Genomic DNA, 72,089 nt, shown 5'->3' with positions numbered 1-72,089 from the left:
ACTCATCCATCAAGTGATACGCCCCATCCCCAGGTTGGCGCTGACACTTCTCCCAGATACTTCCAAAGTCAGGATCCGCTAAGTACTCTCCTCTGATGTGTTCGAAACAATCGGTCTCCAGGTTGACTGCTTTTATTAGTGCAACCCTTCGACTCAAGGCGTCCGCCACTATGTTCTGTTTTCCCGCCTTATGGATAAGCTTATAAGGGAACTTATCTATGAAGGCGGACCACCGGGCATGCATGGAGCTTCGAAGTTGCTTCTAACTTCCCAAGTATTTGAGGGCTTGATGGTCAGTGTAGAGGATGAACTCTTTTCCCACCAAGTAATGTTCCCATACTTTCAACGCCCTCACTACAGTATAAAACTCTTGGTCATATGTTGCCCACTTTTTCCGTGCCTCACAAAGCTTCTCACTGAAGTATGCAATGGGCCTCTTTTCTTGCATCAAGACACCACCAATCCCAAATCCACTGGCATCACACTCAACCTCAAACAGTTTGTCAAAATCGGGATACACCAGCACTGGCGCTGTACTCAGCTTTTCCTTGATCAAGGCGAAGCTCTCTTCTTGGGCGTCCGCCCACTCGAACCCCTTTCCCTTCTTCAAACATTCCGTCAACGGGGCCACTATGGAACTGAAGTTCTTAATGAATCGGCGATAAAACGTTGCCAGCCCATGAAAACTCCTGATATCCCCACGTTCCTCGGAGTAGGCCATTCTCGGATGGCCCTTACTTTCTCCCTATCAACTTGGATTCCACTCCCACTGACCACGGATCCAAGGAAAACTAAGCTCTCCATGACAAAGTCACACTTCTTGGTATTGGCGTATAGTTGGTGTTTCCTTAACAGGTCAAACACTGTCTGCAAGTGCTCTTCATGTTCCGCCAAGGTCTGGCTATGGATCAAAATGTCATCAAAATACACAACTACGAACTTCCCAATCACTGGGCGAAGCACCTGATTCATCAGTCTCATAAAAGTACTAGGGGCATTGGTCATCCCAAAGGGCATAACTAACCATTCATACAATCCATCTCTTGTCTTGAAGGCAGTTTTCCACTCATCCCCAGATCGGATTCGTACCTGATGATACCCACTCCTTAGATCAATCTTGGAGAAGACTCGAGATCCGCCAAGTTGGTCCAACATGTCATCCAACCTTGGAATCGGGAACTTGTACTTGATGGTGATCTTGTTAATAGCCCTACTGTCAACACACATCCGCTAAGAACCATCCTTCTTTGGCGTAAGTAAAGCTGGGACGGCGCAAGGACTCATACTCTCCCTAACGTATCCCATCTCAATGAGTTCCTCCACTTTCTGTCTCATGACATCATTCTCCTTCGGGCTCATTCGATAATGTGGGAGGCTTGGCAAACTAGCCCTAGGCACAAGATCGATATGATGTTGGATATCCCTCAAAGGGGGTAATCCACTGGGCAGTTCGTCGGGGAACAGATCTTGATACTCGCCCAGTAGGCGGGTCACTTCAGCCGGTATCTCTCTTTCGCCCCTTTGGGTGGACTCGTGATTCGCCTTAACCATCACCACATACACCATCTGGCTCTCCTCACATTCGCTGACGAACGATTTGTGTGTAGGGCAGACTACCAAGGTAGACTTCTCGTCGGCCTTTGGCTCTCTCATCATTGGTGTAAGGACAAACTTCACCCCATCCTTCACAAATCTGTAAGTATTCTCTCTTCCGGCGTGGGTGGCGTTGTTATCAAACTGCCAGGGTCGGCCCAACAATAGGTGGCATGCGTCCATGTCGACCACATCACAACAGACTTCATCCTGATAGTTACCAATCTCAATCGGAACCTTGCATCTCTGGGTCACCCTCAACTCGCCCACGTTCTTGATCCATCCCACCCTGTAGGGATCAGGGTGTGCCTCTACCAATAACCCGAACTTCTGAACGGTGCTGCTACTCACAATGTTCTCTTGGCTCCCACTATCTATTATCACATTACATCGCCCGCCCTTCACAAGACAGCGGGTCCTGAATAGTCGGTGCCTCTGATCACCCTCTATCCAGCTGGAGACTAACAAACGCCGTACCACATGAATGGCGTACCTCTCTTCACCCGCCACCTCATCATCTTCTCCCAAGGGTTCACAAAATACTTCATCCTCTTCGTCATAGTCATCTTCATACCTCTCCACTATGTTGGCGCTCTTCCTTCTAGGACACTCATTGGATCTATGTCCTGGCTCATTGCATCGAAAACATTTGAAAGGTGCTGGCCTTGCATACGGATTGTTGCTCTTGGGTGGTATAGGTGCTTCCTTGTATGGCCTAGTATCTCCAACAGATCCCCTTCCCCCACTGTTAACCTTGGCCCCACTGGCACTCGCTACCTGCTTGCCTTTGTCATAAGACCTCACGTTATCTCTTTCTCCAGGCGTATACTCAGTAGTGGCGGATCTCCTGGATCTCCCAGTCAGTTGGGATTCAGCCTTGAGGGCTAAATTCCTAGCATCTTGTACTCGAACCACCATCTGTGTGCCAATACGATCCTGGATGTTGTATCTCAACCCTTCTAGATACCTAGAGGTCTTTTGGCTTTCAGTTTCAGACAAGTTGGCTCTTGCCGAAAGCCTTAAGAACTCTGAGGTATACTCATGGACACTTCGGGTCCCTTGAGAGCATCCCCTGTAGGAGCTGTAGATATACTGCTCATAATCTGGCGGTAGGAACCGCTCCCTCAACATCGCTTCATCCGTAGCCAAGATCTAATCGGATCTCTGCCCCCTCTTCTTCTTTCTTCCCTCATCTAATCCCACCAAACTGATGCGCCACCCTTCAGGCGATACGCCACCAGTCTAACTTTCCTCTCATCAGGAATACCAAGATACTCAAAGAAACGTTCAACTTCCGATAACCAATCTAAGAATCCCTCTATATCCATCTCGCCACCAAAAGATGGTAAATCTATTTTTAGCTTAAAGGCATCATCCCTGTCAAAGTTTCCTAGGTCTGGTTCTGCCCTAGCCATACCCACACGCCTGTTATCAATCGGACCACCATTCCTCACAGTTCTAAAGGCACCATTATCCCCAATGTCCTCAAAATCATCACTATCACTATCAGCATTATGTACAAGGACAAAGTTGGGTCGTCTTACCTCGGGATCCCTAGGACCCATTTGTGGAAGTTGGACATTTGTCAACGGCAGTCGAGGTGGCGTGGGTTGCCTTTAGGGTCGTGGTTCAAGGACTCCTTCCCTCCTCTGTTCGGACTCCCCGGCGGCTGATCTGACTACTGCACGGATCTCCAATCTGAGGTTTTACAGGGAAGCGGTTAGCTCTTGGAACCATTGGTCATTTTGTTTCTGCCGCTCCAGGCTGGCCTAGATTTGTTCCGCGAGGTGCTCTCTCAGCTCCTCATATCTCCGGTCACTGGTTTCCATGGAATCTTGCGGTTGTCGGGGTTGAACCATTGCCAAAAGAAGTTTCGGGTCAGGAAACGATTGGCTCTGATACCAACTGATACAGATTGAAAGCGATAAATGGAGGTTTTAATCGTAAACCAACAAAGATCTTCTTCTCTAGCTAGACTAGAAGGAGTTAATCCCAAGATAGAAGGTATAAAACCTTGATTCTCAAAGAGAAAATGATATTTGATTGGTAAAAGTTTTTCCATATCCTTACAGAATGAGGGTTAATTATAACCTCTAAAAGATAAAGAAAGGACAGGGACTACCCTTACTAGGGTTACAATACAGTTGATAATAAGAGGGTAAGATAGGTAATGCGCCCAGACAACAGGTACAGAGGTGCAGGTACGGAGCGTCAGAGGTTGTAGGTGAATTCCTTCGGCAGGAAGTAAACTTGAGATCCGCCCAGTGTAGTTGTTGGTACGCCTAGATCCACCCCGCTCGCATGTCCAGGGGATCCACCCTCTTAGATACAATCTCTGTGGGAACGCCGAGAGGAGATCCGCCAAGGCGCGTGTTATTATTGATCCCAGTTAGGATGTCCGCATCATTTAAGAACTAGCCCTTCACCATGTAGCCACCACTCGTGTCGGAGACGAAAGGGTTGGAGGTATTTCCGGTGGTGAAAGGCGGCGTGTTTCCATCGGAGTTGAAGTCATACATGAGCCTAAAGTTTTGATTCTTGATGAGCCAACATCTGGTCTTGATAGCACTTATGCTTTACAGATTATTAATATGCTTAAGGAAATGGCAGAGAAAAGAGGTAGAACTATAATACTAAGTATTCATCAGACCGGTTTTCGAGCGAAACAATAATCTGAACTATAATAATAAGTACGCCATTTGGAGACCACTCAATCTCCTGAGTTTCTCGACTTGAGGACTACTGATAGTGCTGGATTGCTTAAAGAATCGGAATCTTGTAGTCGTATCCTCTATTGATTAATGGATGGATGCTACAGAATTATTGGCCAAATAGAAAAAATAAATATCAGAAAAATAAATTGTGATGAAATAATAAATAAATAAAGGTAGAATAATAATTGGATCAAGGAAAGTCTGAGGCTTAAAGGTTCGTAATTAGGTGAGATAATCTTGAAGAGAGAGAGGTTAGAGGGAGAAAGGGAGAGGAGAGAGGAAATGGAAAGGAAGAAGAAAGAAGGAGAGGGTATAACAGTAAATTTATATTAGTGGTTGAATTATTATTTTACTTTTTGACCGGTCAAAGCTGAGGTGGCGCATTGACTGAGCGTTGACCGGTCATTTTAACCGGCCATATACTACAGTGGGAGGTCACCCCTAAGTACGTATATATTAGTGTGACAAATTGAAGTCTGTACACCAAAGTGTGATTTAAGGTAAAGTTTGTACACCATAGATGAAATTTACCCCACAATTGTAACAACCTGTTAATATGTAAAAAGATCAGCATCATATCTTGTATGCAATATTTTAGATATTTATTTACAAATACTACCTCAACTTCCAATTCTTCATTTGGTCCGAGAAAACGAAAATCAAACCGACTTAGTGAACAAATATCGGTTTGAGCTATAATTTCGCTGTATTAGATGAAATCAAACCTTTTTTAGAAAACCATAACAACTCCAATGAATAATGTAAAAACAAATTGCAAAAAGAGTTTTAAAATTATACCTGGAACTTGCATTTGAAAAGATGTATTCCATTAAAGGTATTTCTTTAGGAGATGTTTTGTGTTTTAAATTAAAATCTGAAAATGTCACAACTCTAGGAACTTCTGTCTGAAGTTTGTTGTTTACAGCTTTATTAGTAACTCCATCTATTTGAGAATCACATCTTTTACGGTTAACTGTTGCTTTGATTCGCCTACTCAAAGGTGACACCCTCCTTTCAACTGAACTTTGCTATTTCTTGTCATTAGCCATTTTCGAATTCTTACAAATAGGTATGTATGGATTATGTGGATGAATACGTATGTATCTATATGCTTTGGTATTGTATATGGTTTGATTCCTTGTTATTTTAAAAATAAGAAAGTTTTAATTGCTAAAGTATTGATTGAATAAAAAAATGCACAACTTCCTATATATGAGTTATTTACAGCCTTTTTTTTAATATGACTCTTCGTTTTTCTTGGTTATATTTAGGCAAAAAATCGAATAGTATTTGAAAGTTGGTGGTTAATTTCACAATTATTATAAATGGAGTACAGCTTTATAAATTTTCACATTTACCAATAAGAAGGCGTCTTCGAATTTATATTTATGGCACCACATAAAAAAAAGCACTCATAAAAGTATGTTCAGTCAAATTAAAAGATAATATTAGGAAAAAAAAGATTTGATAAATAAGTGACTCGAACATGTGATCTAACACTTAGAATTAGTATGTATTAACAGCTGAACTGGGAACAAATATTGTCTAGGTTGCATTTAAGAAGTATAATATAAGATACACGAGTACATCTAAAACAGAATTAAAACAAAATAATTGAATTAAGTTTAAGATAATATAGTTAGGCTGTGGAATTCAAAGTATTAATAAAGTAATAATCATGTGCAATTAATGTCTTATTGCCTTCTATATATAAAAAAGGTTTTATTTCCTTGCATAGGTTTAAATAACGTATCATAACGTGAATAATTAAGTAATAATCACTAGATCCATGCAAAAGTCCCTAGGGTTTATCAGCTCATTATTCGAACAATTGTATTCTATATTCACCTAATAATATTGTTTTTTTTATTTTGAGGTCATGAAACCTTATCGTAACCTAACACCGTCGTACTTAACGTATCTTGGAGTGAATAATTAAGTAATAATCACGATCTCCATACAAAAGTCCTTAGGGTTTATCAGCTCATTATTCGGACGATTGTGTTCTACATTTATTTTATCAATCATTTATATAATAATATATATTTTAAAAAATTTTGAGGTCATGAAACCTTATCGTAACCTAATTCCATCGGACGTAACGTATATTGGTGTGACTAATTAAGTAATAATCACAATCTCCATGCAAAAAGTCCCTAGGGTTTCTCAGCTCGTTGTCGAACGATTGTGATCAATCATTTATCTAATAATATTTTATTTATTTATTTTGATATCATGAAACCTTATCGTAACCTAGCACCATCAGACTTAACATATATTGGTTTGACTAATTAAGTAATAATCATGATCTCCATGCAAAAGTCCCTAGGGCTTATCAGCTCGTTATCCGAACGATTGTGATCAATCATTTATCTAATAATATTTTATTTATTTATTTTCATATCATCAAACCTTATCGTAATCTAGCATCATCGGACTTAACGTATCTTGGTTTGACTAATTAAGTAATAATCACGATCTCCATGCAAAAGTCCCTAGGGCTTATCAGCTCGTTATCCAAACGATTGTGATCAATCATTTATCTAATAATATTTTATTTATTTATTTTTATATCATGAAACCTTCTCGTAACCTAGCACCATCGGACTTAATATATCTTGGTTTGACTAATTAAGTAATAATCACGATCTCCATACAAAAGTCCCTAGGGTTTCTCAACTCGTTATCCGAACGATTGTGATCAATCATTTATCTAATAATATTTTATTTACTTATTTTGAGGTCATGAAACCTTATCGTAACCTAGCACCATCGGACTTAACATATCTTGGTTTGACTAATTAAGTAATAATCACGATCTCCATGCAAAAGTCCCTAGGGCTTATCAGCTCGTTATCGGAACGATTGTGATCAATCATTTATCTAATAACATTTTATTTATTTATTTTGATATCATGAAACCTTATCGTAACCTAATGCCATCGGACGTAACGTATATTGGTGTGACTAATTAAGTAATAAGCACGATCTCCATGCAAAAGTCCCTAGGGTTTATCAGCTCGTTATCCCAACGATTGTGATCAATCATTTATCTAATAATATTTTATTTATTTATTTTGGTATCATGAAACCTTAACGTAACCTAGCACCATCGGACTTAATATATCTTGGTTTGACTAATTAAGTAATAATCACGATCTCCATGCAAAAGTCCCTAGGGCTTATCAGCTCGTTATCCGAACGATTGTGATCAATCATTTATCTAATAATATTTTATTTATTTATTTTGATATCATGAAACCTTATCGTAACCTAGCACCATCGGACTTAACATATCTTGGTTTGACTAATTAAGTAATAATCACGATCTCCATGCAAAAGTCCCTAGGGCTAATCAGCTCGTTATCCGAACGATTGTGATCAATCATTTATCTAATAATATTTTATTTATTTATTTTTATATCATGAAACCTTATCGTAACCTAGCACCATCGGACTTAACATATCTTGGTTTGACTAATTAAGTAATAATCACGATCTCCATGCAAAAGTCCCTAGGGTTTCTCAGCTCGTTATCCGAACGATTGTGATCAATCATTTATCTAATAATAATATTTTATTTACTTATTTTGAGGTCATGAAACCTTATCGTAACCTAGCACCATCGGACTTAACATATCTTGGTTTGACTAATTAAGTAATAATCACGATCTCCATGCAAAAGTCCCTAGGGCTTATCAGCTCGTCATCTGAACGATTGTGATCAATCATTTATCTAATAATATTTTATTTATTTATTTTGATATCATGAAACCTTATCGTAACCTAATGCCATCGGACGTAACGTATATTGGTGTGACTAATTAAGTAATAATCACGATCTCCATGCAAAAGTCCCTAGGGTTTATCAGCTCGTTATCCCAACGATTGTGATCAATCATTTATCTAATAATATTTTTTAAAAAATTTTGAGGTCATAAAAGCTTATCGTAACCAAATGCCACCAGACGTAACGTATATTGGTGTGACTAATTAAGTAATAATCATGATCTCCATACAAAAGTAACTAGGGTTTATCAGCTCGTTATTCGAACGATTGTGTTCTATATTTATTTTATCGATTATTTATCTAATAATATATTTTTAAAACTTTGATTTGAGGTCATTAAAACCTTGTTGTAACCTAACGCCATCGGACTTAACTTATCGTAATGTGACTAAATACTTTATAATCATGATCTCGATATATAAGTCCATATGGTTTATCAGCACGTTATTTGGATGATTATGTTCTATAATTATTTAATAAATAATTTTGTTTACTAATACTTTATTTATTTTAATTTGAGGTCAAGATCTCGATATATAAGTTCATGTAAAAAAATAATCAAATGTATATTGTACCCTCCTCATATTCAATAAAAAAAATTAAAAATTTTAAGTCAAAGAGCTAGCATGGTTGGCGGAAAACATCATTGTAGATAAACTAATTATAGTAGTAGTATTTTATTTAGGTTTTCTTAGCTTGGTTTGTTAATCAATTGGTGTTACTATTAATTAATTGCTCCCTTACCTTAAAATTCGAATGCATTAATTTCACAAATACATTAAATGCAAATCAGAACGCATCCATATGAAACGTGCTCATTAATTTATGAAGGAAGACGTCTTATACTAAGGAGTAAAATATAAGGAAACTTGGGAAAAACTATTTGCCAACAAGGGGAATCGAAACACATTCGTAACAAGGTAAACCATCATTCATACAATTAGAAAGATATTAGATTGATTCAATTGCAATTAAGTTTCGTATTCTTGTTTCCATTAATATTATTATTTCATATGAATAAAAGTTGCATACATTTTCACATTATGCTTGTTCAAATTTAATTAAATTCATTAATTAGAAAATTTGCTGAAAAGGGGAATTGAACACATTACCATGAGATTCAAGGTGATTCACTATACCATCAGGACAAGGAGCTATTTCTATTAATGTTTACACCGATTTATCTAAGATGACTTTTTTTATACATTTTGTTTAATAATATTTTCTTTATTTCATGTGCAATTAATGTCTTATTGCCTTCTATATAAAAAAAAGGTTTTATTTCCTTGCATAGGTTTAAATAACGTATCATAACGTGAATAATTAAGTAATAATCACTAGGTCCATGCAAAAGTCCCTAGGGTTTATCAGCTCATTATGCGCACAATTGTATTCTATATTCACCTAATAATATTGTTTTTTTTTATTTTGAGGTCATGAAACCTTATCGTAACCTAACACCGTCGTACTTAACGTATCTTGGAGTGAATAATTAAGTAATAATCACGATCTCCATACAAAAGTCCTTAGGGTTTATCAGCTCGTTATTCGAACGATTGTGTTGTACATTTATTTTATCAATCATTTATATAATAATATATTTTTTAAAAAAATTTTGAGGTCATGAAACCTTATCGTAACCTAATGCCATCGGACGTAACGTATATTGGTGTGACTAATTAAGTAATAATCACGATCTCCATGCAAACAGTCCCTAGGGTTTATTAGCTCGTTGTCCGAACGATTGTGATCAATCATTTATCTAATAATATTTTATTTATTTATTTTGATATCATGAAACCTTATCGTAACCTAGCACCATCGGACTTAACATATCTTGATTTGACTAATTAAGTAATAATCACGATCTCCATGCAAAAGTCCCTAGGGCTTATCAGCTCGTTATCGGAACGATTGTGATCAATCATTTATCTAATAATATATTATTTATTTATTTTGATATCATGAAACCTTATCGTAACCTAGCACCATCGGACTTAACATATCTCGGTTTGACTAATTAAGTAATAATCACGATCTACATGCAAAAGTCCATAGGGCTTATCAGCTCGTTGTCCGAACGATTGTGATCATTCATTTATCCAATAATATTTTATTTATTTATTTTGATATCATGAAACCTTATCGTCACCTAGCACCATCGGACTTAACATATCTTGGTTTGACTAATTAAGTAATAATCACGATCTCCATGCAAAAGTGCCTAGGGTTTATCAGCTCGTTATCCCAACGATTGTGATCAATCATTTATCTAATAATATTTTTTAAAAAATTTTGAGGTCATAAAAGCTTATCGTAACCTAATGCCACCGGACGTAACGTATATTGGTGTGACTAATTAAGTAATAATCATGATCTCCATACAAAAGTCACTAGGGTTTATCAGCTCGTTATTCGAGCGATTGTGTTCTATATTTATTTTATCGATCATTTATCTAATAATATATTTTTTAAAACTTTGATTTGAGGTCATTAAAACCTTGTTGTAACCTAACGTCGTCGGACTTAACGTATCGTAATGTGACTAAATACTTTATAATCATGATCTCGATATATAAGTCCATATGGTTTATCAGCACGTTATTTGGATGATTATATTCTATAATTATTTAATAATTATTTTGTTTAATAATACTTTATTTATTTTAATTTGAGGTCAAGATCTCGATATATAAGTTCATGTAAAAAAATAATCAAATGTATATTGTACCCTCCTCATATTCAATAAAAAAAATTAAAAATTTTAAGTCAAAGAGCTAGCATGGTTGGAGGAAAACATAATTGTAGATAAACTAATTATAGTAGTAGTATTTTATTTAGGTTTTCTTAGCTTGGTTTGTTAATCAATTGGTGTTACTATTAATTAATTGCTCCCTTACCTCAAAATTCGAATGCATTAATTTCACAAATATATTAAATGCAAATCAGAACACATCCATATGAAACGTGCTCATTAATTTATAAAGGAAGACGTCTTATACTAAGGAGTAAAATATAAGGAAACTTGGGAAAAAATATTTGCCAATAAAGGGACTCGAAACACTAACCCACAGATTCATGAGGATGTGTTATACCAACAGATCTACGAATAATTACTGTTGTATAATACCAGAATTCGTAATAAGGTAAACCATCATTCATACAATTAGAAAGATATTAGATTGATTCAATTGCAATTAAGGTTCGTATTCTTGTTTCCATTAATATTATTATTTCATATGAATAAAAGTTGCATACATTTTGACATTATGGTTGTTCAAATTTAATTAAATTCATTAATTAGAAAATTTGCTGAAAAGGGGAATCGAGCACATTACCATGAGATTTAAGGTGCGTCAGCATACCATCAGGACAAGGAGCTATTTAAGTTAATGTTTACACCGATTTGTCTAAGATGACTTTCTAATACATTTTGTTTAATAATATTTTCTTTATTTCATGTGCAATTAATGTCTTATTGCCTTCTATATAAAAAAAAGGTTTTATTTCCTTGCATAGGTTTAAATAACGTAATATAACGTGAATAATTAAGTAATAATCACTAGGTCCATGCAAAAGTCCATAGGGTTTATCAGCTCATTATGCGAACAATTGTATTATATATTCACCTAATAATATTGTTTTTTTTTTATTTTGAGGTCATGAAACCTTATCGTAACCTAACACCGTCGTACTTAACGTATCTTGGAGTGAATAATTAAGTAATAATCACGATCTCCATACAAAAGTCCTTAGGGTTTATCAGCTCGTTATTCGAACAATTGTGTTCTACATTTATTTTATCAATCATTTATATAATAATATATTTTTTTAAAAATTTTGAGGTCATGAAACCTTATCGTAACCTAATGCCATCGGACGTAAAGTATATTGGTCTGACTAATTAAGTAATAATCACGATCTCCATGCAAAAAGTCCCTAGGGTTTCTCAGCTCGTTATCCGAACGATTGTGATCAATCATTTATCTAATAATATTTTAGTTATTTATTTTGATATCATGTAACCTTATCGTAACCTAATGCCACCGGATGTAACGTATATTGGTGTGACTAATTAAGTAATAATCACGATCTCCATGCAAAAGTCCTTAGGGTTTCTCAGCTCGTTATCCGAACGATTGTGATCAATCATTTAGCTAATAATATTTTATTTATTTATTTTTATATCATGAAACCTTATCGTAACCTGGCACCATCGGACTTAACATAACTTGGTTTGACTAATTAAGTAATAATCACGATCTCCATGCAAAAGTCCCTAAGGCTTATCAGCTCGTTATCCGAACGATTGTGATCAATCATTTATCTAATAATATTTGATTTACTTATTTTGAGGTCATGAAACCTTATCGTAACCTAGCACCATCGGACTTAACATATCTTGGTTTGACTAATTAAGTAATAATCATGATCTCCATGCAAAAGTCCCTATGGCTTATCAGCTCGTTATCTGAACGATTGTGATCAATCATTTATCTAATAATATTTTATTTATTTATTTTGATATCATGAAACCTTATCGTAACCTAATGCCATCGGACGTAACATATATTGGTGTGACTAATTAAGTAATAAACACGATCTCCATGCAAAAGTCCATAGGGTTTATCAACTCGTTATCCCAACGATTGTGATCAATCATTTATCTAATAATATTTTTTAAAAAATTTTGAGGTCATAAAAGCTTATCGTAACCTAATGCCACCGGACGTAACGTATATTGGTGTGACTAATTAAGTAATAATCATGATCTCCATACAAAAGTCACTAGGGTTTATCAGCTCGTTATTCGAGCGATTGTGTTCTATATTTATTTTATCGATCATTTATCTAATAATATATTTTTTAAAACTTTGATTTGAGGTCATTAAAACCTTGTTGTAACCTAACGTCGTCGGACTTAACGTATCGTAATGTGACTAAATACTTTATAATCATGATCTCGATATATAAGTCCGTATGGTTTATCAGCACGTTATTTGGATGATTATATTCTATAATTATTTAATAATTATTTTGTTTAATAATACTTTATTTATTTTAATTTGAGGTCAAGATCTCGATATATAAGTTCATGTAAAAAAATAATCAAATGTATATTGTACCCTCCTCATATTCAATAAAAAAAATTAAAAATTTTAAGTCAAAGAGCTAGCATGGTTGGAGGAAAACATAATTGTAGATAAACTAATTATAGTAGTAGTATTTTATTTAGGTTTTCTTAGCTTGGTTTGTTAATCAATTGGTGTTACTATTAATTAATTGCTCCACCTCAAAATTCGAATGCATTAATTTCACAAATATATTAAATGCAAATCAGAACACATCCATATGAAACGTGCTCATTAATTTATAAAGGAAGACGTCTTATACTAAGGAGTAAAATATAAGGAAACTTGGGAAAAAATATTTGCCAATAAAGGGACTCGAAACACTAACCCACAGATTCATGAGGATGTGTTATACCAACAGATCTACGAATAATTACTGTTGTATAATACCGGAATTCGTAATAAGGTAAACCATCATTCATACAATTAGAAAGATATTAGATTGATTCAATTGCAATTAAGGTTCGTATTCTTGTTTCCATTAATATTATTATTTCATATGAATAAAAGTTGCATACATTTTGACATTATGGTTGTTCAAATTTAATTAAATTCATTAATTAGAAAATTTGCTGAAAAGGGGAATCGAGCACATTACCATGAGATTTAAGGTGAGTCAGCATACCATCAGGACAAGGAGCTATTTAAGTTAATGTTTACACCGATTTGTCTAAGATGACTTTCTAATACATTTTGTTTAATAATATTTTCTTTATTTCATGTGCAATTAATGTCTTATTGCCTTCTATATAAAAAAAAGGTTTTATTTCCTTGCATAGGTTTAAATAACGTAATATAACGTGAATAATTAAGTAATAATCACTAGGTCCATGCAAAAGTCCATAGGGTTTATCAGCTCATTATGCGAACAATTGTATTATATATTCACCTAATAATATTGTTTTTTTTTATTTTGAGGTCATGAAACCTTATCGTAACCTAACACCGTCGTACTTAACGTATCTTGGAGTGAATAATTAAGTAATAATCACGATCTCCATACAAAAGTCCTTAGGGTTTATCAGCTCGTTATTCGAACAATTGTGTTCTACATTTATTTTATCAATCATTTATATAATAATATATTTTTTTAAAAATTTTGAGGTCATGAAACCTTATCGTAACCTAATGCCATCGGACGTAAAGTATATTGGTCTGACTAATTAAGTAATAATCACGATCTCCATGCAAAAAGTCCCTAGGGTTTCTCAGCTCGTTATCCGAACGATTGTGATCAATCATTTATCTAATAATATTTTAGTTATTTATTTTGATATCATGTAACCTTATCGTAACCTAATGCCACCGGATGTAACGTATATTGGTGTGACTAATTAAGTAATAATCACGATCTCCATGCAAAAGTCCTTAGGGTTTCTCAGCTCGTTATCCGAACGATTGTGATCAATCATTTAGCTAATAATATTTTATTTATTTATTTTTATATCATGAAACCTTATCGTAACCTGGCACCATCGGACTTAACATAACTTGGTTTGACTAATTAAGTAATAATCACGATCTCCATGCAAAAGTCCCTAAGGCTTATCAGCTCGTTATCCGAACGATTGTGATCAATCATTTATCTAATAATATTTGATTTACTTATTTTGAGGTCATGAAACCTTATCGTAACCTAGCACCATCGGACTTAACATATCTTGGTTTGACTAATTAAGTAATAATCATGATCTCCATGCAAAAGTCCCTATGGCTTATCAGCTCGTTATCTGAACGATTGTGATCAATCATTTATCTAATAATATTTTATTTATTTATTTTGATATCATGAAACCTTATCGTAACCTAATGCCATCGGACGTAACATATATTGGTGTGACTAATTAAGTAATAAACACGATCTCCATGCAAAAGTCCATAGGGTTTATCAACTCGTTATCCCAACGATTGTGATCAATCATTTATCTAATAATATTTTTTAAAAAATTTTGAGGTCATAAAAGCTTATCGTAACCTAATGCCACCGGACGTAACGTATATTGGTGTGACTAATTAAGTAATAATCATGATCTCTATACAAAAGTCACTATGGTTTATCAGCTCGTTATTCGAACGATTGTGTTGTATATTTATTTTATCGATCATTTATCTAATAATGTATTTTTTAAAACTTTGATTTGAGGTCATTAAAACCTTGTTGTAACCTAACGCTATCGGACTTAACGTATTGTAATGTGACTAAATTCTTTATAATCATGATCTCGATATATAAGTCCATATGGTTTATCAGCACGTTATTTGGATGATTATGTTCTATAATTATTTAATAATTATTTTGTTTAATAATACTTTATTTATTTTAATTTGAGGTCAAGATCTCGATATATAAGTTCATGTAAAAAAATAATCAAATGTATATTGTACCCTCCTCATATTCAATAAAAAAAATTAAAAATTTTAAGTCAAAGAGCTAGCATGGTTGGAGGAAAACATAATTGTAGATAAACTAATTATAGTAGTAGTATTTTATTTAGGTTTTCTTAGCTTGGTTTGTTAATCAATTGGTGTTACTATTAATTAATTGCTCCCTTACCTCAAAATTCGAATGCATTAATTTCACAAATACATTAAATGCAAAGCAGAACGCATCCATATGAAACGTGCTCATTAATTTATAAAGGAAGACGTCTTATACTAAGGAGTAAAATATAAGGAAACTTGGGAAAAAATATTTGCCAATAAAGGGACTCGAAACACTAACCCACAGATTCATGAGGATGTGTTATACCAATAGATCTACGAATAATTACTGTTTTATAATACCGGAATTCGTAACAAGGTAAACCATCATTCATACAATTAGAAAGATACTAGTTTTGGACCCGTGCTTTGCACGGCTTTTTATTTGGTTTTATCACCATTATGTAAATGTGTAGAAATTTATAAATTAAAATTTTCAAATAAAAAAAGAAATTTACAGATTAAAACTCTCTAATGAATATTTAAGTATAATAATTTAGTATAATAATTTTTTAATTTATTTTCTATTGTACTACTAAATAGTCTAATTTTACCTATATGGTAAACAATAGAGTTTCACTTACTTTTTATCTTTATTGCATGCATGTTTTACATGTCCAATAGATCTAATCAACATTGATTCCCCTTAAAGCACAAAATAATCTAAAGAATTATATGAGGATGAGGAATCATAGTAGAAGAAGCATTTCCAATCAGCATTACTAAACTAAAATTAACCCCAGTACTAAAGAAACCACATAGAAATAGCATACATCACATATTCTACACAACTTTCGTTAGCTTTAGTGTTCTCGCCCCTAGAAATCTGATAGCTCCAACAACAACTGTAGAGAGCGGAATAAGAGCTATTCGAGAAAGATCACTGAAGAAGAATTGCTCAATATATGGTTTACTAAGTAACTGATTTTCTGATGCAGCACCTCGCACTATACTATACTGATATTATCTTTCATCGACAGGAATAGCAAATGAGTGATCAATGACCTTTGATGAATCAGTATTATCAAATGCACAATAAAAAAATTAACTATCTTAGCAAGACAAACACAAAAAAAAAAAAGTTAAATACAATAGTAAAGTCCTGAGACTGAAGGCTCACTATCATGTCTCTTCCTATACTATGATTGCAATCCATTCGCAGTGATAAAATATCTCCTATGCAAGTGTTAAATTTGAAATAATCACTTGCACTTCTTGGCCTTGACCAATTAAACCTTGTTGATAACTGAAAAATCATGAATTCGTGAGGCAGAAGTTGTCTCTAGAAGCCAATCAAAATATGATACCCAACAAAGCTAATCTATGCTCTCCAGTTGAGGAAGTCATATCCAAAATATACCCAATTCAATTCATGCCCCTAATACACCAAATGCATAAAACCATAAAAATCTAGAAAATAAGATTCCTAGAAATATTAAAATACGACACAGATTGGCTTTTGATGAAGAAATCTGCTGCTTAATTCCATTTTTACTTGCATTAATGTGGTAGGAAATGAATAATAACCTTGGAATCCTATGGTCTTAAAAAATATTTCCAAATTCTTTTATCTACATTAAGCTCATGTCCACATCGTCTAAGAAACAGAAATATTGAAATTCGTCATAATAAAGTGAATGAGAATCAACTGCTATAGCAAGAATATATAAGATTTTCGTCAAACTGAAATAGTTTAGGGAGTTGGGTCCAAAATTGAGAGACATGGAAATGGCTCATCTTCATAATGGTCGCGAATGGAAAATCATAGTTCAAAAAATCAGATGTAAATCAGAATTAACTTTGGTTGAATAAAAAATTGTTAGCCAAATGAAAATGCATAATTTGAAAGCCCTGATTGTTGTCTCATAATACTTATATAAGGAAGTATACATTTCTGAGACTTTACCATCCCCAATTCCAAGCTTTAGAATATGTATTCTAAACATTAACAAATTCAGAAATCATATGCTCGATTATGAAAAAATAGCTAAAATAAATCAAAGCAAAAAAAGCATTGATAATTAGAAGAAACCTAGAAACAACTTACTAAAAAATGAGAGTAAAGGCTACGGTTAGATAGGAAAGAACAGAGTACTTATCTTAATTAGGAAAATCAAAAACCTAAAAACCATTAGAATAATAGATTAGCAAAACATAAACCCCAAAAAAAATATCCCAAATATTCTTACCTCTAATAGAAATGAGCAAGCATGGGAGAAACCTAACATCAATAGAAGAATGAGTATCCCCAAACGTTACAAAACCCATAAAAGCTTTCATTTTTATGAAATGAATTGATTTCAGTAACATGGTCAATATCCAACATACCCTAAACTAAAATTAGGATTTTTCTATAGTAAGAAATAAAAACAGGAAACATATATTAATATATTTGACCATAGAGCAAAGCATTCATAATACTAATACATCATTTTCCAACAATGAAAATTATAAAACCCATAAAATGCCAAGGTTGCAGGAAAGTTCAAAATTATATTTAATCTGTGGCCATGACATTCACAAGAGGCTAAAAATGATATAGAAGGAAGAAAGCAAAGAAACTAACAGCCCAAAGAAACAAAAACTCAGCATAACAAATTAAAAAGTTAAGAAAAAATCAAAAGAAATTAACAAAAAATATGAAATTGCTTAACCATAGAAAGACGAATTCCTCAGAACCCAACGTAGACTAATTGATAATTGGAGAGATACCCACCTAAGCAAATATATAAAATAAGATCTCAGTTGAAGATCAGAAACATATATGTAAAACTAAACTGAAAGAAAAAACTCACCAGAAAGCAATCGACACAATCCAAACAACGACAATCAAAGAAGAAGAAGCCATAAGAGAGGAAGTAGAGGCGAGGTGGAGGAAGAAAATAAGTGTAGATAGAATATGATCTATATATATGGGAAATGGGAAATCATTACTCGATGTAGGAGGAAGAAGAAAAGTCTAAGGGAATCACTATGAGAAGTGAGAAGCATTCAGTTGATAAGAAACTGGTTATTTGAATCAATATAGGGAGATGAGAAAGAGGAAGCAACGTGGGTAGAAACCGTTCACAGACAGGAACATAGATGGCCGAATAATTATTAATTTTAAAATGCTTGTAGAAGATAAAAAGAGAATACCAATGAATAAGATCGAACTTCCCATGAGTCATAATAGGGATAATCAAATAACACAAATACTCAAAATGAAAACACACTTGAAGAGATGAAAAAACCTCCTAACTACCCATTGAAAGTTAAGATGGAGGCCAAACATCAACCATTAATCCTATAAAAGAGAATACCAATGAATAAGATCGAATTCCCATGAGTAATAGTGGGGAGTCATAATGGGGATAATCAAATAACACAAATACTCAAAATGAAAACACACTTGAAGAGGTGAAAAAACCTCCTAACTACCCATAGAAAGTTAAGATGGAGGCCACACATCAGCCATTAATCCTATAAAATAACTCATCCCACTAATCTCCTTTCACTTACCCAAATGAGCAAACAATCTATATGGACACACTATGATGCATCTTTGACTCGTTTCAAAATTACAACAGTAAAACAGAATGAAATTCTCAGTATTTATAACTGGATCACATTTGACTAACCAGCAATGGAATATTGAGAAACTTGGTGGTGTAATGTAAAGTTCAGGCTACAATGTCTTCAGACTGCACAAAAATTCATCTTGAATTGTAACAATAGGTAAATAATATATGAAGAAATCATGAGCAATAATACTACTAAATCATGTCTACGATCAGAATGGAATTAGAAAACCGAAATTGAAATCTAAATGAAAAATATCTGACTAATGAATTTCACTTGTATGTATGATAGATAAAAGAATTGAAAAGGATAGCACAATCTTTAAAATTACCTCGAAACCCAGATCCAGTAAAACTAAGGTCCAGTATCCTTCCTGTAAGAGAAATTGATCAAATGTTGAGAAATAAAAAAACAGAGGAAGATGAAATCACTGAAAAAAAGATAGCAAGTAAAGGGCAGATGAAAATTGGAAGAGAAAGCAAACCTTACATATGTATTTATGAATTCGGGCATGAGAGGCGCTTTCAAACAACTATAAAGCTCCGCCCTCTTTTTTTCTTCCACCAGATTGTAAATAATCTTCGTTTACCGCTAAATTGAATCCATATTAAAGTGAACAATCGAGAAAAAAGGAAAGCTCAACAGACAAATTAAAGTGAAAACGAAGAAATACCTCCCTAGGGATTTTCTGGACGCCGCCTAGTCGAACCATCGTTCAAGTGAAAACAAAGAAATACCTCCCTGTGGATTTTCTGGCCGTCGCCTAGCAGAACCATCTGTCAATCTCGTTTCGTGAACTAATCTTCTCCCAACCACCATTATTTTCTCCGGACAGAATATTCCGAACCAGGTAGAGAGCAGTTGAGAGAGATGGATTGAGATTGAATAAGTGGGAGAGAAGAAATAGGTGAGAGAAGTTTCAACCAAGAAGTATAAAACTGGTCGGTGAGAGAAGTGAACTGTGTTAAAACAACTGAAATGCGACGATAAATGGGAGAAGGGGAAGGTTTATTAGAAAAATGACATGTCAGCGAGGATGCTCTTAAAATAGGACACATCAGCAATATATAATACAGATTTAGTATATATATAGATTAGATTGATTCAATTGCAATTAAGGTTCGTATTCTTGTTTCCATTAATTAATATTATTATTTCATATGAATAAAAGTTGCATACATTTTGACATTATGGTTGTTCAAATTTAATTAAATTTATTAATTAGAAAATTTGCTGAAAAGGGGAATCAAACACATTACCATGAGATTTAAGGTGAGTCACTATACCATCAGGACAAGGAGCTATTTCTGTTAATGTTTGCACCGATTTATCTAAGATGACTTTCTAATACATTTTGTTTAATAATATTTTCATTATTTCATGTGCAATTAATGTCTTATTGACTTCTATATAAAAAAAAGGTTTTATTTCCTTGCATAGGTTTAAATAACGTATCATAACGTGAATAATTAAGTAATAATCACTAGGTACATGCAAAAGTCCATAGGGTTTATAAGCTCATTATGCGAACAATTGTATTCTATATTCACCTAATAATATTGTTTTTTTTATTTTGAGGTCATGAAACCTTATCGTAACCTAACACCGTCGTACTTAACGTATCTTGGAGTGAATAATTAAGTAATAATCACGATCTTCATAGAAAAGTCCTTAGGGTTTATCAGCTCGTTATTCGAACGATTGTGTTCTACATTTATTTTATCAATCATTTATATAATATATATTTTTTTAAAAATTTTGAGGTCATGAAACCTTATCGTAACCTAATGCCATTGTACGTAACGTATATTGGTGTGACTAATTAATTAATAATCACGATCTCCATGCAAAAAGTCCCTAGGGTTTCTCAGCTCGTTATCCGAACGATTGTGATCAATTATTTATCTAATAATATTTTATTTATTTATTTTGATATCATGTAACCTTATCGTAACCTAATGCCACCGGATGTAACGTATATTGGTGTGACTAATTAAGTAATAATCACGATCTCCATGCAAAAGTCCTTAGGGTTTCTCAGCTCGTTATCCGGACGATTGTGATCAATCATTTATCTAATAATATTTTATTTATTTATTTTTATATCATGAAACCTTATCGTAACCTGGCACCATCGGACTTAACATATCTTGGTTTGACTAATTAAGTAATAATCACGATCTCCATGCAAAAGTCCCTAAGGCTTATCAGCTCGTTATCCGAACGATTGTGACCAATCATTTATCTAATAATATTTTATTTACTTATTTTGAGGTCATGAAACCTTATCGTAACCTAGCACCATCGGACTTAACGTATCTTGGTTTGACTAATTAAGTAATAATCACGATCTCCATGCAAAAGTCCCTATGGCTTATTAGCTCGTTATCTGAACAATTGTGATCAATCATTTATCTAATAATATTTTATTTATTTATTTTGATATCATGAAACCTTATCGTAACCTAATGCCATCGGACGTAACGTATATTGGTGTGACTAATTAAGTAATAATCACGATCTCCATGCAAAAGTCCCTAGGGTTTATCAGCTCGTTATCCCAATAATTTTGATCAATCATTTATCTAATAATATTTTTTAAAAAATTTTGAGGTCATAAAAGCTTATCGTAACCTAATGCCACCGGACGTAACGTATATTGGTGTGACTAATTAAGTAATAATCATGATCTCCATACAAAAGTCACTAGGGTTTATCAGCTCGTTATTCGAACGATTGTGTTCTATATTTATTTTATCGATCATTTATCTAATAATATATTTTTTAAAACTTTGATTTGAGGTCATTAAAACCTTGTTGTAACCTAACGCTGTCGGACTTAACGTATCGTAATGTGACTAAATACTTTATAATCATTATCTCGATATATAAGTCCATATGGTTTATCAGCACGTTATTTGGATGATTATGTTCTATAATTATTTAATAATTATTTTGTTTAATAATACTTTATTTATTTTAATTTGAGGTCAAGATCTCGATATATAAGTTCATGTAAAAAAATAATCAAATGTATATTATACCCTCCTCATATTCAATAAAAAAAATAAAAAATTTTAAGTCAAAGAGCTAGTATGGTTGGAGGAAAACATAATTGTAGATAAACTAATTATAGTAGTAGTATTTTATTTAGGTTTTCTTAGCTTGGTTTGTTAATCAATTGGTGTTACTATTAATTAATTGCTCCCTTACCTCAAAATTCGAATGCATTAATTTCACAAATACATTAAATGCAAATCAGAACGCATCCATATGAAACGTGCTCATTAATTTATAAAGGAAGACGTCTTATACTAAGGAGTAAAATATAAGGAAACTTGGGAAAAAATATTTGCCAACACTGATTGATTCAATTGCAATTAAGGTTCGTATTCTTGTTTCCATTAATATTATTATTTCATATGAATAAAAGTTGCATACATTTTGACATTATGGTTGTTCAAATTTAATTAAATTCATTAATTAGAAAATTTGCTGAAAAGGGGAATCGAACACATTACAATGAGATTCAAGGTGAGTCACTATACCATCAGGACAAGGAGATATTTCTGTTAATGTTTACACCGATTTATCTAAGATGACTTTCTAATACATTTTATTTAATAATATTTTCTTTATTTCATGTGCAATTAATGTCTTATTGCCTTTTGATGACACGCGGAGAAATTCTGATTAACTTCCGTCCCTGTGGGGGCGTCGTTGGGTTCGACGGGGGGAAGCTCCGATGCCAAAGTCAGTAAGGAAGATCAAGAGGGCAAATTGAATTGACAAAGGGTAAAAATGAATGTGTACCTTGATAGCCTGAGACGTGGGCTATATATAGCTAGAAAGTTGTAACTTTCAATAACTAGAAAGTCTCCATTAATGGCGGTTACAAGTTACCTTTAAGCCGGCGGTTAGCTAATTGATATCTCATTAATGGTCTTTATGGCCGGGTCGGCCCAGCCGTTCTAATGGCGAATGAGTGTGTTCAAGGAGATTCGCCTCATAGGTTCGCTGGCGGGTCTCTTCTGATGGGACCTTGGTGATCCGCCAGTCGGATCTCTTTCGAGGATCAATACGCGGCGTTATTTAGGTGAATATCCCTTTTGGTCCTCGGGATAATATCTCAATGTTATCAGAAGTCCCCCCCCCCAAAGTTCCCTTAAAGTCCTTTAGGGCTTTTGAGCTTCTGCGTGCCGTCATGATTACCTGCATTAATGAGCACTCTGTTCGATGCCAATCGTAGAGTGACATGTTGGGGTTTAGTGTCCTATAGACCATTGTTGCAGGATACAAACTTAATGTAAATGAATTGTTCTTTATATCATTTGTTTTAATGAGATATATGTTTTATAACTATATAAAAGCAATCCCTTTTAAGCACTAAATAAAGTCTAATAAAAGGAAATCCGTAAGTTTGTTTAAAGTGATTATAAAGTGTTCATACAAGCATGAAGTGAGACAAAACTTTATAATAAACTAATAAACTTAAAACCACCCCAAGTCAAGTGATATGTTTAGGATTGATATATCACTGTTGAGACTTGTATGTAACAATGTCTTCTGTCCGACAGAAAGCTGATCTCACAAGCTTCATATATATAGATATCTGGACAGTTACATAGATCCGATGAAACGTCGTTCATTAGGATTGGGGATCCGATTTGAGATAACAGGATGGGTAGATTCTTCCTTGTCACCTGTTCATCTCATTGGTATTAATAGGTATAACTAATCCTCAGACTCAAAGGAATGTTAATTGGTCATCCTGAATTACTGAATGTGAGACTTTGATCCTGTGGTCCCACGATCCTTAACAGAGATGACTCAGGGGTGTGAACTGCAAAGGTTGGGTGTCACAGGAGGTAATGTTAGGGTAGTTATACATTGGATTGAGCATTTATCACTCCCGATTAATGGGAGATACATCCAAGGATCGCTTGTGGAAGACTCGACTCTAAATCCTTGCAAGGTGATATCTTAAGAGTAGAAATACAGATTTCACTTAACCTATCTATTTGAGTTGACTCGGCCTGTACAAGTAAAATGAACGTCTCGCTATATGTGACTTGACATCACCCATAATCATAAGATTCAGTTCAAGGATGTCGTTGATAAAGGATCGAATTATACTGTAACTAATACGGAAGGGTTAACGACAGAATCAACCTGTCTTCTTAACGGACTCTGGGGGAATGATTACAAACTTGCCAATAAATACTCAGTACATCATTCCGGTATGCAAGGATTAAATATAATTCTTGAAGAAATTAATTTAATAGTTGCATATGGCCAGAAGTAGTAAGAACCTAATGGATCACACATAAGACTTGGAACCAAAAGAGAGATGGATGTCATTAATAGATGGAAGCCCAAATGAGCCTAATAATGCCCATTTAATTAGTTGTGGCCGAAATTTGTATATAGTAAGTAAGGAATTATTTTAATTCCCTTAATCCTAATTTGATTAGGTTTGTGAATTAAATTAATTAAGAGAGATAATTAAATTAGGAGTTTTAATTAGATTAATATACTCCTATTATTATCCAATTAGGTTATTTATTATTATCCTAAATATATTAGATATATTATAAGATAATAATTAGGAATCCTATTCCGAATTGAATTCCTATTAAGTAACCTATTCCAATCTAACTAGGGTTTAGATACAAGTTATTATATATACCCCCTAATGTGTGAATTTCGACTAAGCTAATCCCCTCCCCTTATTGTGATTTTCGAAACCTACATTAAGTGAAGAAAAGTTTGGTCCTTTGGAGTTCAAACAGGACGAATCGGTGCCGAGTTCTTTTAAAGAAGGAGAGAATGATGCAGACATCCTAACTGAAATCACAGATCATAGGCGATATGGCGAATCCCCAGACATCAGACCCACGGAGGTTATACCTAGGAGGGTGGATCCCCAAGACAAGTAATAGGAGGGCGGATCCCCAAGACAAGCAAGCGGGGAGAATCTAGGAGTACGCAAGGAGGCGTCTCAACATCTACCTCGGGCGGATCTCTAGGTTTACTTCCCCCCGAAGTAATTCACCAACAACCCTGACAATCCGTACCTGTACCAATGTACCGTTTGTCGGGGCGTATCACCTATTTTACCCTTTTAAGGATAGCCTTATTGTAACCCTAGTAGGGGTAATCCTTGTCTTTTGTTATCATTAAGGGGAAGTATTTAAACCCTCATTTTGCAAGAATGACGGCAACTTTTATCTATCAAATATTATTCTCTTTGAGAACCTAAGGTTTGTACCTTGTTTACCGGGATTCATTCCTTCTAGTTTAGCTAGAGAAGAACCTCTTTGTTGGTTGATTAATTATGAGTGTAATGATTATGTTAACTATGACTATCCATACCACTATATTCCAAGAGTTTTAGCTACTGGTTCTCCTAGAACTGAACTTCATGATTTTAATGTTTATTGTTATTTAGTTTTTTTTTTTCTATCCTAAGCTTGTAATTGGTATCAATATTTTAGTTATATGGTGTCCAAACGTGATTTATGTAGTTGATTTTGAAATGGGGATATATTTATATGTATACTATATGGTTGGAAATGAGGACAGCGATTTTTAATTCTACTAATATAACAATATTATGATTATATGGAATTTGAGTTAATGGTGGTTTTATTTTCTTTGTTCTTCCACCATTTGGAAATATTGCTATACGGGTAGTAAGGAGCTAAACTTGATGTTCTTTTTACCTTTATGATAATTATTATTTGATATGTTTTAGATATTGAAGAGTGATATGATGTAATAAAAATATGATATTAAGTTTAAAGTGAAATTTAAATAACTAGTTTAGATAGGTATGTGTAATGGTTTAAATGTTTATTAATACTATGATAACAGACACAGTCTTGGAAGATGAGACGAGTGTTAGTTAGCTCCATTTGAATTTGTACTCTGTCCTGCAAAAGTAGATAATTGTAGTACTCTTATGATAAGAATCATACTATGAATTTTAAGGTTGCGTGCTTTGCAAGAGTGACAATTGCACATACCTACTTTTAATGATAATTGAAATATATGAAATGGTCCCTGAGAACACTCTAACGACCAAGTCAGTAACCAAGTCTAGAGAGAGACGAAATTAAATGTAGAGAGAAAGTAGCGGACCTCTCAATTGGGTGTTTAGGAGTCTTCTTATAAAACTATTGTGGACTGGTGAGTTTTGGGCTTAGTTGTGTGTTGCTGGGCTGATGAGTCTGGGTGTGTTCGACCCATAATCTTTAACAGCTTCTTTATGACATATATTTTTGAATAATAATTTAGGGGTGTAAAAGTAATTTTCAATTTAAATAGACTCCATATAAATAGGCGGTTATAGACAGTAAGAAGAGAAGAAAAAACCCTAAACTTTTTTTTATGGGAGCCGCAATTTCTTTTTGAAGAATCACAGCAACTCAATTTTTCCAGGTTCTATACCTACCTTTTTCTCTTGGTTTTATCAAGAATTTGCTATTTTTTGAATATTTGCAAGTGTATATATATATATATATAAGAACCATTCAATAATTAATTAATTGGCTTTGTTCCCGTTAAAAGTTATGAAAGTTTTGAATGGTTTTATTCCTTAAATCGTTTTTGTCATCCATATGATTATTATTATTATTGAGAGTTAACAGTGAAGAATTTTAAGCTTTTGGAAATTTAACCCATTTATATATATAATCAAAATCTTTATTTTTAATAAAGTGGATTATGGATCTGTTGAAAATGGTTCAATTATTACTTAATCATCACGTTTATGGTGTTTGTTTAATGAGTTAGTAAATAAATTATATAGGATGCGATGGTCAAGCGGTTCATGGTTCGACGATCGTGTATTCGGTAGTCTATCGTTCAGAATGCTGTAAGTAGTTAATTATATACAAAGTTCCTTGTTTGCTTGTTCATATGTCTATTTAATTATCTGTTATACTTGTAATGAATGTGAGTTAATTGTATGTTTGTTGTTGTGTTGATTTGTTGAGATAAATTGTCTATTGGTTTGATCTTCGTGTTTAACATGTGTATTTGGTACATTGACAATAGTCATGTTGGTATAAATATGTTGAGAATGATGATGATAATGATATGAGATGTGAAATTTTGATTATGGAAAATGTAAGAGATTAAGAAAGCTTAACTGGGATAGTATATTCAATGGTTGCGATTGAAATGAGAAAAAATGAATATAAACACCGGGTATTTGTTACGACAGGGTGTTAAGGTACCGGGTATTTGTTACGATAGGGTATCTAGAGATAGAAAACGGGATACCGGGTATTTGTTACGACAGGGTATCCCATGATATGGATATTATGGCCAAGCAACCATTGAGTATTACTGGACTAGAGTAAGCAGGGCCCTTGAATAAATTAATAGTAATTCATTAAGTATTGGATGTGTTGCTTGATAACTAATAATTATTAAATGCATGTAAACTGAATTGTATGCGCGTGTGGTTGTACTTTGTATATAGTTAGCTATCTTACTGAGCCTCCCAAGCTCACCCCACTCTCCACCAGTTTTCTTTTCAGGTTAATGTCATTAAATGCTTCGTGATGCTCATTTGGATCGACCAGTATCTAGAGTCATCAGTTCTTAAGTGTACTCTTTTATTTCATAAAGGATTTTATTGGTTTGTGAGCATCAATTTGATGATAAATTGAATAGAAATTTATTTTTGTCCATATATTTAGGGTTTTTAAAAAGGGGTGTTACATGTCATCCCTAATCTACAAACCCTATGAATATAACTACGCATGAAGTACACTGCCCAATCAGATACTACTATATGATGGTAACTTTCAATTTCACGGCTTGATTCATGCTAGGGATGGTAACGGGTAGAGTACTTGAATCTCAAATCCTTATCCGTTTATTTTTTAATTATACGTACCCGTCCTTTTACATAGGGTATCCTTATCTGTTAAAAATCAATAAATAAATAAAAAATATTACAAATTTAACAAAGTATAAATTAAATAAATCATGCATCTAAAAATTGAAAAAATTGAACCTTAATCAATAAAAATAAAGTAATTTAGTGGTATCACTCAATGGTTAAAGAACAAAAGGGCGACGTTGAAATATAACATTATAACCGGTCTGATTCTTCTCACCTGACGCTAAAAAACATTTATCTTGAAATTGAAAATGAAAGATTCTCTGCTGTTTTTCATATTTCTACCTTATAAAAGGTTGTCTCAACCTTCGTCTTTCTCCATCAGCTCATCCAAAAAATGTTTCAAGCTCTCAAACTCAGCCCTCTGCTTCTTCTTCTTCATCAATGGCGCTTCGTAAATTGTTCTCGAAGCGTCTCTCAGGAAGTTACACTGCAGTGTCTCTTCAACATTCTCTAATCTCTTCCCCTGCCTCATTAGAACCCACAGTACCCCCAAATGCAGCCAAATCAAACATGCACAAAGAGTATCTCAACCTGTCGGAATCCTCAAAGAGAGGATTTTTCCGTCGTTTCCTTCACCGGAGATCAATTGCCTAAGTTCCTTTCCATGCCTATCAGGGAGAAGCTGAAGGAGAGACTCAAAAGCATCACTGGAGATGGAATCTGCTTCGATGGACTAGCTCTTTCGCCTCCGGTGAAGGAATCAGAGGCTACAGATCTAAATTGTTTCAGAATATCAATTGAAGAAGCCAGGAAAATCTTGAGGTTGTCTCATATGGAGAAGCTGAAATTGAAGCTTAGGCAGATTCGGGAAACCTCAATTCAATATCATGAGTTCGTTCAGATCTGTGTTGAGGAGTGTGGAAACGAAATCGAAGGTGTTGAGTTTGCTAAGAAGTTGGATCAGTGTGGAAATGTGATCGTTCTTGGGAGTATTGTGTTCCTCCGCCCGGAGCAGGTATAACTGGTTATTGTTTTGTTTCGATTTTTAATTTAGATGTTCTTAATTTTAACGGTGATATCAATTGGATTTTGTGATTCAAATAATCATATGAGTGCTGGTTCGGCCGGAGAAAGGCAGAAGAAGAAAATAAGTAGGCATGCATAATAGGTTCGACTTAGACATTCAATATTGGACAAGTAGAGCACGGTAGTTGGGATTCAGCACAGATGTCTGTTTTAAAACTACAAACATAATGACATGTTTTTGGAAACTGACACATGCACAAGTGGATTTTTTTGGATAAAGATAAATTTATTTTTTAAAACTAGATCAAAATAATATGTACTAATATTAGGAACTAGGCTTAATTCTTTCTTCACCTTTAGGGATAAGGTATCAAAATAGCCTTAAGATTTTTAGGAAAGTATAAATTTAGGTTTCATGTACAAAACAACACCAATATATGCTCAACGTTAAAAAAAATGTACCAATTTAGATCTTGATAGCAAAACGTGACCCATTATTCATATTATTCTGTTAAGATCTTTCAATTGTATATCGAGAGAGAAGCTAGAACTTAACTGAATAATACGATCTCTGATAGACCGCCTAAGTGGAACAAATGGTGGAACATCTGGTATTGGTAACTCCTCATGGATAATCTCATCCATCTATTGTGGAGCATCAACATCATCAATACCCCGTTGGTCATCATTCTGAACACCATCTCCGACATCAACATGTCGAGGAGTAACTGGATCCCAGTCAATAAGGCCATCTGTCTGTTGAGGAGCGGTCTCAACCCTATCAAGAAGATCATCAATATGATGAGGAGCTGACTCTGCCTTCTCAACATCTTTCAAAGTCTGATCTTCCACAAAGATAACATCTCGGCTTCTCACAATTTTGTTCTGAATTGGATTATACAACTTGTAACCTAACTCATCTTGTCCATAGCCAATGAACACACACTGCCTAGTCTTCACATCAAGCTTAGATCTTTCATCTTTGGGAATATGCACAAAAGCCTTGCATCCAAAGACACATAATTGATCATAAGAAACATCTTTGCCGCTCCATACCCTGTCAGGAACATCAAATTGCAAAGGAACACTAGGTGTAAGATTTAGTGCATGTACCACAGTACTCAAAGCTTCACCCCAAAATGATCTAAGCAACCCTGCATGAGACAAAATGCATCTGACTTTTTCAACTAGAGTCCTGTTGGTCCGTTCTGCTAAGCCATTCAACTGTGGAGTCTTTGGAGGAGTCTTTTGGTGTTGAATACCCTACTCTCTATAATAAGCATCAAAGGGGCCTATATACTCACCTCCATTATCTGAACGGATACACTTGAGCTTCTTTCTAGTCTGTCTCTCAACTAATGCTTGAAACTGCTTAAAAGCATCTAACACTTAAGCTTTTGTCTTCAAGGTGCACACCCACATCTTCCTTGAATAATCATCCATGAATGTAACAAAATAGAGAGAACCACTAATTGTCCTAGTTGACATAGGACCACACACATCGAAATGAACCAGATCAAGTATCTTCTCCTTCCTGTGAGGAGGATGAATCTTAAATGAAACTCTAGTCTGTTTGCTAGCCAAGCAGTCAGAACATTTCTTTAATTGTATATTCTCCAACCCAGATAGCTTCTTCTTCTTTGACGAAATAGACATGCCCTTTTCACTCATATGGACAAGTCTTTTATGCCACAAGTCAACCACATCATAATTCTCCATCGCATTAACAGTGCTCTTGAAGATCTTTGGATGTGCCATGTACAACTTAGAGTGCTTACTTCCTCTTGCCACAACTAAAGAACCTCGAGTGAGCTTCCATTGACCATTACCAAAGCTGTTGTGGTAACCATCATCATCAAGCAAGCCTGTAGAAATCAAATTCATTCTCATAACTGGAACATGTTTCACATTATGTAAAACCACCTCCATTCCAGTGTCAAACTTCAAACAGACTTCTCCAATACCAACAACATTTGATTTTCCATTATTACCTATATGAACATCACCATGATCACCTGGTGTGTAGGATGAGTAAAAATCTCTACGTGATGTAACATGACATGCAGCACCACTATCAACAACCCAACTCGAATCATCATAGGCAACATTAATAACATCACAATCACCACAAATCAGGAAATTATCAGTAATAGCATTTACCTCGGCTTTCTCATTACCACTGTCATCTTTCTTCTGATTGTTTTCAGCACCCTTCTTGTTGTCTTTCTTCAATTGTCTGCAGTATCTTTTGGTATGCCCCTTCTTGCCACAATGGTAGCAGTCAACATTGGCAAACTTATCCCTGGAACTGCTGCGATGTTTCCCTCTATTACTCGGACCTCTGCTCTGACTTCTCCCCTACCTCTCTGTGACTAAGACATCTGACTGTGAAGAGGAACCTTGTGACTTTCTTCTAATCCCTTCATTCAACATGTTTCCCTTAGCCAATTCCATGGAAATAATCCCATCTGGTGCAGAGTTAGACAATGACGTTCTAAACGTCTCCCAAGAGTCCGATAATGTACCAAGGAGCCATAAAGCATGTACCTGATCTTCAAACTTGATCCCCATTCCAGAAAGCTGATTTATGATTCCCTGAAAGGCAGTCAAGTGATCTGACAAAGGAGCCCCATCTCGGTACTTCAAATTCACCATCTGCTTTATCAAGAACAACTTGTTATTCCCTGTCTTTCGAGCATACAATTGCTCAAGCTTGTTCTATAACTCCTGTGCATTTGGTTCTCCACTAATATGATTCAAAACAGTATCATCCACCCACTATCTGATATAACCACAGACCTGACGATGCAAAATAGTCCACTCAGACTCTGACTTACCCTCGGGCCTATCTTTACTGAACACTGGCAGATAATAATCCTTCACATAAAGAAGGTCCTCCATTTTGCCTTTCCAAACATGGTAATTTGAACCATTTAAATTAACCATTCTACTTGTATTAGCCTCCATCATTCAAACAAATCCAACAACAACAATAGCCAAGCTCTGATACCAATCTGATGGGAAAAACGGACTAACAACGGTAACAACAATAATGCGGAATTAACCTTCGTTATTAATCTTTTCCCGACTTGAATGAATCTATGAGGAAACTAATTAGTAGAGCAACAACCAAACACAAACGAAGCAACAATGATAGTAAAATGATAGCCACACAAACACAAAGAACAAGCACGATTTTTACGTGGAAAACCCCCTCAATGCAAGGAGTAAAAACCACGGGGACTGTAGACCGCTTAAACCTTCCACTTTATCAAATAATAATGGGGAATACATAAGTTCATCCCTAGATAACACTAGAGGCATGCACAATCAACATACAATCTTAGACTTTTCCCCCAAAAAGTATGGAATCAATCACAACACAAAAGAAAGGAAGAACCTCAAAGAAGTCACAAATCTGTCTACAATCTTCCCCTAGTACAAACTGGTCTTCCAAGCCTCCGAATGACGATCGCTCCAGTGAAAACAAGCGAACAGGTGTTCGGAAGCTCCTGCCCAAATTTCACGACGATCAAACGGTTCAATCTCTGGCAATGGGCAATTTCGTGTGGCTGGGCGAAATGGAAGAAGAATGGACTTTCGCTTTCTCTTTTCTTTGTGGTGGCCGAAAATTAGGTTACAAAAACTATCTTAAACTTACCCTTATATACTCCTAGGGTTAAAGCATGGGCCTAACCCTAATTGGGCTCCTCATGGGTCAGAAAAGCCCAACAGATAGTTGGTTTCAGAATTGCCTACGAAAACCAGTGGCCTCTTTTGGAATGTCTGACTAGCAGCGTACGTTCATTGGGACGGCTGCTCAGGTGTGGGAATGGAGGAATAAATGATATTCCAGCCAGACTTTGTGCTCCCGGAAAGGAAAGGGGAGGTTATTCGTCAACGGTTGCATGAAAATGAAAACTGTTGGAAATCCATCATCGAAATGCAGGGACAAACTAAGAAAATGGAGAAGCAGATTGGTTGGGTAAAGCCGCATGCAGGAATGTGGAAGCTAAATTCTGATGGGTCGCACAAAATGGATACGGCCGAATAGCAGCTGGGGGAGTTATTCGCAATAAGGAAGGTGTAGATTCTAGGTTTCGTGCATAAGATTGGTAGATGCAATTCCTTTGAGGCAGAGCTCTGGGGGATTTTTCGGGGTTGGAAGTAGCCTTGAGGTCGAATCTGAAACGACTTGAAGTGGCATTTGACTGTGCTTGAGATTGTTTCATTGATCCAGATCCATTGCCCCCCACACCATCCTGCTAGAGCATTAATTTGTAACATCCAAGCGTTGCTAGTACGGTTCGAGCAAATTTCAGTCTCTCACATCTATAGAGAGAGGAACCGATGCACGGACTTCATGGCGAACAAGGCTTTTGAATACCCCATCGGCCTCAAGGTTATTCACCAAGCTCCAAGGGATATCGGCCAGCTTCTAAGAGAAGATTATTTGGGAGTAACATTTCCCCGATTGATCGCCACCTAGTGTGGCCGTGTGGTTTTAGTTTTGTTTTTTGTTTTGCTTTCGTTCGTTCTGTGTCTGTCTATGTTGTTTAGTTTCCTTACTTTACCAAAAAAAGAAGCAAGATTTAACATCTACAACAACAATAAACACTCCTTTAGTCTCAAAAAAAATAATTAAAACAATTGGGTCATGTGTTAAATATTAATAAATCAGTTATTTTTCTATCAAAATAATTTAAATTTCACATATGTAGATACACATGTTAGCAAATAATAATGTCTCTATAAGGTGCAAAAATACTCCTAATGTTTATAGTCAGGAGCAATTTTATCCCTAAAGTTTTGGATATCAATTAGTTCTAAAAAAATATTTCATATTGTTTGATGATTTAATAATATATTTCAAAATTAATATTTATAAATTCAGTTAAATATTTGAACTTTTTTTTTGTGTAACTCGTACCAAAGACAATGTATTTTTTTCAATTTTTTTTAAAATTTTACGTTTAATCATTTATTTGTGGTCTGTTACTAATGATCATAAATTGACACACATAGATGGCAAAATTCATGACTAAAAAGATAATTTGATGAATTATTTCTCAAATTAACCCAATCTGTGAACGTTACGATAAAATTGCTTTTCACTGCCAACATTAGTGGTAACATTGCATCATTTTAGACATTGGTGTAAAATTGCCCCTGACTATAAATGTTAGAGATATTTTTGCACTTCCATTTATTATATTAATGGACCAATGTGGTCACATGCTTCTCTTCAAAGGCTCCATTTGATGCTAATCAAATATTATTTGTCCATTTATTAAAATAACTTATTTTTATAAGAAAACTTATTTATTAATATTGTTTAAATGGTTGAGTAACATATTAACATATTTTTTATATCAAAATATATAGAATGGTTGAGTAACATATATATATATATAAAATTTCAAATGCCATTCATATTATAGAATTATTAAAAATTTCTCCCACTAATGTGAAAATTTCTATAATGTGCATATACCAGTACTGGTCTCCACCACCCAAATTGGTATCATGTCAATATTAAGTTAACTAAAAAATTTAGAGCTTATTTAACTCAATTTGTAAGTAGTTGGTTTTTCTTTAAAATAGTTATCAACAGCCGTTTTTCATTTATGATCAAACATTTTGCATCTATCCATTGGAGTAAATGGATAATCAATTAGACATTTAATAGGTACTCTGTACGGAGTTGCAACAGGATGATCATTGCCTCGTGATTATGCTATAACAAGGAAACGTGCATAAAATGTATCCTTTTAAAGTTTGAGGGGCTAACTGATGTGTTAGTCCTATTTCTTAATAATGTATACATGATATGCGACTTTGAAGGTGGACTCGGGGATTATGTGTGACCCTTGTAGTGGATCCCACTCTCTTTTAGTCGAATTCCTTGGTTTAGGATTTAAAGTATGATTTAATGATTTTCATGTCTTTTACATAATTTTCTTTATTTATTTCATTTTCTATTTTGTTTTTGAGTAGGGTTTGTCGTTTGTTATTTAAACAATAAATTCATTCGGCCATAATATTTGATTTTTCAATGATGTCATATGGTTGTAACATCACTATACAAGTGATTTAATCTATTTGAAATAGCAGGAATTATTTTTGAAATAAAAATAAAAACTTAATAGCAAATAAAGTTCATTAAAGCATAGCTACAAAATCAAAATGGAAACTGATACCGATACCGAAAATCTACTGAAGATGATTTTGGTTTTTGTGCAATATAAAGTTCAATAATTTATTGACTTAATAAATTTGAAAGATTAATTTTGTAATTAATGGTTTGAATGTAATAAGGTCAATTCTATAGGATACAAATTGACTTAATATGAATTCCAGTTACAAATACATATTTTCAAACAATAGTTAGATTCAAAACTTGGCAAAAATATCTTGTATATTTGCAGGAATTTTCACATGCACCTTAATGAGCAACCGTTAGATCTAGGCTTATTAAATCTAAGTCTCAAGATGCTTTGAATCTCATTCTAATAAGCCTAGATCTAATGGTGAATAAGCAAATTCTACATGCTCATTAAGGTGCATGTGATCAAGACTGTGTATATTTGAAAGCTTGTAAGAATCTGCATTAGCATGTCAACATTCAGTTCATATGAAGTTTGTAGCATATTTTCTAAATCATTTTCTACCAGCTTTCAAATTGAAATAATTTTTGGCTTCCATTTAAGAAGCTGAATATAAATAATGGTTTTATGTTTTGATAAAAAATATAAATAATGGTTTAATAAAGACTGGCACAATAAACCATGGCGCCCTGAAAATTTTAGATGTCTTCTTAGTACTCTTAACGTACTTAAAGTTATCCATTGACTTACTAAACTTACTTAAAGTGACCTGTTAGTTCTTGAATTTATTTGGAGTGAGATGTTGGCTCCTCAATTTGTTTAAAGTTACTTGTTGGTCCTTTGTACTTTCTTAAAGTGATTATTACCTGCTTCAATTTTCATAGAGTGATACATGATTGAACTTGTCCAAATATCCTCTTACGACCCCGCGTAACAAAAGGTAGTAATCGTGTGACATTAAATAAGTTCAATGGGTTAGTGAGTGATAGGGGTATTTTACCCCTATCTTTTAGCGTGATTTACGGGTTAATTTTAGAAGAAATAAATAAGTTTAATTATAAAAATAGAGTGTTTTAATAAAATAACGGAATAAAAATAAATTCCGCGCTTTCAGTTAATTTTCCTTGTTTTTGAGTAATTTAGGAAATAAAAACGTCAAGCTAACTCGGCTCTTGAGATTTGTATTTCAAGTACGAGCAAGGAGTGAAAATCCACTCAATACGCGAGGCGCCTCATCCCTTACGCGGGGCGTGAAACATGGAGTCATAAATAATTGTCCTATCCACAGGCACCACGCGGAATCTAGTCAGCATACGCGAGGCGTATGACACATGTCAGAAATGATTAGCCTAATCCTGAAAGTCAGACTGCATGGTCTCTCTGGGTCAACTATCCCTACGCGGGGTGTACTACCTTACACGCGGGGCGTGTAAGGGAATTCTTCAACATAAAAGTTCAGAGACTCATTTACGCAGGGCGTGCCTCAAGCTACGCACGGCGTAAAAAGACCAAATCAAGCAATAAAGAGTCAGAGTCTCAAACACGCAAGGTGCATGCCATTCTACGCGGGGCGTGTTTAAGACAACAAGATCTGGAATTTGTCCACATGCAGGAGATTTCTGACGGAATGGGCACACATGCAGAGTGTACACCACCACACGCGGGGCGTATTATGGGATTTCTGCACAAAATTATGTTCCTTCATGCTTGCACCTTGTGGAATTACAATCTTGCCCCTAGCTTGATCTATAAATAAGAATGACTAGCACTCATTTAGATACCTTAGACCATATACATTAGACACCTTACATCTTGTAATTCTTGTTTGTAGTTTTAGATTTTATTTTTAGGCTTTATATAGCCAAACTCTTCCATCTTGAGAGCTTGTTCGTTGATTCCGGCATTCCATCCAAGTCCCGCTCCATTTCCGTGCACCAAGCTCGAAAGCTCCACCATCACTACAACAAATCATCACTTGCGCCACGGTTAAAATTGTGGCGCAACTATAATATTTTTGTGGCTATACTATTTAGCCACGAAAAATCAAGGTAGATAGTCCCATGGCGCAAGTGAGCGTGGCTAGGCAATTGCCACGGAAAAATAATGGGTGTGGCATAAACTAGTTTTTATGCCACGGGAAAATCCATGGCTAATCATATTTCTTTGCCACGAGTAAAATCGTGGCAAGTGTAAAATACCCATGGCAAAACATAGTGACCCGTGGCAATCAAACTCACTTTGCTACGAGTATAACCGTGGCGAAAATAGAACATTTGTGCTATAAATCTTGCTTAGCCACGAGCATAATGGTGGCAAACTTGATCAACTTTTGATAATTTGTTTTTAATTTCTTTTATTATTATTATTATTAGTTATATGAAAATTTTGGATTGAAGGGAGCTACATTAAAATCAGCAAGAATAAAAGACCAATTAAAATAATCACAATTCAAAATTTTAACAATTCTTAATAAAAATATTATCTTATTAAATAAACATCAATAGCATATATGATGAAGTGTTATTACATATCATATAAAAGCTAGGAGCTAGAAACTTGTGTAAGTCTCCAAAGTATTTAAGATTCGAAAAGTAATACTTTATTTCGTTGCAACTAGAAGAAAGAAATTAAGGAGACATCAGAGTACTATAGGATCCTCTGAATTATCAATAACTATTGAAGCCAACTATAACCACTGAGTCAAGGAGAATCCTGAAGAAGAACATCCTTCAAAGAGTATCTAGCAGATTCCAAAAACACAGGAAATGACTTTTTGGGGAAGGACATGCAAAGCATTAGAAATCTCAACATGCTATTCAACTCTGCTATAATTTCAGGACCAATTAACTGTACAGAATCACCACCAGCATATATACTAGCAATTGGCAAATTACCCTCTAAGAGACAAAGACAAGTAAAAAGTTTAATAAGAATAGCTCAAGACAGAGATTAGGAAAGCATCATGAATCAAATAAGCCTTAATTGGTTAAAGAAAAAATCAAAACCATTTCAATGGGTTGTATGAGCTTTGTAAGAGATAATATATTATCCATGCTCAAGATTCCATAAATAAGCAGCAAAATGCAAAAAAAGGAAATAGAAAAGTGACAAGAAAAAAAAGTATGAGCATCATTCATATGGAGCAAAACTCTAAAAGTACAATAATAATTATGTTTTAGCAGGCCAAATTTTGAATTCTAAAGCTCTGTGTAACCTATTCTTTCTAATACAATTGCTAGATACATGATCATTTGACCATGAATTGCAGTTCAATTCATTATGGCCTATAGAAAGTGAGCAATACCAGATTGAATTCTTATATCTAATCATATATTATGCCCATTTCACCAATTATATAGATAGATGTCCTTAAATTTCATACTCTTCTCCTTCTCACAAACACAGTATTCTCCTAATTAATAGTATCTAAATTTAATAACTTATAAAATATTTGTCCCATATCAGTTCAAATATCTATTAAGACATACCTAGGACAGTTTTCGGGCTCGTTTCCATGTTCATAGAAATAACATGATCTTCATATTATGATTGTTCTCCTTGGGTATTATGATTTAACCAAAATGAAAAAAAACTTGCTCCTCAATGAGATCTTGATTAACTATATTATACCTATTAGAGCAACATAAATATCAAACTCCCTATAGAGTTGCACTAATAAAATATTGAAAATTCAATAAGAATTGTTTTATTTTACAGAAGCAAATTAATCAACTTTGTAACTGATATGAACTTAACAAACTGGATCAACATTCTTGGAACCGAAGATACCATCAAACTTGGCAGCTAGAAAGGTAAGGCCTGGCTCTTTTGTTGCCTCAATAAAACTCTAAATACTAAAAGAATTTTTTAACCACAATGCTCAATTAAACAAGGGATAAGGTACCAAAATAGGTCTGTAGTTTTTGGAGAAGTATCAATTTAGGCTCCAAAGTACAAAATAGTACAAATATAGGCTTAACGTTAAAAAAAAGTATCAATTTAGGCCTTGAGAACGAATTGGACACGTCATTCCTATTACTCCGTTAAGTTTTGATTTCTCCCTCCACATATAATGGACAAAACTTAATGGAGTAATATCAACGTCGTGTCTCGTTCCATTATCGAGGTCTAAATTAGTACGTTTTTTAAACTTTAAACCTGCTATTTTGTATGTGGAGCCTAAATTAATACTTCTCTAAGAACATAGGGATATTTTTGTACCTCTTGAAACAACTGAAATAGTTCCTTAGCCAAAAAAAATACCTCATTCTTGACTCCAATTTTTATATTATCCTTGCCAAAGATCCATAAATTGAACCAATTCCATGTGTTTTTTCAGAAGAGGTACCTGCACCAACAATGATTAACAACCAAATCTTAGGAAAACTTCTACTCAGTGGCGACGAATAATTTTGATTCATTAAGACAACCAATTATCAACCCAATGTTCTAATTACTATGATTTTGATTCATTAAAACAACCAATTATCTCTTCTTTTCTTTAAAATGTCTAAAATTTCACAAGTTTCACCAAATATATCCACTAAGATCTATGCTCCATTTTCACATATTTAAATATATGTTCAAAGAATATAGCAGCAACACTTTTGTTCCTTCAAAATTAAATAACTAAATTACTTTGCCAAAAGAGAGAAATTAAGAAAAAAAAAGTAATAATTTATCACCTAATTTGAAAACCATGCAGGAAAAAACTTGTCAATAATGGACTGATATTTTGTCAATTTTCTTTGAGCTATACAGCCGATGAAGCATAACTACTGCTCCTATTGGAAGAATAGAACCCAAGGTTGCACCTGTACACAAAAGAAACATAATTGATTCTCTTTACTTCCTTTGCTTGACCATATATTAAAACAATGGAGACAATTTCATGAACAAAATATAGATCAGAACACTAACATGTTGCTATTAGCTTGATTGATGCCATTGCAAAATATGAAGTTGTTTAGTTAATTCTTTAGTCAAGTTCAAAGACACAATTGTATTATCTTCCATAGTTATTAAGGTGCGCCTAAGGAGCCCCTTCGGCACATGGTGTAGCAGGCGCAGGCCTTAGCACCATGACACCCCCATGGCATGGTGCCAGCCTGATGCGCCATTTTGCGCCAAGGGACAGTTGCCAAAGGCTCGCCTTGGTGACATAGGGGCAGTTTTATAGGCTTTTTTACCGTTACTTATCTGGTACAAGTGTTTTGAAGGGTCCCAAATGAGAAAAAAAATAAATATTAAAAAGGAAGAGAAAGATTATACGTTTGAATTACTTAGAAGAGGAAGTAACATAGTTTTATTATTTATCTCTTAGAGAAAAATTGTACCTCTTTATGACCTATATGATGTATTTCTCATCCATAGATGCGGCAACAGAAATAACTCTTTCGCTCGGTACCTGGAACACATTTGGATCAGATTTTTCCCATTTTGCAATTGCAAGAACATCAAGAACTAAGAACTTCTACCATTAATTAAAGAGGCACATACTAATCTCTACATTATCTATAACATTCTGTGGAGGATAAAAAAAAAGGAAGAAGAGTCATTTTATTACTTCTTCAACAATAGGATCAATTTAATAATCAAAATGTATAAAAACTTCCTAGCATCAACAAACAAGGAGGAAGATGGAATTTCAAAAATTCCATTTGCTTTCCTTCACAAACCATAATAAACAAAATAAATAATAAAAACGAAGTAAAAATAATAAATAAATGCAAAATTACATACCCAAAAGCGATTTCTTTAGAGGCGTCCTGGATTCGACTCTCTCCTTTCCAGAAAAGGATAGTCCTCCATTGGTGTCTTCAGAATCCATCATTCATGGATATTTTTAACACTTTATCCTATGTATAACAAAAATGATAGGTAATTAAGTGATTTGAGAGAAGCCAAAGAAACACAATATCAAGCAGAACAGAAGAATTATGTCCTATACAAGGATTTGGAGATTCTCCAGACACAAATTCACAAACTCTAACAATTGGGACAGTGCTGTCATTCCATAATGTCTCGAAATTCAGGACAACTTGAACATAATATAACCATGCTCAAATTAAAAAAAGTGTTCAAAAACTAATACATACATACTACTAAAACAAAAATTGGCCATTGGCACAGAAAAAAAGTTACCGCTGTTGCAAAATTTCAGTGGCAGGGCAAAACTAAATGATGTATTTCTAAACATATTTAGAATTTACAAGCAAGCTTAGAGAAAAAATTAATTCACTTAAGAAGCACCATTTTTTAACTTCAAGTACTGATGTTACTGGGAATGCAAATCTGATAGAACCAGATGGAAGAACAGAACACACCTGTGTTTAGCATGGAAAACCCATTCGGTTTTAGATCTTTTGTTGTTACTTAGTAACCTGAAAACTACCAAAATTAGCCATAATGCGAGTTTCAAAATAGCAGGAACATCGCCAATAAAACATAAATATTAAAAATGAAAAGGCACAGGTATGATAAATTAAAACTGCAATATAAACAAACCAAGTAAACACAACTAAATTATCCAGATAATTTGATTAGGGTTTGAAGATGACAAACCTCAAATTGAGAATTAGGGGTAGAGATTCTTATTGCTTTAACTCAACTCCATTAGCAATCCTCCTGAACATCAGAGTCTAACAAACTCTAACAAATTCAATGTGAACAAATCGAATACAGAGATCTTCTGAACATAGCTCCTTCAGGATCGAGCAAAAGAAAATAGTGCGCAATCACCGCAAATAAGAAGACAGAAAGAAAAAGAGATACGATGTTGTGTGATTTTGTGTGTGGTGGTTTGTGGTGGCCGAAAATTGATGGGGAGCGGTGCTGAAGAGAGAACAAAGAAAGAATAACCTTGGAAGTTCAAGAGATCTGGCATGGAGAAGTTTATCAAAAAGTAAATGGAAAAAGAAACCTAAATTAAAATTTGTTCCCGCCACATCGAATTTTTTTTAATATGATTTTTTATTGTAAACAAACTATTACGTTGAAATTAGGTGGATTTTCTTACCACAAATAAGTTACCCAATAAGTTTTATGCCACGAGTAAAAAAAAATTGTGGCATAAATAGATTTAATCATAAAAAATAATTACCGTGGCAAAATTCGTGGAGAAAGTATACATTTGCTACGGGAAAAAAATACTCGTGGCATAAAAATATTAAGAAATCATAAGTTTGTAGTTCAATCTATTTTTCCCGTGGCTAAACGAAAATATGCCACGGATTTTGAATTCACGTGGCATGATTCGTGGCGCAAGTGATGATTTGTTGTAGTGCATCCAAGTCCTAAGAGACGGCTTTGAGTCCGGTTAGCTAGTTCCGAGGGTGGATTCTTCCCTTTTCACTTGCTAATTAGCTTGAACTCATCCTATGTACTAGGCTTGGTTGTAATTCATATTTACACTCTCCATATTTATAATTTATGATTCATAATCTTCTTTTCTATATATGTGTTGATGTTTATTACTTGTTTTGATATTCATGATTGATTATTGTGTAGGAGAACGCGATTTCCGACGCCATTCGGGTTATCTTTAGGGATTCATATAGGTGTTGCCTTACCGGAAGTGACAAACCGAAAACCGTAGGAATTGACAAGCCACGAAACTTATGGGCCCTAATTTCTGGTCCCAAGCATTAGACACGCCTTGACTAAGAACCACGTAGTCTAAGTACTTCACGGGTCGGTTACACTACACATAGTCGTCTTTGCAAGAGCAAATCATCAACCGTATAAACATTAGAAGTCGTTATTTGTCATAGTTATAACTTATCGCATCCATATCACTTCATAGAGTTTTGTTATATAAATTCGCCTCACCCGTAGTTAGGAGTAGTTTGTAGTTGGTCCCCATATCAACCTCAAAGTATGCACCGCTTAAATAACGTATAAAACCAAGTCGTTTAATACTTGCAGTTATAAATCTCGTGGATTCGATACTCGGTCTTAACCGGATTATTACTTGATACGACGGGGTACACTTGCCCCTAAGCAGTGACGTCTAGTAAAGATAGAGCATTTAGAAAGATCACATCCATAGTCATAACGCACTTATCGTAATACACATTTTGTCGTAGAAAACACTACGCTAGACGGAACTAGCCATCAAGTTTTTGGCACCGTTGCCGGGGATTTATAACATCTTGCGATATTAGACAAAAACGTTTTATTGTTAGGTTTAAGCATTCTTTTTGTATAAATTGTTTATATATACTTTTACTAACATGATTCTTTCTTGTTGATATTGTGTTTTATTTTATTCTTTTTATGCATACCCGATCTCGGAGTGATTCTCTCGTTCCTATTGATCTTGAGATTGAACGTACTCTTTGTAGGATTCGAAGAGAGAAAATGGCAAACCCCAACGCCGAGGTCAACCAGCCTGAAGGAAACCAAAGGCCGCATGAGAACAACATCCGCGGGGGCAACGACACTCGTTCGATGATGGAGATCCTTGCTCCGCATCGTCCCCAAAACCGTAACGGGATTGTCGCCCCCACAATACCGGCCAACACGTACGAGATAAAGACCGGCATGATCCAGTTGATACAACAATGCGGTCAATTCGGAGGGGAACTCCATGAGAACCCCAACGAACATCTCGACAAGTTCCTTATGTGTGCCGACACCTCTCGGTAAAATGGTGTTCCCGTTGAGGCTGTGAGACTAAAGTTGTTTCCTTTTTCTTTAACAGGACAGGCGTTGGAATGGCTACACTCGTTGGAGGCGAGATCCATCACGTCATGGGAGGAGCTCGAGAAGGAGTTCCTTTCCTACTATTTCCCACCGTCCAAAACGGTCAAGTTACAGACTGATATCACGTCTTTTAGGCAACTGGAATGCGAGGCCCTTCATGCGGCTTGGGCTAGGTTCCGGAAGTTGCTCCGAAACTGCCCCCACCATGACATCCCAAAGCACGACTTGGTAAGCACCTTTTACCACGGTTTAACCCCCACTAATCGTGCGACTGTTGATTCCATTGTGGGTGGGGATCTATTTCGGAAGTCAACAAGCGAGGCCTACGAGCTCATTCACGAGCTCGCAAGAAAAAGCGTGCAGTGGCAAGAGGATCGGCTTGCCGGACCGTCGCGACACCAAATGTTCGCTGTGGAGAAAGAGGCTCCGAAAAGTTCCATAGCAGAGATGAATAAGAAACTTGACTCGTTAATTGCCCAGCTAAGCCTCAACAAAAGTGCACAGGTCCTGATGTGCAATCACTATGGTGGAGACCACGACGGACTCAATTGCCAAGCCGGTAGCCCTTTCGCCGGCGACATCGAGAGTGTAAGTTATGTAGGAGGCAATCTAAGGTATAATCCTAATCCGAACTCCTATCACTACCACAATAATAATAACAGCGGTTGGCGGCCTCGGTACCAACACCCGAACTTGTCATATGGGAATAATAATAACGTGTTGAGGCCCCCATCCGGCTTTGAGCAAGAATATCGGGAAAACGAGCTCGGGCAATCACAAACCATGCCCGGTAATCGGAACGCTCCACCTCCCGACAATGTACATGGCCAATCGGTCACGTCTTTATTGAAGGATATATTAACCCGTCTTTCCGATAGCGAGGTGTTTTGCAGGGATCTTAGCCGCCAGGTAGCCCATCTGAACCGTCAGCAGAAAGAAAGGCCACTAGGAACCCTCCCGACAAACACCGAACAAAATCCGCGGGGCAAAAATCGGGAATCATGACAGGCGATAACGCTCATGAATAGTGGAAGTTCGGACCCGTCAAGTTCCAACTCGGACAACCTACATTAAGCCGCCGCACGAGAAAGTCGAGCTACTTCGACTCTAAATGTAGCATTGGTTTGAATTTCTCGAACCTCTTATTTATATGTATTATAAACTTGTTTTGTTTGATTTTATTTTGGCTTTTATTTTCATTCTATTTTCTTTTTTATTTTTTTATTTCTATCTGTATTTGTATTTTTATTTTTATTTTTATTTTTCATAAATTAAAAGAAAATCAAATCCCAGTGATAATCCAAAAATTCTTAAACACGCGGGACGTACAACCCAGTACGCCCCACGAAATTAAAGACACGTTACGCGGGACGCCCCTCCTACCAAGCCCCGCGTACGCTTTAGCATTTAATAAACGCCACGTGGGAGGACACGCGGGACGTGCCCCAGGGCACGCCTCGCGTATCCTCGGGGAGTTGTGAATCACAACTCCCCATGGCAGCTTTTTCTCCTAACTTCCCATCACTCCTCTTCCCCATACTCCTTTCCCACTTCCAGACTCCACCTCCTCTTCCATCCAATCAACCTCCATCTTTTCAAAATTCAAACCTTCAACTTCCCTCCACAATAAATTTTGTATTAACTACCCCCTTAATTACAATTTAATAACACACAAATATTAAAAAGAATTAATAAATAAACATAAAAATCATAAAATCAATTAAAAACTCATTAAACCATAAAATTAAAAAATCAGAAAATTGCTCAAAAAAAACTGAAAAAAATCCTTTGACTTCCTCCTCTTACGCGGGGCGTATCCCCATGTACACCCCGCGTCTCCACCCCTTTTTCCATCAAAAAGGGGCAGGAGGCATGATACGCGAGGCATGCCTCCTTTCACGCCCCGCGTACCATGCCATTTTTGCGTTAATAACGATCAGGGGGAAGGATACGCGTGGCGTGGCCCCTTCACGCCCCGCGTGCCCCTCTGGGAATCCGAGTTTTACTTGGATTCCCCACTTCTCCCATATATAAACCCCTCCTTTTCTCCTCCTTCTTCCTCACAACTCCCTCAACCTTCTCACAACCTTCCTCCACACTCTCTCAACCCCTCACATCACACTATGGTTAGGCGAAAGCAAACCGCCGACATGCATCCCCCACGGTCCACTCGGGCCCGGTCTTCCCGTTCCGCATAAAACCGACAATCACCTCCACCTCCCGAACGGGAGGGAACTCCACCACTCACCCGCCAATACCGGGCCCCTTTTCATCTCCTAACCGAGGAGGAGGCCCAAAGGTATGAAGATCTTTGCGCTGCCATGGTCAAGGAGCTTCCATACATTTCGGATAGCATGCTTGATCACTATGATCTCGGCACTCCCTTCGAAGCTCGCCTCCGCACCCTCGGTTGGTACGATCTCTATTCTACGCATCGGCGGGTGTACCCGTCACTAGTGGTGGAGTTCTACACCACTCTCACCTCCAACAACGTCCCCGGAGCCGCCCTCTTCAACTTCCGCCTTCATAACTGTCCCTTCTCCATTGACACTCAGTGGCTCCAACACCATTTCACTTACCAAGCGGAGGGAGGCATATCCCATTGGCCCTTTGGCATTTCCGCTCATGAATTTTGCACCTCCATCACCAGGTCCGAGGATTACGATATTTCCAACCTCCGCCCATCTCTCATCCGCGACACTATCCTCCAACTTCTCCACCGCTTCATCTCATTCTACTTCTCGGGGAAGTCCGAGTCCACTAAGGTCAACAAGCATGAGCTGTTGGCCCTCTATTGTTGTGCCAATGGGCTCACTTATGACCTCGCCTACCATGTGGCCGCTCACCTCCACTCCACGCCTATCCAGAAGCGGGCCAAGCTCGGGTTTGGCCACCTCGTCACCATCTTTGCCCTCGCCGCTCTCGGTGAAGCTGCTCTTGATCGCCTCCCGAGTCTTTTGCCTCGGCCCGTGGAAAAGAACGCCTTTAAGTCTCTTAAGCGTCCAACTTCGGCCCCGGTGAAACTTCGGGGGCGGCCCACTCCAATGAGGAAGGTGACTCGGACTCGAGCATGGGCCTCAATTTTAGTCCTCCACCCCTCCACGACTTCAACTCTCTTTATGCTCGGTTGGATATTTTGGAGGATAACCAACGTCGTGATCGGGCCCATTTTGACTCCCGCTTTGACACCATTGAGCCGCAACAACGAGAGGATCGGGTCCATCTCGATGCTCTCTTTGATGCCCTCACCAACTCCTTCACCTCCTATTTCAACCTCCACGGCAATCCTCCTCCGCCTCAACCATAGTCTCCATTTCTTTTTGTGTTTTATGTTTTCTTTACTTTTTCGTTTTATTTTCGATGTTTCCGTAGTTAGTTTTGTTATCTTTTTTGTTTTTCTTGTACTTCCCTTTTTATTTTTAATATATTTCTAACTTTTTGTGTTTCATGTTATGTCGTTTTATTTTCGTAATCATTTTATCTTTAATATGTTTTTAATTTTGCACCAACAATAAAATTCACACAGGGCGTACCTCCTTGTACGCCCCGCATAATCCTCCTTTTTCTTGCATAGAATGCTCAGAAACTCGAACACGCGGGGCGCCCCTCTTACTGCGCCCCGCGTATTTAAGTCTCTGCTCAATAAAAGCTCAAAACGTACCTCCTACGCGGGGCGCCCCCTAGGGCACGCCTCGCGTAGGACCAAACTTTAAAGGGCCTAATTTTTCATTTCATATTTATTTTTGTTTTTGTTTTTCTCTTCTTTTGCGACGTCCTTGGAATATACGTCATTTTAATAACGCGGAAGGCCGTGCAACCCCGCACTTTCAGTTTGTTTTGCACTAACAAAAACAAAAATAAATAAAAATCAAATTAACAACAAAATAATTAAACTAATTTATTGATTCTTTAAATTTTTCCGACACACTACCTCCCTCGGAAATAAAATAAAAGTTCTGTTATTTGTCCTTAGAATGAAAAGACGGAACACAAAGGATCGGTTTTAATAAGAAATTTTAGTCTTAATTTTGAAGTTCTAGAATTTATGCAAAGTCTAGGTTTATACTAAACAAAAGCATCGAGTCCTAACCCACATGTCATGTCCATAATGAAATTCAAAACGGAAATAAAAACGGGATGTTTGAAAGTTTAGCGAAGACTTGATAGTACACAATTTAAACCCGAAATTTTGTGAGGTAATTTTGAGCCTAAAGGAGTTCGTACGAGAACCCTATTTCTTTCACAATTTTTCGAGAGCTTTGACTTCACTCGACTCATAGAGTTTGCGCCTAATACCGGGTTAAGTACACCTATTTTGGTTAAAATGACAATAGATGATAAAACGAACCCACTTAGTCTAATTCGTTGCTTAATTTATTTTTTCTCGTTTTTATCAACCTCTAGGAAACCCCCTTGAGCCTACTAACCGACTTTTCTTGTCAACACCCTTTTAACAATTAACCCTCTTTTTCCTCTTGTTTAAATACCAACAAAATCAATTTGCACCCGAAATAAGTCAAGGCCTTAATAAGTGAACACCACAAGCTCTCGAGATCGTTTTTGTGCCGCTCTCAAAACAAAAAGAAAAATAAGAATACAATAAAAGAATAAAAAGGCATTCTCAAGCTCCATCCGAGCAATTTCGAGTTATATTTCACAAACTTACCAAGGCCAAAGAAATAAAATACGGTGCAATCATCAAAATGGTATTTGAACTCGAGTTTTCAAAAATTAACCACTAAAAAGCCACCCACATTACAACCCCCCTCCGGGTTCATTTTTTAATATTGTCTAAACCATAACATATGAGGAAAAACCCGGATGAAAATGCAAACTCAAAGTGATCTCGGGTAAGTGCAAAGAAGAGTGCTAAAACACCGACCCACCAAAGTTTGAGCGTAAGAGTGAAATCCCTTGGTGAGGTACTATCGGGTTCTCAAAATATAATCAACCCCCGTTAATATTGCCTATTAATTTTGATCATGGAGATTTCAAATAAGTTTTGGTCACTCGATTGTTTGCGTGGGTATTTGCCGAAAACTTTGCATAAAACTTTAACTTTGAAATCACGCACTTGGTAAAACCGACCGACGGTTTTTTTCTTAATAATCTCAATCCCTAGTCTTTCGATTTCTTTTACTTGAGGACAAGTAAAACTTTAAAGTCCGAGGAGGTTTGATAGGGGTATTTTACCCCTATCTTTTAACGTGATTTATGGGTTAATTTTAGAAGAAATAAATAAGTTTAATTACAAAAATAGAGTGTTTTAATAAAATAATGGAATAAAAATAAATTCCGCGCTTTCAGTTAATTTTCCTTGTTTTTGAGTAATTTAGGAAATAAAAACGTCAAGCTAACTCGGCTCTTGAGATTTGTATTTCAGGTACGAGCAAGGAGTGAAAATCCACTCAATAGGTGAGGCGCCTCATCCCTTACGCGGGGCGTGAAACATGGAGTCAGAAATAATTGCCCTATCCACAGGCACCATGCGGAATCTAGTCAGCATACGCGAGGCATATGCCAACCTACGCGAGGCGTATGACACATGTCAGAAATGATTAGCCTAATCCTGAAAGTCAGACTGCATGGTCTCCCTGGGTCAACTATCCCTACGCGGGGCGTACTACCTTACACGCGGGGCGTGTAAGGGAATTCTTCAACATAAAAGTTCAGAGACTCATTTACGCAGGGCGTGCCTCAAGCTACGCACGGCGTAAAAGGACCAAATCAAGCAATAAAGAGTCAGAGTCTCAAACACGCAAGGCGCATTCCATTCTACACGGGGCGTGTTTGAGACAACAAAATCTGGAATTGGTCCACATGCAGGAGATTTCTGACGGAATGGGCACACACACGCAGGGCGTACACCACCATACGCGGGGCATATTATGGGATTTCTGCACAAAATTATGTTCCTCCATGCTTGCACCTTTTGGAATTACAATCTTGCCCCTAGCTTGATCTATAAATAAGAGTGACTAGCACTCATTTAGAGAGCTGAGACCATATACATTAGACACCTTACATCTTGTAATTCCTGTTTGTAGTTTTAGATTTTATTTTTAGGCTTTATATAGCCAAACTCTTCCATCTTGAGAGCTTGTTCGTTGATTCCGGAATTCCATCCATGTCCCGCTCCATTTCCGTGCACCAAGCTCGAAAGCTCCACCATCCAAGTCCTAAGAGACGGCTTTGAGTCCGGTTAGCTAGTTCCGAGGGTGGATTCTTCTCTTTTCACTTGCTAATTAGCTTGAACTCATCCTATGTACTAGGCTTGGTTGTAATTCATATTTACATTCTCCATATTTATAATTTATGATTCATAATCTTCTTTTCTATATATGTCTTGATGTTTATTACTTGTTTTGATATTCATAATTGATTATTATGTAGGAGAACGCGATTTCCGACGCCATTCGGGTTATCTTTAGGGATTCATATAGGTGTTGCCTTACCGGAAGTGACAAACCGGAAACCGTAGGAATTGACAAGCCATAGAACTTACGGGCCCTAATTTCTGGTCCCAAGCATTAGACACGCCTTGACTAGGAACCACGTAGTCTAAGTACTTCACGGATCGGTTACACTACACATAGTCATCTTTGCAAGAGCAAATCATCAACCGTATAAACATTAGAAGTCGTTATTTATCATAGTTATAGCTTATCGCATCCATATCACTTCATAGAGTTTTGTTATATAAATTAGCCTCACCCGTAGTTAGGAGTAGTTTGTAGTTGGTCCTCATATCAACCTCAAAGTATTCACCGCTTAAATAACGTATAAAACCGAGTCGTTTAATACTTGCAGTTATAAATCCCGTGGATTCGATACCCGATCTTAACTGGATTATTACTTGATACGATGGGGTACACTTGCCCCTAAGCAGTGACGTCTAGTAAAGATAGAGCATTTAGAAAGATCACATCCATAGTCATAACGCACTTATCGTAATACACATTTTGTCGTAGAAAACACTACGCTAAACGGAACTAGCCATCAGTGAGACATCTCCAAAATTTAGGAGGACATTTAGTCTTTTTGCGCCCAATTCAGGCTTGATGTATTCAACCTTTTACTAATTAACCAAAAGTGTAGTGAATTTTTATGGGTAAATTTCAAATAAAACCCCTATGGTTTCATTAATTTTCAGATAAATGACTGTGGTTTACTTTTTGTCAAAACAATGATTGAGGTTTCGCACTTTTAATAAAACAATGACCTTTTGAATTAATGCTATTAAAACCATCTTTAACTACCTGAAAATGAAAATTTTTAAGAATTAAAGTTGTTCAATATCATATTTGCTATGGAACTACATTTTCGATTTTCGAAAATCATGTTTTTTTGGAACTTTCTCTCTCTAAACATTAATTTTCTCTCTTTTTACCAAACATCATCTAAATAATCTCAAAATAAAAAAGTTGAAGAATTAAAGTTGCTTAGAATATTAGTAGTTCTTAAAGTATGTCATTTTTGAAGTCGTCAAGGGGTGATTTTAATAGTATCAATAGGAAAAGTCCATATTTTGCTAAATTTGAAAACCTCAATCCTCGTTTTGACAAAAAGTAAACCACAGTCCTATATCTGAAAATTAGTGAAACCATAAGGGTTTTATTTGAAATTTACCCAATTTTTATTTGGTTTATTTATTTTTATTTTAATATCAATGTTTTGAAATATACACTGAATAATAACAAATTATTGACATATTTTTCATATTTTAGCAGTAATGGTAAGAAGATCATATAAAATAGAATATATATAGTAATTAAGTAACAAAAGGATTTTGTTTCTTTTCTAGCAATAACAAAAGGATTTAATTTCCTTTTGTAAATAGCTATAGTAGTATAAAAAGAAGGCAATAGAGACATTTAAGTGTAACTAACAGTAAAAAATGAAGGTGTTTGGAATTTTTGTTCTGATATCAATTATGATGGTTTTGAGTCCAAAGGTTGTGATGGGTGAAATAGTTCCTACTTCTGTGTGCTGCAACGCTGATGGACCAAGTTGCTCAGTTGATTCAGATTGCACAAGCTATTGTTCTGAATGCACAAAAGGTGGATTTTGCAAGCATGTCAAAAAGCCTTACTGTCATTGCTATTGTTGATCAATTCATCAATCATCTATGTAATCTTGCATTACAAATGTGTTTCATCTCTTATTATTACCCTATGAAATAAATATATTCCTGCTTCTTATGATGTTTTTTTTGTTGTTGTTTGTTTTCTTTCCCGATTTTTGGGTTATTTTATCTTGTCAATTTGTTTTATTTTATTTCTTTAATAATATTAGGGTTCCGTTGTTTTAAAGGTTTTGAGCGTGTTAACCTAATTAAAATATTTCTTTAATAATATTAGGGATCTGTTGTTATAAAGGTTTTAAGCGTGTTAACTTTAATTTTCTACTCTCAGCTTTCACTAAAAAAACATGATATTTATAATATATGTACATTTTAATTAGATATGTTATTTCTAATTTTAAATTTATTTTCATATTATAGAAAAAAAGCATAACTGATAACAACTCAATATATATTTTGGATTAGATTTCGGTGGACTTGGCTGGATCCTATATAAGAGAGAGACTCTATGACCAAGATACATTTCTAGAATACATCATTTTTAGTGGTCAACTTGGAATACTCGTATTTTGTATACAAATAAAATGAGGAAAAATAAAACGACTCAAACACATCCAAAATTATGTAGGCAGGCCTGCTGTTGTCATAGACAGCAGCACAAAGATGCTACCTTTAATATGTGGATTTCAAAACACATTATATTGTAGCATTATCTTTACTCACATAATAAAGTTGATGAGATTCTCAAAGATCTGTATGACCAGTTTTCTTGTGGCAGAAATAATTGAATGTTGGATTCCTTTTTTTCAAACTTTAATAAATTTTGATAGTGAGTTTTTTTGGTATTATTTAATTATGGAAACACAAACATTATGAAGAATAAAAACAAGACCCATTGTATTGTAATATATGGATTAAAACAATCAAACATGATTTAATATGTGGATTTCAAGATCCATTGTATTGTAACATTATCTTCACTTACATAATAAAGTTGATGAGATTCTCAAAGATGCCTATCTTCAGTTTTCTTGTGGCAGAAATAATTAAATGCTAGATTCCTTTTTAGCAAACTTTAATAAATTTTGATAATGAGTTTTTTTTTGGTATTATTTCATTAAGGCAAAACAAACATTATAAAGAATAAGAATAAGACTCATTGTATTGTAATATGTGGATTAAAACAAACAAAAATGATTTAATATGTGGATTTCAAGACGCATTGTATTGTAACATATTCACTCACATAATAAAGTTGATGAGATTCTCAAAGATGTTTATCTTCATTGTGGCAGAAATAATTGAATGATGGATCTTTTTTTTAAAACTTTAATAGATTTTGATACTGAGATTTTTTGGTATTATATAATTAAGGCAAAACAAACATTATGAAGAATAAGAATAAGACTCATTGTATTGTAACATGTGTATTAAAACAAACAAACATGATTTAATATGTTGATTTCAACACTTGCAACTCCACCACCTAGAACACGTCCATCTGGATTTTGTAATACGACACTCATTCCACCTGATCTGCTCGTTGTTCATCCACTTTCTGTTGGCATAAATAAACAGGATAACGAGAGAATCTCAAAGCAATCCTGTACAAATTTCGAATGAAAGATATTGGATTTTCATCAATAGTAGTTAAAATAATAACAAATCTGGGAATTAAAAGTCAACGAATAACAAATATGAACATTAACAAACAATAACAAAGATGTGCATAAAGCCAACAAATCCAACATCAACATAAATTTAAAAAACCCTTCCAAGTGTAAAGTTACAATGTTAGAACTAATAAATATAAAAATATCCTTTACATAAATATAAAAATATCTTTTACATAAAGTAAACCCATAAAGTGTTAAAACAAATAAAACAGAGAACAAACAATTATCTAAAATCACAAAAAATCTTCCATTGATGCAGTAAACTATTTCTCCATGAGATCACAACTAAATTCCAAATAAAAAAATTATGGATTGATAAAACACAACTCTTTTGAATCATATTATATTGTCTGTATCTGCATAATATATTGCGGGTTTAGCATGAGGATCAACAATCACGTTTAACATGTACAACACTGATGATATGAGGAGTAAAATTAGCACCATCTCAGCAAGCAGCGCACTCACCAACAGTTACTAATTTCAACAACATCAATGACCAATAATGAAAAGACTCACCTGAAACTGAGAAATTTACTAATATGGTAAAGTAAACATGAAGTCAACTACAATAGGACTATTTCAATTTAGAGAGTGCAAGATGATCAAGGTTTTAGTTTTCACAATTTCAAATCTTCTCAGGCATAAATGCATGATACAAACACAATATCTTCAGCTACAATTGATAAACATGTGATACTAAATTAGTTTGAATCAGAAAAGTAGCTCACATTTGCATAAATTAATTCATCATGGATCCTTCAAACTTGGCTGAAACACAGATTGGCATCCACAATATTAAAAATATCTCATTAACCTCTTGAACTTGTTTAATATGATATGATTAAGCCAATATTGCTACACGGTAGCTTGAGAGGGGCTTTGGGCATGCTGAAGCACATACAACTTAAGATCAAATCCACGAGGTCAATAGATCACTTTATGGAAATTTAGCAGCCCAATAGACTACTTTAAGTGAGTTTAAGGGCCAACCGATTGTAAATGAAGTAATCATCAATACTATAATCAAACATCAAATTTTATAACTAAACTGTCATTCATTGCAATGTCACTATATATGAGTAATGAAGACAACTAGCCTTCTTCTACTGACATGTTTAAGAAACCTTCTTGGAAGAGCACATAGAGCATATTATTCCTTATTTATGAATGACAACTAGCCTTCTATTGGTATGTTTATGAAACCTTTTCGAAGATCCGAGGTTTGTTAACAATCCAGATGATACTTTTCATACATGTAAACTTTGAGTCTAATACATAGTCTCCAATTTTTTTAAAGTAAATTCTATTTCTTTGCTTTTAAAGGCTGCCACTTTATCATTGTCTCTGGATTCAAAATTTCCTCAGTGTTTACTTCCCAATAATTAATAAAATTGCATATCTTTCTAAGAACATATCTCATGATCTTGAGTTTTGTTCTAGGGAAATGGAAATTTAAATTGAAACGATGAGTTGACTTTCACTTTTCTTTTATTTATTCTTTTATTTAATATTATGGTCATTAGTCTTGGCCTATATAGGTGAAATACTCTAAAAATGGTGAAACAATGAGTTGGCCATTAGTCTTCCTTAAAAGCATTTGTTTCTGAAACCTTCCATTTGATGTCATTCTCTCTCATCTCTCCATCTCCTATCACCATATTGAGACTCCTCTTTATCTCTTCAGCCGCAACGATCCCATCTTCAAAGAGGAGTAACTCTAACACTAGTTTTCCAACAATCTGCAAGCAGCTTAGCATTTGTTAACTGATCAGTTCATTACGGAAATGCCACCGCAAGGTCTCCACAAGTCAAGCTCTCGGTTGTGGAATTCCAACCACAATGAGTAAAAAAACAACTTATTCCTCGATTTGATAGCACCTCTAATTGATTGCACCATGGCACTATCACTCCATTTTCTTCTACTTTTTTCATGGATTTCTCTCTTATAACCCACAAGAATGGACGCCCACTTTCTATTAATGCTCTCCTCATGTCTTCCATTTGCCTCTCTGATACTCGTGTGATGCTTCCAAAGGATATGTAAATAACTGAAGCTTCATCCTTTGACTTAAGCCAATCAATGTAAAAATGGGAAGTTGGGCATTTGAAAAGATCGCCTCTCACTGAAGAATCAGAACCACAAGGTATTAATTTCCATATCCAACAATATCACATACACTAAAGACATTTGAGTTACTAAATTTTTAAGTTCAAATTTTAGATAAATATTTAGAAAAAAAATTTACCCTCAACAAAATGCTCCATATGTTTTTTTTAGGATAATTTTTTGGTTTATACAATATTTTAGAGATTTTAGATTTAACTTTTATATTTTTTTTTACAAATTAAATTAATTTTCAACTCGATCAAGAAAAATGAAGTGCTAAAGATCAAACAATTGAGATAATTTACAAGCACCTAGCAGTTAGCAACTAAATATTTTTTAGGATAAAGTATAATTTTTTTTGTTTGATCTTTTTGCAAATACAATCATGTGGTTTAAAAACTTTCAAACATAACTTATAGTTTGTATTGCTTGCGAACTCAGACATTACGTCAAAAATTGTTGTCATAATTTACTCCAAAAGAGATTGATTTAAAGCAATTAAAAAGTTTGACTTTTCAACTTACCTAATACACAAGGCCTAACTAACTTTGTAGATTAACTAAACCATATGTATTTTGTACCGAAATATTGACTCATAAAACCTTTAAATGCAAAACGGACAAACTATCATGTTTTCCAGTTTTTAAAACATGCGACCGTATTTGATGCTAGCGAGCATAAGCATCCATCAAGTTAAAGGACAGAGCGATCTCTCTATCTACATATTGTAGCACATGAATAAAAACGTTTATCTAGGCGTTTGTTTCTACCAAGTGGGAGAGAAGCAACCTTTACTCCTACTTGCTGGTCTACTTGCTTTTGTGAGCTATTGACCCCTTTTTAGTTCGTGTAAAAAAAGTGTAAACCTCGACCATTTTATTCTTAAAATCAGATTACTTGTCTATATATGTAATTTCGTTTTTTATGGAAGGAATTTAATTCGATCCTCGCATTATCTCTGTTGGTTGGCTTTGCCGAACATCAATATGGATTAAATGAAAGAAAAAACATTGTGAAATAAATTTTGGTGACCTCTGATTGTGATATTATTGTTGAGGAACGCTAAATTTAAAAAAATTAGTGTATACTATTTCTATCGATTTTCTATTTAATTTTACCAGACTACTTTCTTGATTTCTATATATAATTACTATTAAATTCAATAATTAATTCCAAAAATAAAACCACGAGGCTACACTGATTTTTATATGAAAACTGTGATTTTTTGTGTGGTTAGAACAAGGATTGTGATTGTTAACGATATTGAAATGAAAATTGTCAAGAATTGAAGTTGTTAAGTATCCCTTTTACTATGAAACGCAATTTTTTTTTTTCAAAACCTTATTTTTTAGAGTTTTTAAACATTAACTTTGTCTCTCCTCACCAAACAACACCTAAATGACCTCATGCGTTTGCACATCAGTTTGAGGGGTTAGATTAGACACCGATTGGATTCGAAACTGACTATTTCGGGTGGTCTGGATAAGGTTGTTGTTGAAACACCTTTCCACATGATTTTGATTTGACAAAATTATTTAAAGTATAGTTAATTACCCATGATAAAATATTGTAACACATTAAATTTAAATGCTTTGATTTATTAATACTAATGTGTTTGTTCAATGTTAAGTTAATTGGATTTATAAGAATCAAGACATTAAAAGTGTAAGGCCCAAAAGCCCACAAGAGAAAGTCAAGCCTAAGTTAACTGCTGAAAGCCACACGGCCCAAGCAGATCAAAACGCGGCCCAACAGAGAGAAGGATCGAGAAGCCTTCTCAATAGCTTCAAAACGAAGCTGCTGAGTAAAGTGACAAAGAAGTCAGGTCAGCAGCTGGACTGGACAACTTGGAGACAAAGTATTTCCACTTAAGGAAATGTTCATATGAAGCAGAAAGCTGTCTGGAAGACTTTTCCTAAAATGTGGAGACACTCTGACCAGCCTGAGCAAAACCAACGGATCCCTGAAGAATACAGAAGATGCAACGTTTTTATTAGCCGGAGAAGCTGAGCACTGACCAGATGAAAGCAACAGGAAGTCATTTCCCTCCAACGGTTATTTCGAAATTCGAAATGACCGGTGCCTCAGATGTCACTATAAATAGGCCTCTCAAATGCTTCATTCTACACAGATCTTCATTAAGTCGAAACGCTGACCAAATCCCAACTCAAATTTCTGTCTTGAAAAGCAAAGAAAATTCTTACACCAATTCATATCTTTGTGTAAAATTCTAGAGTGATTCATTCATCTAAAGTGTTCTTAGCTTTAGTTAGAACAAACACTTTATCATTTCTAGAAGAATAGAGAGGAGAAGCTGAGTTGCTCGGTTATAGCACTCAGCGGTAGATATAGTATTGAGTAGAAGAATAGAGGAAAGTACTCTTGTATACTCAGTAGCTATTTGTAAACGGTTTGTGCTCTACCTTTAAAAAGCTCAATAGAGGATTCAAAAAGCTCGGAAGGATTCCGGGGACTGGACATAGGCAAGGAGGCCGAACCAGGATAAGTCTGTTGAGTAACATATTTCTAACCCTTGCTAAGTACTGCCTAGTAAAACGCTAACGAACATACGCTAAGTTAAGTGAACTGAGAGTTGAGTTCAGGAATAGACTTAAATGTTATTTCCTGACTCATGGTAGAAACAGTTTTAGTCAGCAGTTGACTAAATCTGCCTCTAACCTTACTTAGCATTGCTGTGCTAAAAGACTTAATAAAAGTCATATTTTAAAATATAAGTCAACCTTACGTGAAATTTTTTGAATAGTTCCTAACGCCCCCCCCCCCTTGGAACTAATCTTGTCACGTTACTGACAAAATCAACAAACCTCCTCTAGCCAAAATGACCTTTACGAGGATAGAGACTCAGAAATTGACCCTTCTTCTCCCGAAGGGAGTCAAGAATAGGAATACAATGATACTTCTTCTTCAGAATCGCAACAGCCAGTTCATGGTCAGCACGACCAGGCTATGACTGAGGTCAGCATCCTAGGTCAGGATCCCCATGCTGAGTCCTCTACTCCTTCTAAGAAAAAGAAGAAGAAGAAGAATAAGGAACCTAGGGAAAGGACATTCTCACCTGCTTACATCAACCTTAAAAATCCCAAAATCAACATTTCACGATGGTTCTCAAAAGACTTCGTAGAAGCAGAGCAACCCTTTTGTAAGTGGATTGCTGACAATGGATGGACAACGTTGTTCTCCCCACCCGGAGTAACTTATCCGAATCTTGTCATTGAGTTCTACCAGAACTTAACGATAGCGGATGGCGATGTTGACTATATGGTGACCTTAGTAAAAGGCACCAAGATCATCATTACCCCAACGTACCTCGAAACACTCCTGAAGCTAAAAGCAAAAGGAACAAAGATGAGGAGAGTAAAAGATGTGAAGCACATCAAGTATGAAACTGAGTACTACAAACCCAAAGGCTTCGTAGGGGAGGTCTCAACCACTTCACTTGCTCAGACTCACTGTCAGGCTCACTACATACTGACCAACTTCCTCTTCCCTAAAGTTAACTCAACAACGTCAGCTTCTAACTTCGAGCAATGCTTTATATGGCATATGCTGGAGACCAAGCCACTGAAAATGCCCGTCTTCTTAATCGGGGCATTTCAGAGAAGCACTGGGATACTCAGGATAGGATCCCTTATCACTGCCATCCTCAAAGATCATAAGGTCAGCTTGGCCAAGGAATGGAAGGAAATTGGGACTGAAATCACTTCGGTGATTCTGAACGGGCTAACACATAGTTTGCCCTTCAAGCCTAAAACCAAGAAGGGTAAGGTAGTCCAAGATGTTGAAACTGACCTGCCCAGCAAGGGCAAGAAGAGAAAGGCTGTTGAGCCTACTACTTCAGTACCTAAATCAGTAGTAAAGAAGGTCAGGGTATCTTCTACTCAGCCCAAGACAAAAACTGCTGAGTTGCCATAGAAGACAGCAGCCCCTGACACTGATGAAGCTGATGAAGTGGATGAAGAGCCACTGAGAAAGAGGACAGTCCTTAAACTCAGAATGCATGATGCAACTCCTTTGGGTTTTACAGTTCCTGAAGATGCCTTCTTTCTCCAGGCACGAGGTGTTTCTACCTCTGCTCGTCAGCAAGGAACACCAGATGCCTCCTCTATTCCCTCCAACACTAAGCAACCTGAAAAATCAATCTCTGCTGAGGACCAGATTGACGAAGAGGGGATAAGAGCTCCTGAACAGGAAGACTTAGCTACTAGAGTGCAGGCTGATGAACCTGAAGCTCAGTCCATTGAGAAGGAACCTGAGATAGTTTGTGAGGAGCATATTGAACTAAATGAAAACGTTCAGCTGGATGCATCCCTTCCTGCCACTGAACCGATTCTCACTGGCCCCTCTAAGAAATCCAAGCACCACAGGGGAAGTAGGGAAAAGAGATACAAATGGACGTCATCTAGACCCAAAGTCTTCGATATACTAGATGACTCTGCTACTCGAGACCCTATTGTTGACTTAACGGGTCTGAACTTCAACTTCTATACAAGTCCACCTGAACTTACTCAACAACTGGGAACTGAAAAACAAGCCTCTATTTCTGGCTCTCAGGAACACGCCATATCTGAACCCAACATAGGCAACCCAGCTACCGACACCGCTGCTTGATGCGTGCCGTCTAGTGGTCATGTTTTCTACGACAAAATGTGTATTATGGTAAGTGCGTTATGACTATGGATGTGATCTTTCTAAATGTTCTATCTTTACTAGACGTCACTACTTAGGGGCAAGTGTACCCCGTCGTATCAAGTAATAATCCGGTTAAGACCGGGTATCGAATCCACGGGATTTATAACTGCAAGTATTAAACGACTCGGTTTTATACGTTATTTAAGCGGTGAATACTTTGAGGTTGATATGGGGACCAACTACAAACTACTCCTAACTACGGGTGAGACGAATTTATATAACAAAACTCTATGAAGTGATATGGATGCGATAAGTTATAACTATGACAAATAACGACTTCTAATGTTTATACGGTTGATGATTTGCTCTTGCAAAGACGACTATGTGTAGTGTAACCGACCCGTGAAGTACTTAGACTACGTGGTTCCTAGTCAAGGCGTGTCTAATGCTTGGGACCAGAAATTAGGGTCCGTATGTTCCGTGGCTTGTCAATTCCTGCGGTTTCCGGTTTGTCACTTCCGGTAAGGCAACACCTATATGAATCCCTAAAGATAACCCGAATGGCGTCGGAAATCGTGTTCTCCTACACAATAATCAATTATGAATATCAAAACAAGTAATAAACATCAACACATATATAGAAAAGAAGATTATGAATCATAAATTATAAATATGGAGAATGTAAATATGAATTACAGCCAAGCCTAGTACATAGGATGAGTTCAAGTTAATTAGCAAGTGAAAAGGGAAGAATCCACCCTCGGAACTAGCTAACCGGACTCAAAGCCATCTCTTAGGACTTGGATGGTGGAGCTTTCAAGCTTGGTGCATGGAAATGGAGTGGGACTTGGATGGAATGCCGGAATCAACGAAAAAGCTCTCAAGATGGAAGAGTTTGGCTATATAAAGCCTAAAATAAAATCTAAAACTACAAACAAGAATTACAAGATGTAAGGTGTCTAATGTATATGGTCTCAGCTCTCTAAATGAGTGCTAGTCACTCTTATTTATAGATCAAGCTAGGGGCAAGATTGTAATTCCACAAGGTGCAAGCATGGAGGAACATAATTTTGTGCAGAAATCCCATAATACGCCCCGCGTATGGTGGTGTACACCCTGCGTGTATGTGCCCATTCCGTCAGAAATCTCCTGCATGTGGACCAATTCCAGATTTTGTTGTCTCAAACACGCCCCGCGTAGAATGGAATGCGCCTTGCGTGTTTGAGACTCTGACTCTTTATTGCTTGATTTGGTCCTTTTACGCCGTGCGTAGCTTGAGGCACGCCCTGTGTAAATGAGTCTCTGAACTTTTATGTTGAAGAATTCCCTTACACGCCCCGCGTGTAAGGTAGTACGCCCCGCGTAGGGATAGTTGACCCAGGGAGACCATGCAGTCTGACTTTCAGGATTAGGCTAATCATTTCTGACATGTGTCATACGCCTCGCGTAGGTTGGCATACGCCTCGCGTATGCTGACTAGATTCCGCGTGGTACCTGTGGATAGGGCAATTATTTCTGACTCCATGTTTCACGCCCCGCGTAAGGGATGAGGCGCCTCGCGTATTGAGTGGATTTTCACTCCTTGCTCGTACCTGAAATACAAATCTCAAGAGCCGAGTTAGCTTGACGTTTTTATTTCCTAAATTACTCAAAAACAAGGAAAATTAACTGAAAGCGTGGAGTTTATTTTTATTCTGTTATTTTATTAAAACGTTCTATTTTTGTAATTAAACTTATTTATTTCTTCTAAAATTAACCCGTAAATCACGCTAAAAGATAGGGGTAAAATACCACTATCAAACCTCCTCGGACTTTAAAGTTTTACTTGTCCTCAAGTAAAAGAAATCGAAAGACAAGGGATTGAGATTATTAAGAAACAAACCGTCGGTCGGTTTTACCAAGTGCGTGATTTCAAAGTTAAAGTTTTATGCAAAGTTTTCGGCAAATACCCACGCAAACAATCAAGTGACCAAAACTTATTTGAAACCTCCATGATCAAAATTAATAGGCAATATTAACGAGGGTTGATTATCTTTTGAGAACCCGATAGTACCTCACCAAGAGATTTCACTCTTACGCTCAAACTTCGGTGGGTCGGTGTTTTAGCACTCTTCTTTGCACTTACCCGAGATCACTTTGAGTTTGCATTTTCATCCGGGTTTTTCCTCCTATGTTATGGTTTAGACAATATTAAAAATGAACCCGGAGGGGGGTTGTAATGTGGGTGGCTTTTTAGTGGTTAATTTTTGAAAACTCGAGTTCAAATACCATTTTGATGATTGCACCATATTTTATTTCTTTGGCTTTGGTAAGTTTGTGAAATATAACTCAAAATTGCTCGGATGGAGCTTGAGAATGCCTTTTTATTCTTTTATTGTATTCTTCTTTTTCTTTTTGTTTTGAGAGCGGCACAAAAACGATCTCGAGAGCTTGTGGTGTTCACTTATTAAGGCCTTGACTTATTTCGGGTGCAAATTGATTTTGTTGGTATTTAAACAAGAGGAAAAAGAGGGTTAATTGTTAAAAGGGTGTTGACAAGAAAAGTCGGTTAGTAGGCTCAAGGGGGTTTCCTAGAGGTTGATAAAAACGAGAAAAAATAAATTAAGCAACGAATTAGACTAAGTGGGTTCGTTTTATTATCTATTGTCATTTTAACCAAAATAGGTGTACTTAACCCGGTATTAGGTGCAAACTCTATGAGTCGAGTGAAGTCAAAGCTCTCAAAAAATTATGAAAGGAATAGGGTTCTCGTACGAACTCCTTTAGGCTCAAAATTACCTCACAAAATTTCGGGTTTAAATTGTGTACTATCGAGTCTTCGCTAAACTTTCAAACATCCCGTTTTTATTGCCTTTTTAAATTTCATTATGGAGATGACATGTGGGTTAGGACTCGATGCTTTTGTTTAGTATAAACCTAGACTTTGCATAAATTCTAGAACTTCAAAATTAAGACTAAAATTTCTTATTAAAACCGATCCTTTGTGTTCCGTCTTTTCATTCTAAGGACAAATAACGGAACTTTTATTTTATTTCCGAGGGAGGTAGTGTGTCGGAAAAATTTAAAGAATCAATAAATTATTTTAATTATTTTATTGTTTATTGGTTTTTATTTATTTTTGTTTTTGTTAGTGTAAAACAAACTGAAAGTGCAGGGTTGCACGGCCCTCCGCGTTATTAAAATGATATCTATTCCAAGGACGTCGCAAAAGAAGAGAAAAACAAAAACAAAAACAAATATGAAATGAAAAATTAGGCCCTTTAAAGTTTGGTCCTACGCGAGGCGTGCCCTAGGGGGCGCCCCGCGTAGGAGGTACGTTTTGAGCTTTTATTGAGAAGAGACTTAAATATGCGGGGCACAGTAAGAGGGGTGCCCCGCGTGTTCGAGTTTCTGAGCATTTTATGCAAGAAAAAGGAGGATTACGAGAGGCGTACAAGGAGGTATGCCCTGCGTGAATTTTATTGTTGGTCCAAAATTAAAAACATATTAAAGATAAAATGATTACGAAAATAAAACGACATAACATGAAACACAAAAAGTTAGAAATATATTAAAAATAAAAAGGGAAGTACAAGAAAAACAAAAAAAAAGATAACAAAACTAACTACGGAAACATCAAAAATAAAAATGAAAAAGCAAAGAAAACATAAAACACAAAAAGAAATGGAGACTATGGTTGAGGCGGAGGAGGATTGCCGTGGAGGTTGAAATAGGAGGTGAAGGAGTTGGTGAGGGCATCAAAGCGAGCATCGAGATGGACCCGATCCTCTCGTTGTTGCGCCTCAATGGTGTCAAAGCGGGGGTCAAAATGGGCTCGATCACGACGTTGGTTATCCTCGAAAATATCCAACCGAGCATAAAGAGAGTTGAAGTCGTGGAGGGGTGGAGGACTAAAATTGAGGCCCATGCTCGAGTCCGAGTCACCTTCCTCATTGGAGTGGGCCGCCTCCGAAGTTTCACCGGGGCCGGAGGTTGGACGCTTAAGAGACTTAAAGGCGTTCTTTTCCACGGGCCGAGGCAAAAGGCTCGGGAGGCGATCAAGAGCAGCTTCACCGAGAGCGGTGAGGGCAAAGATGGTGACGAGGTGGCCAAACCCGAGCTTGGCCCACTTCTGGATAGGCGTGGAGTGGAGGTGAGCGGCCACATGGTAGGCGAGGTCATAAGTGAGCCCATTGGCACAACAATAGAGGGCCAACAGCTCGTGCTTATTGACCTTAGTGGACTCAGACTTCCCCGAGAAGTAGAATGAGATGAAGCGGTGGAGAAGTTGGAGGATAGTGTCGCGGATGAGAGATGGGCGGAGGTTGGAAATATCGTAATCCTCGGACCCGGTGATGGAGGTGCAAAATTCATGAGCGGAAATGCCAAAGGGCCAATGGGATATGCCTCCCTCCGCTTGGTAAGTGAAATGGTGTTGGAGCCACTGAGTGTCAATGGAGAAGGGACAGTTATGAAGGCGGAAGTTGAAGAGGGCGGCTCCGGGGACGTTGTTGGAGGTGAGAGTGGTGTAGAACTCCACCACTAGTGACGGGTACACCCGCCGATGCGTAGAATAGAGATCGTACCAACCGAGGGTGCGGAGGCGAGCTTCGAAGGGAGTGCCGAGATCATAGTGATCAAGCATGCTATTCGAAATGTATGGAAGCTCCTTAACCGTGGCCGCGCAAAGATCTTCGTACCTTTGGGCCTCCTTCTCGGTTAGGAGATGAAAAGGGGCCCGGTTTTAGCGGGTGAGTGGTGGGGTTCCCTCCCGTTCGGGAGGTGGAGGTGATTGTCGGTTTTGTGCGGAACGGGAAGACCGGGCCCGAGTGGACCGTGGGGGACGCATGTCGACGGCTTGCTTTCGCCTAACCATAGTGTGATGTGAGGGGTTGAGAGAGTGTGGAGGAAGGTTATGAGAAGGTTGAGGGAGTTGTGAGGAAGAAGGAGGAGAAAAGGAGGGGTTTATATAGGGGAGAAGTGGGGAATACAAGTAAAACTCGGATTCCCAGAGGGGTACGTGGGGCGTGAAGGGGCCACGCCACGCGTATCCCTCCCCCTGATCATTATTAACGCAAAAATGGCATGGTACGAGGGGCGTGAAAGGAGGAACGCCTCGCGTATCATGCCTCCTGCCCCTTTTTGATGGAAAAAGGGACGGAGACGCGGGGCGTACATGGGGATACGCCCCGCGCAAGGGGAGGAAGTCAAAGGATTTTTTCGGGTTTATTTGAGAAGTTTTCTTATTTTGTAATTTTATGGTTTATGAGTTTTTAATGAGTTTTTAATTGATTTTATGATTTTTATGTTTATTTATTAATTCTTTTTAATATTTGTGTGTTATTAAATTGTAATTAAGGGGGTAGTTAATACAAAATTTATTGTGGAGGGAAGTTGAAGGTTTGAATTTTGAAAAGATGGAGGTTGATTGGATGGAAGAGGAGGTGGAGTGTGGAAGTGGGAAAGATGTATGGGGAAGAGGAGTGATGGGAGGTTATGAGAAAAAGCTGCCATGGGGAGTTATGATTCACAATTCCCCGAGGATACGCGAGGCGTGCCTTGGGGCACGTCCCGCGTGTCCTCCCACGTGGCGTTTATTAAATGCTAACGCGTACGTGGGGCGTGGTAGGAGGGGCGTCCCGCGTAACGTGTCTTTTATTTCGAGAAAACGGGTCAGAAATGCAACTACGCGGGGCGTACTGGGTTATACATCCCGCGTGTTTAAGAATTTTTGGATTATTACTGGGATTTGATTTTCTTTTAATTTATGAAAAATAAAAATAAAAATAAAAATAAAAATACAGATAGAAATAAAAATAAAAACGAAAATAGAATGAAAATAAAAGCCAAAATAAAAATTTCAATAACAATAACTCAAAAGGGAAAACTAAATCCGCATAAAAAAAGGGGAATCAAACAAAAACAAGTTTATAATACATATAAACAAGAGGTTCGAGAAATTCAAACCAATGCTACGTTTAGAGTCAAAGTAGCTCGACTTTCTCGTGCGGCGGCTCAATGTAGGTTGTCCGAGTTGGAACTTGACGGGTCCGAACTTCCACTATTCATGAGCGTTATCGCCTGTCCGGATTCCCGATTTTTGCCCCGCGGATTTTGTTCGGTGTTCACTGGGAGGGTTCCTAGTGGCCTTTCTTGCTGGTGACGGTTTAGATTGGCTACCTGGCGGCTAAGATCCCTGCAAAACACCTCGCTATCGGAAAGACAGGTTAATATATCCTTTAACAAAGATGTGACCGATTGGCCATGTACATTGTCGGGAGGTGGAGCGTTCCGATTACCGGGCATGGCTTGTGATTGCCCGAGCCCATTTTTCCGATATTCTTGGTCAAAGCCGGATGGGGGCCTCAACACGTTATTATTATTGCCATATGACAAGTTTGGGTGTTGGTACCGAGGCCTCCAACCGCTGTTATTATTATTGTGGTGGTGATAGGAGTTCGGATTAGGATTATACCTTCCATTGCCTCCTACATAACTTACACTCTCGATGTCGCCGGCGAAAGGGCTACCGGCTTGGCAATTGAGTCCGTCGTGGTCTCCACCACAGTGATTGCACATCAGGACCTGTGCACTTTTGTTGAGGCTTAGCTGGGAAATTAATGAGTCAAGTGTCTTATTCATCTCTGCTATGGAACTTTTCGGAGCGTCTTTCTCCACAGCGAACATTTGGTGTCGCGACGGTCCGGCAAGCCGATCCTCTTGCCACTGCACGCTTTTTCTCGCGAGCTCGTGAATGAGCTCGTAGGCCTCGCTTGCTGACTTTTGAAATAGATCCCCACCTGCAGCGGAATCAACAGTCGCACGATTAGTGGGGGTTAAATCGTGGTAAAAGGTGCTTACCAAGTCGTGCTTTGGGATGTCATGGTGGGGGCAGTTTTGGAGCAACTTTCGGAACCTAGCCCAAGCTGGATGAAGGGCCTCGCATTCCAGTTGCCTAAAAGACGTGATATCAGTCTGTAACTTGACCATTTTCGACGGTGGGAAATAGTAGGAAAGGAACTCCTTCTCGAGCTCCTCCCATGACGTGATGGATCCCGCCTCCAACGAGTGTAGCCATTCCAATGCCTGTCCTGTTAAAGAAAAAGGAAACAACTTTAGTCTCACAGCCTCAACGGGAACACCATTTTGCCGAGAGGTGTCGGCACACATAAGAAACTTGTCGAGATGTTCGTTGGGGTTCTCATGGAGTTCCCCTCCGAATTGACCGCATTGTTGTATCAGCTGGATCATGTCGGTCTTTATCTCGTACGTGTTGGCCGATATTATGGGGGCGGCAATCCCGTTACGGTTTTGGGGACGATGCGGAGCAAGGATCTCCATCATCGAACGAGTGTCGTTGCCCCCGCGGATGTTGTTCACATGCGGCCTTTGGTTTCCTTCGGGCTGGTTGACCTCGGCATTGGGGTTTGCCATTTTCTCTCTTCGAATCCTACAAAGAGTACGTTCAATCTCAAGATCAATAGGAACGAGCGAATCACTCCGAGATCGGGTATGCATAAAAAGAATAAAATAAAACACAATATCAACAAGAAAGAATGATGTTACTAAAAGTATATATAGACAATTTATACAAAAAGAATGCTTAAACTAACAATAAAACGTTTTTGTCTAATATCGCAAGATGTTATAAATCCCCGGCAACGGCGCCAAAAACTTGATGCGTGCCGTCTAGTGGTCGTGTTTTCTACGATAAAATGTGTATTACGATAAGTGCGTTATGACTATGGATGTGATCTTTCTAAATGTTCTATCTTTACTAGACGTCACTACTTAGGGGCAAGTGTACCCCGTCGTATCAAGTAATAATCCGGTTAAGACCGGGTATCGAATCCACAGGATTTATAACTGCAAGTATTAAACAACTCGGTTTTATACGTTATTTAAGCGGTGAATACTTAGAGGTTGATATGGGGACCAACTACAAACTACTCCTAACTACGGGTGAGGCAAATTTATATAACAAAACTCTATGAAGTGATATGGATGCGATAAGTTATAACTATGACAAATAACGACTTCTAATGTTTATACGGTTGATGATTTGCTCTTGCAAAGACGACTATGTGTAGTGTAACCGACCCGTGAAGTACTTAGACTATGTGGTTCCTAGTCAAGGCGTGTCTAATGCTTGGGACCAGAAATTAGGGCTCGTAAGTTCCGTGGCTTGTCAATTCCTACGGTTTTCGGTTTGTGACTTCCGGTAAGGCAACACCTATATGAATCCCTAAAGATAACCCGAATGGCGTCGGAAATCGCGTTGTCCTACACAATAATCAATTATGAATATCAAAACAAGTAATAAACATCAACACATATATAGAAAAGAAGATTATGAATCATAAATTATAAATATGGAGAATGTAAATATGAATTACAACCAAGCCTAGTACATAGGATGAGTTCAAGCTAATTAGCAAGTGAAAAGGGAAGAATCCACCCTCGGAATTAGCTAACCGAGCTCAAAGCCGTCTCTTAGGACTTGGATGGTGGAGCTTTCGAGCTTGGTGCACGGAAATGGAGCGGGACTTGGATGGAATGCCGGAATCAACAAACAAGCTCTCAAGATGGAAGAGTTTGGCTATATAAAGCCTAAAAATAAAATCTAAAACTACAAACAAGAATTACAAGATGTAAGGTGTCTAATTTATATGGTCTCAGCTCTCTAAATGAGTGCTAGTCACTCTTATTTATAGATCAAGCTAGGGGCAAGATTGTAATTCCACAAGGTGGAAGCATGGAGGAACATAATTTTGTGCAGAAATCCCATAATAAGCCCCGCGTATGGTGGTGTACGCCCTGCGTGTGTGTGCCCATTGTTGAGCGATTTCCGCAAGTGCACGGTATACGCTTGTAGTAATAAAAGATATCGATCCCACAGGGAACGTTTTTTTTAACAAAACTTATTTACAATCGGTTAAATTTACTTTTAACGTTTATAATATGGAAAATCGTTTAATCGGTTTTGGTTTTGAAATTGCTAGAATAAGAGTTAGATTAGAGTATGAAGATGTTAGAAAATATCTGATTTAAGAATGAATTTGCAAAATAGGAACGTTTTAGTACTTTAGAAAAGTAAACAAGTATATTTGTTTGCATTAAGCAAAGAAAACAACTTTAAACTTTGTACGAATTATAAAGATGAAATAAATGACGAAACCTCTATTAATTGGCTTTGAACGCGACAAAACCCTTATCCGGGATAATTGCCCTTAATCAAATTAAAACTCTACCGAGATAATAATTTGCCTAAGTGTTCAACAAAATTTCCTTGTAAAGATTTTGAATTAAACTACGTTTTAATGAAAACACCAGCAGTCACTTTAGTGGATTGGTTACCATAAGTGCTGCATAAAAATCTATCGAATAGAACAGACTTTATTAGATGAAATATAAATTGATACAAGTTTACAGAGAACATGGAGCATGGAAACATTCGACGACTTGCAAGTGAACGGGTTGTCAATCCTTTCCTTGGGTTTCGTTAGAGTTTGTCAGGCTCAGGGGCGGATCATCTACTCAATCTTGTCGTTGAATCTTCGTAATAGAGACTGGGTCGGTCTACTACCAAAATGAAAATTAAACTGGAACAATGTCTAAACGCTACTGAATTTGTTATTATTTAGTAAACAATGTGTGTAAATCATATTGCTTTTTACAGAATCGAAATCTAACTTCTGAATCACTTGACTCGGAATTTCTGCATAAATTCTATACTAATCTCTTTCGTCTACACATATCACACTATATGTTTTAACTCTGAAATCAATACTTTATTTATAGATGTTGAAGAGTCTTGATTGAAGTGTCGTGTCCGTTGTGAAGGATCGTGTCCGCTGCAAAAGGACGTCTTTATCCACCCGAACGATCGTGTTTCGTCGAAAACGAAAGTGTGTAACTAGGCTTCTAAAATCTCCTGCTCGTACCGAGAATCTTAAATTCTCTACCGAGAATGGGGGAGTAACAATTTGGTCTTCGGACGAAGGGAAAGAGGGTTGAGGAACGCGTGTTGCGACCGTGAATTTGGGGGCCGCGGTCGCGGCACGGAACGTTTTTCAGTTCTTCTGCTTTCGTTCGCGTCCTCGATTTGGCGTTATTAATTTCTGTCGTCTTCGACTCCTTTTGTAGGGTTTTTCTTCTGTTTTCGAGCTCTTTTTGTTCCTATTTGGATTTTACCAAATATTTATGTACCTTACAAGAAAGAAACATATTCGAGAGTAAAAGCTTCCTAACAGTTATAAATAGCATAAATTCGTAGCAATATTGATGTAATTAATGATGATATTTTAGGTATATTTTGGGCTTAACAAATCTCCACACTTAATCTTTTGCTAGTCCCGAGCAAAATTTCTCTGATTTTATTCTTTAACTAATCTCTTTATGAAAATAAAACATATATCTCTGTATTACTTTTTTGAATTAGTTAAGCCGAAAAGACTAACTTCGCATGGCAAATTTATACACAAAACATCAAACTAACTTAGTATAAATACGATATATCATTCGTCTTGTATTTCCAAATTTTTGTATTGAAGCATTCGGGACGATATAAGCACGCATGTTATTGAGTCTTTCGTCTCAAGGCATTTCAAAGCACAAAATTTCCTTTCCCAAACCTAAATATATAAGATATATTATTTTTAAATAAGTACTTTGGGTTAATTTTTTTACTTGGTTACGCCCGAGATAAGGGTGGTCTTGATCGTAACCTTATACGTATTTTATTGCTTTGTGTTTGCTTAAGAGGTACCGACCATGCCATGGGTGGACGCAATCGTTACTTTAAACTTATACACGCTTATTATTTTTTTTAAACGTTCCTTCCATACCTCGATTGTGATAAGGGTGGTCGCAACCGTGGCCAAAAGTAAATGGTACTTAATTTTCTTCCCTTTCATACCTCGATTGTGATAAGGTTGGTCTCAATCGTGGCCAAAAGTTAAGAATTCAACTAATTGATTAATTAATATGAATTATAAATTGTAACTTGGGAAAAAGAAAGATAGCACATTCATCCTATATTGACTTAAAATTCAACATGTATTATGGCTAAAGTTTCCTTAAAAACTTCAATTGGTGTTAATGTAAGACGAAGTCAAACCGAACAAAAAATTGTTAGTTCAATTTAATGCCTATAAATCTAATTGAAAATGTAAAATAAGATTTATTGTATCATGAATTGCATGATATAAAATAGAGATTAAAAATAAAGAATTTTTGTTACTTAAATACATTCACTCGAGACAATTTTACTTAAAATCGTATCGGAGATTTGTGAAAAATTTGAAAAATTATCAAACAAAATACCAATGCTATCAATCCGCAAGCCTTTAAGCAAACTATCCAAAACATACAAATCCCGAACCTGAATCTTGGAACTCTCAACACGACCGAACAAGGAGAAACTCAAAAATTTGTGAAAGAAGAACACACAATTGTCCTTAATCAACTTGCTTGAAGTGTTTTTCGAATTAAAATAATCTTGATCCGAGAGAGTTTGCCAAACAGCATCATTATCAAAATCCCTAGGCTTATCATAAAAATCAGAGGTAGGGAAACCAAACATATTTCCCGTCGCCTCATAATCAATGGTGTATGTGATA

The 72,089-nt window shown here is 36.3% G+C and overlaps 3 long non-coding RNA genes across 3 annotated transcripts; all 3 read right to left on the bottom strand.

Annotated features, from left to right (window-relative positions):
• Positions 1-16,608: 16,608 nt before the first annotated feature.
• On the bottom strand, positions 16,609-20,202 carry LOC136224439 (uncharacterized). The gene is made up of 4 exons (XR_010686425.1): positions 19,945-20,202; positions 19,756-19,862; positions 19,603-19,644; positions 16,609-19,393 (listed from the first exon to the last, which is right to left on the bottom strand). It is a non-coding gene; the product is annotated as an uncharacterized lncRNA (long non-coding RNA).
• An 18,847-nt stretch (positions 20,203-39,049) lies between these two features.
• Positions 39,050-40,017, bottom strand: LOC136222348 (uncharacterized). The gene is made up of 3 exons (XR_010685605.1): positions 39,950-40,017; positions 39,528-39,612; positions 39,050-39,111 (listed from the first exon to the last, which is right to left on the bottom strand). It is a non-coding gene; the product is annotated as an uncharacterized lncRNA (long non-coding RNA).
• Positions 40,018-40,595: 578 nt separating this feature from the next.
• Positions 40,596-42,103, bottom strand: LOC136222186 (uncharacterized). The gene is made up of 4 exons (XR_010685526.1): positions 41,829-42,103; positions 41,591-41,647; positions 41,007-41,122; positions 40,596-40,671 (listed from the first exon to the last, which is right to left on the bottom strand). It is a non-coding gene; the product is annotated as an uncharacterized lncRNA (long non-coding RNA).
• Between the last annotated feature and the right edge of the window lie 29,986 nt (positions 42,104-72,089).

Source organism: Euphorbia lathyris, chromosome 3 (assembly GCF_963576675.1).
Source record: "Euphorbia lathyris chromosome 3, ddEupLath1.1, whole genome shotgun sequence".
Lineage (NCBI taxonomy): Eukaryota > Viridiplantae > Streptophyta > Magnoliopsida > Malpighiales > Euphorbiaceae > Euphorbia > Euphorbia lathyris.
This window is presented reverse-complemented; position numbering and strand designations above follow the sequence as displayed.